The sequence below is a fragment of the Phaethon aethereus genome (assembly GCF_964289735.1).
Source record: "Phaethon aethereus genome assembly, chromosome: 8".
NCBI lineage: Eukaryota > Metazoa > Chordata > Aves > Phaethontiformes > Phaethontidae > Phaethon > Phaethon aethereus.
Window position 1 is genome coordinate 8877507 of NC_138584.1, and position 72089 is coordinate 8949595.

At 38.4% G+C, this 72089-nt stretch overlaps 2 protein-coding genes across 2 annotated transcripts; both read left to right on the forward strand.

Moving 5' to 3' along the window:
* Positions 1-29092: 29092 nt before the first annotated feature.
* RGS1 (regulator of G protein signaling 1) lies at positions 29093-32045 on the forward strand (the record flags this gene model as incomplete). The annotated part of the gene is made up of 5 exons (XM_082002926.1): positions 29093-29196; positions 29540-29623; positions 30272-30333; positions 30955-31118; positions 31860-32045. 5 exons carry the CDS (start codon positions 29093-29095, stop codon positions 32043-32045), a joined length of 600 nt encoding a protein of 199 aa, XP_081859052.1.
* A 13317-nt stretch (positions 32046-45362) lies between these two features.
* Positions 45363-51514, forward strand: RGS13 (regulator of G protein signaling 13; the record flags this gene model as incomplete). The annotated part of the gene is given in 5 exon segments (XM_082002744.1): positions 45363-45586; positions 47639-47700; positions 49476-49642; positions 51317-51436; positions 51440-51514. Coding segments are annotated over 5 exon segments (648 nt in total).
* Positions 51515-72089: the final 20575 nt, after the last annotated feature.

Consider the following 72089-nt stretch of genomic DNA (forward strand, 5'->3'; position numbering starts at 1 on the left):
AATATGAATTAATTCAGACTTTACTATCCTCTGTAGAAACAGATTTTTATGCATTGGCAATTGAAGTCTGTCAGACAATTCCTATGAGTTGTTGCTTACCAAAGTGTTTACAGAAGCATTGCAGTCTATTCCATAAAATTATCTGGTTTTATTTTTTAAGAAAATTGTATCTCACATCTTATTTTTATAATAAATTTCAATATTATTTTGATTTTATTATTTTTATGTTAATTATGTATTTTGAATTATCCCAGGAATTGTTCTTTTGTTGGTAGTCCATATGAAAAAAGAGAAATGACAAAAGGAATTACAGCCCATTAGAGATCTCCCTCAAGTTCTTCAATTATATAAAAGCGAAGGAAATTCATATGCAAATGAAATCTGCAGGCATTAAAAAGGGACGTAGTACAATGTAATTGCAGAGAAACTGCACAGAGGCAGCAGAATAACGACAGGAAAAAATGCAATGAGATTCAGCTTCATAAATGTTAAGCTAATATATTTAAGGGAAGACAGCTTGAAATGCAGCCCATCAGGCAGGTGATACCTCGTAATATCATTGAAGGACACTGTGCACCTTGGTATAGGAGTTTGTTTATTCAGATGTATATATTAGCTGTTACCAAAAACACCTTTCAGAGATCTGAACCAATAGGTAATCTTTGTACAACACCCCTTTAAGCTTTGGCTGCAAACATGAGAGAGATGAGCATAAATACAGTGTCTTGGTCAAGGAGGTGTGAACCATCTGTGTTAAAGCAGCATAAAACCAGAAGACACGGAGCATGATTCGAGGAACCAGTGATGGGATTACAGCTACACAATGCTGGTATATTTGTAATTTTTGCTTGTTTATCCTGAGGGAAAGGACAGAATTCCCATGAGATGGGATACTTGCTGAAATAATCAATAGATAACAGGCCAGAAAAGAAATCCTCACTGGCACAGCAGATGGGCGTCATCATCAAATAATTCTTTTCTGCCCATAATTCACTTTAGCCGGACACTGACCCCAGCACTACAGCAGACATTGAACACAAAGTTGGTGCAAAACTCCCATACAGTAAAACTGCCCAGGTTTCTTGCTCCCTGGACTCCTAAGTATCCTGGCATATAAAGAAATGTCTTTATACAATTCAGGCACAACTGTCCTTACCAAAGAACTGGAAAATGTTACAGTGACTAATATAAGGGAGAAGGAAGGTAAAAATCAAGACAGACATCAAGATTAATTTCCTTATTTAGGCAGTAATTTAGGAAAATATTTAATCTGCTTAACGTTCAGCACCTAAGCAACCTCTCTTTAATAATTATGGCAGGAAAGCACACTGCAAATGTCGGCATCCTGTTGAATCTGTGTCAGCAGACTGACCCAACTGTTAGTGCATTTATAGGAGCAATTCAGAATTCTGCGGACAGTACTTCTGCAGCACTACGGGGCATTATCTTAAAATAAAGGCATGTTTTGTATCCACATCTATTTCACATTACACCTATATTGTGTAGTTGTTTATAACGAATAGTTGTTTTGACACAGTAATTTCAACCTCTTACAAAATACTGGGGTACCACCTTGTGGCAGCTTTTTAGATAGCACTGTTGGCATTAAGACTGTTGAATGACTTAAAACTGGAAGTGGAACAATTAGCATTTGCTCTGATTAGAGTTTTGAGCTATGTTCAGAACCATCTGCATCCTCCCAGCAATTAGAATACTTTATGGATTTATGGGTTTCTCTGTTATAGAATATTTGAAGTAAACTTCAAATGTATTCCAGTGGCAGCTGGAGATCAGTGTTCCAACCCTATTAGAAAATTACTTTTTTTTATGTATATATGTATGTATGTATGAAGTTGTGGGTTTTATATATATTTATTTAATATATATAAAGCTGTTGAAACTTCTCAACCTGGAGTTATGCATGCATTCAAATACTGTCAAAGTTGGGAAGCAAAAAGACACAAGCAAGGGAATTCCCTGCCTCTATCAAGGCAGAGAGATCAGTGATAACATTTCCAACCCTGGGCTCCAGAAGCAAAACCAAACTTCTTTCGAGACACAGTGATGGGAGAAGCCACCAGGTAGATCTGTCAGGTAGGACTGACTGACAGCTCCTGTATCTGCATCCCTGTCTGTCCAAGCTCAGCAAGCCAGCATCAGCGACGCAAGACGGAACAGACAGACATGGAAGAGCCCAGGTTGCCCCTGTCGTCTCACAGATCTGCAAAGGGAAGGAAACCAGCAAGAGGTACAGAGAGGAGACGTGGGGAAGACAGCAGCCTCTGCTCTCATGATGTTAAGATCAGAGGAAGGCATAGAAAACTCAAAGGCAAACAAGCATGGCATGTAACTGAACTGCCATAGTAAACATGAGCTTTTGGAAAGAAAAAACACAGGCATCTGGATACTGCTAAGTGGACTGGAGACATCAGGCTGAAAAAGCATTTATTTTAGGTGACCTGGCTGGGCCATTAGCTAATTAGCCCTTCTGTACTCTCCTGGTTTGAAATCTTTTTAGAAACAAAGTATAACAAACAGTACTGTTTCAAGGACATTTTGGTCTGCTTCTCCCACAGCCATCTTCATCCTCCTTTCCACATCACTGCAGGAAATGAGGTTTCTGCTCTTAAACAAACGTACCATCTGTTTAGACTTTGTGCTTTGGTTTAGGTCTATCTCAGGGTATTGAAGTTTAGGTTCAAATTTATCTCTTAGAGCTTTGACTGATTTGAAAACAGAGCAGGAAGGAGAATTTCTGTTGTTTGAAAACGGTAGTTAACAGGTTGTTTATTTTGTGTACAAGGAAGCTCTGGGTTTCTTCAAATTAATGCTTAAAATTTGAAGCTGCTTGCCACATGCCAGCTTGAACTCATATGTACTCCTGTTTTGTTCACTAACTACAAGCATCAGTTTAGAGTAAAAAAGATTAAAAACTGGCCCAGAAATAAGACATGAATGAGCCAATCTGAAGCAAGGGTTTATAGCTCTGCGAAGTCCTGTTCTCCTCCAGCATCCTGCTTTCTAGCTTCCAGCTGAACCCCAAACCTATTAAGGGTGGCAATGAAATAGGAAAATGCTAAAAGATCAGATGTTTGGGTCAAGCTGAAGAGAAAGAGTAAGGCTAAAATATAAAGCAATAGAAAATTTAAACAAAGGCTCTTACACCCTTCTCAATAACACTGTTTTGATATTTTCCTGTCCCACTTTCTAATCTCTCGACCCAAATGCCTGTGTCATGTCTCTACCTCAGACTAAGACTTATAAAAAAAAGATCGCAAAAGAGTGCTTGACTGATCAGAGGAGTGAAAACACTTTCTCCTGAAGCAGTCAGGAGACTACTTTCTAATGGTAAAAAGTACATATCTGCTTATTCAATTTTCTTCATTTTTAAAAGCTACCCTTTAAAAACACACACTACTGAGTTACCAGCAAGTGTCACAGCCTATTACTATAGTAAAACATTTTTCCACTAAGTAGGTACCTATGTGCCCAGGACATTTGTTTCCCAAACTCTCTCATGCATGCTCTATAAGGCAATGTTGATTGTAACCTGCCAAATCATCTTTGCAAATATCCATCATTTATGGTAGCTATAAACCCATGCCTTCATGTTATATTAAGTCGTAACTCACAAGAGAAGCAGCAGAAAGGGAAGATATATCGAGCTAATTAAAGGAAGGTTTCTTAAACAGTTTCTTTAACCTTAACACACTAAGCTTCCATTTATCATTTTATGCTATTATATTACGCCTCAAGAAAGAAGGCCAATTCAGAAAGTAATTCAACACATGCTAACCTCTCAGCTGGTGAGCAGAAAGTCAAGTGCCTCACTGAAGACGTCTGAGGAAGAGAAGGAACATTGTGAGAAAATATGGACATGGCTGCCCAAGGAGAACAGCAACATAATGAGGTGCTACAGAAACATAGATTTCTTCTGAAACCATCTTGGAAATCAGTTTAGATTCATGCAAGAAGATAGGTGAAAATGCTATTACCTTCATTTGTATTCCTGCAGTCATAGGATTAGTGGTATGGGTATGATCACAAAGTTGTATGTATTCACTCGTATACATAGAACTAGAGTTGAAAATATGTGAAGGCTCAGTGAGAGTGTCCCCCTTTTTTTTTCCTGCAATACAGGCTGAATAATGCCCAAGTGGATTGGATGAGGAAGTTGTAAATTGCAAAATAACTACACAAACCATCTGCAAAATGGAGCATAGAAAGGTGGCAGAAACACAAAGCTGGATAAAGCTTTCATCAGATGCACCTGTAACAGTGAACATTTTTGCTCTCAACTTATTTGTACCTCATTCCTCAGCTTTGTGTGCAGGATCCTTTAAAGTTCTGATCTTGCAATCAATATACAAATGAATAGCCTGCAAACGTCTGTTTCTATATGTCAAGTGATTAAATCTGGCCAGGATTTTTCAACAAAGGCTTTTTGATGGGAAATTTCTGAGTGAACCCCCAGATTTTCTAAAGGAAAAAAAAAAGTTTCAAAAGGGTTGACAGGAAGTTCTCAGGACAAATGAGAGGGGGGAAAATTTATTTTTTTCTTCATCACCACAACATTTCCTCTCTCTTGAAAATAACCACTGATTTACAAGCTAAGCTGGGATGTAGGGAGGCACATACAGAACACAGGACATGTAACTCAAGTCTCCCTCACTCCAGATGCTTCTTGTCTTGTGACTAAGGGGTGTCTGTCTGAAGAGTGGGGGTTCTTCTGTAAAAGCAGTAGTTTCAGTTCATCTATAGTGAAGTTGTTACTGACTTTTTTTTTTAAGCCAGACCCTTTGTCCCCACTTTCCATTCTGCCTCTTGCCTTTTTACTTGCTTTGGGGTATTTTGGTTTTTGAGGTCCTGATGATGTGATCCCCTGCCTGTCTCTCTACCCACAGAAGGCTAAATGCTACTCAGCGTGGGAGTGGACTTTATGGCCTTGCGTCTTTTTTTTGGTTTGTCTGACTTGTGGGAGGAAGGTGGCGATAGCACTCTGGCCCACATTTGAGCCTCTTCATCTATATTTAGATGTATAGATGTGATATTTCCACAACTGCAGGTTTTACAGGCCATTTCAAAAAACAGAAAGAAGGTGGTGACTTGCATGGAAAGTATCTGCCAAGGTGCCCACCTATTAACACATGCCTGAGTCAGCCCACTGTATTCTCCTCCTTGCCATTCCTGAATTGCCCATCCTGACCAAGTCTGGTACACAATCCCCTTTTTCACTCAAAGACACCTCCTTCTTAGACTGAGAAGTAAAGATCTAGCTATGGCATTTACAACTGCATCTTTTGAAGAAGTTGTGGTGAGAACACTGGAACCAGTGAAGCCTATTTTCCCTATGGAAACTTGTGTCTTCTACTCTCAATAGCACAAAGTCCTGCCCTGCTGTCACCTACCACCTCACCCTCCACTTAATGCCTTCTCTCTCCCACTGCCTGGAGATCTCTGACAAGGCAAGGAACAGCAGAAACAGCACGCGGTTTGAAGACACCATGTGCTGTTTGTCAGCAGTGTGTCAAACCTGGCCTCCAGCTTCATAAAGCCAGAAGGATCATACCTGCACCCCTCCATGAAGTTCAGTTACAATCGGCTGAATGCTTAAAGAGTTACTGTGCAAGGTGACCAGGCAGACAGAAGACCTTTCCTTGGGAAACAAGCTTAATAATTCCTTAATCTTACTCTTTATGAAGAATAGATCATCCAGGAACAGAACCTGGTTTCAGTCCTGTTTACCTGGTTATGTACAGCAGCAGACACTGCTGGGCAGAACCACTGGCTTTGAGAACTCTGCCTCAATGACCCAAATCACTCAACCACAGGCACAAAAAAAAAAAAAATCAAGCAAACAAAAACTTTACCAAGGTTTAAAGGAACAAAGAGAAAGTAGCTTGCAGGAAAGTCGGCTCAGACAAGACCGTAAAAGGCTTTTCAAAAAAAATAAAGTTTACATTACGTACCAGCAGGGGACAGCAAGGCTTTATACATACACAGAGATTTATATGCTCTTCTGCTCTGATAAAAAAGACTGTTCAATCTTTAGATACCATTGGGCAAAGGCTTTCAAAACGGAAGAGTCACAAGTGCTGAAATTCAGCCAGAACCGTAGGGTAATAATAGCAAAGACTGGGAGCACCAGTCTCAAGGTTCAATCTTAGATTAAAAATACAACAACTATCACCCTATTTTACTCACCAAAATATACAAGGAGAGATTTAAATTTTTAAATAAAGATATTTAGTGCTATTTTACATGCTGAATGGGATCCTACTTGCCCTTAGTTGCTATTTCAGGAGAGCAGAGATTTGCAGGTTCAATGTCATAGCTGACAGCCCTATACCGTCAATGTCTTAGGACACCTACAGTGACAGTAAACACCTATATTTAGGCAGCTGGCTCATACTCTCTGGTTCTTTGCATGGGGAAGAGGTCTCAAAATGCATGTAATAATTTCTGATCATAGCTGTCCTTCCATGATTTCATATTCCACAAGATTTGATGATACTTTTATCACCAAGGAATGACAACATTTATGTGGTTCCCCCACCACAAACTAACAAAAGTCTGCACTGACTACGTGTCTTAAAAATTTCTTATTTAAAGGACTAGTGAAAATTAAGAAGTCTTCTCTTCATCTTTGGCATATAAGAAAAAGTGTCTTTTTAAAAAAAATATCAGTAAGACATTTTCAGTTTGCTAAATATGTTTTCGGAAGACATGTGCTACCTTGTAAAACCTCCAAATACCAAAAAATGAATGGGACCATCTCCAAAGAGCTATCAATGTATGCATGTGCTGTGGATAATTAAACTGCAGCTTCCATTGATGTCTGCAGAATTAAGAACAGAAAACTATTCCTGCTTTTCATGTACAAAACTACATTTTTCTAACACAGGACCTGTTCCCACATCACCCATGGCAACTGGATAGCAGACCAACAGAATATAACCCCAAAATCTGTATTATATTAAAAATATATATTATACACACACACACATATTTTCTGCATTCCAAATGTGATTAGGAAGTTCATTTTTGTATATTGATTATTCATAGTGACATGTTAATGTCCTTGCATACCAAGTGGGCCATAAATACCATCCCATACCTAATATGGAATTCAGGAAGAATAAGAAATTCAGTCTGTTTAATTTGTCAAGGAACAAATCAACAAATAACTTCATCACAGCCTATAATCAAAATTAAAATTAAGCAGCAAGACCAGTTCAAACTAGAATGAGACACACTTTAATGACAACACCATGTTAAGACATGTTAGACTTATACTGAGACTTTAAATCCAGATTGGATAGCTTTCTAAAGAAAGTTTTACTCGCGCACAATTCTAAAGCCTTTATTTTGCAGCAGGTCAGACTAGGTCATCAAGGCCTTCTGGGGGTTTAAAATCTCTGAATCTGTTGTATGACATACTTTTATGAAATGTTGTATGAAATACTTCTGCAAGTATTTTTTGAGCCCTTTATAATCTTATCATTACCCCTGTTATCTGACATCTAGAATTACTGTAGGGCCTACTATAAACCTCATCACTACTCACATGGACTTCAGAATTGGCAGAATCAGTTGTTTTATTGCTATTGATCAGGTACATGAAATTGTAGGATTGTGCCTATTATCTGTTTTTCCATCAATAAATCTTTTAAAATGACTCTACTAACATTAATCAAATAATGCTCAAAGAGAAAACGCAGAACACCCTGGCTGTTGGACATTTATTCTGTGATATACACTGGTTGCTATTAACAGCTAGAAACAGTCTTAAGCTTCTGGCAATTGTATTGTTTCATTGTCAACAGGATTTACAAGAACTTGAAAAATCATACCAATGATTAACAGACTTGATTAAGGAACATTCCTAGAGTTATGTTTTTGCAGTCCCAGTGAAGTCAGTTGAAGGTCTGAGGGCTGAACAACAACAGGAGCATAACTAAGCCATGTTACCAAGGTAGTTAGAGACTTTATCTTTCCCTTATTATCTGAAGTGACAAATTAAAGTATGGGTTTAATATGAAAGTGTAAAGATGACCAGGTTATAGTGCACTCAATATGGAAGGGAATGCATATGAATGCATACACATAATTTTAAGTTCACCTGCAAATGGAGTCATAGTTCTGTTAACCAGGACAATGTTGTCCCCATCATGTCTAATTAAAACAAAAGCCATCAATAATGACTGTTTGACATTCTCTTTAAGCCTTTATGTACTCTTGTCTAAGGCAAAAGTTAATAAACTTAGCAGTATGTATAGACATATTAGCAAGATTAAAACCTCTATCAGTTTCGTATACTGACCATCTTTTCTTTTTTCTTAGCCGTTTGTGTTATCAAAGGTCAGTGCTCACAGGTACTTCTGCAAGTCTGCATGTAGGAAATGCTTTATACCCTTCCCTGGGCAGCACAGAGCTTTTGTACATGGCAAGTATTATCTTGAGAGAAGAAGGAGAAAAAAAATCTAAGGCCTTTGTGATTTGGTGAAAATCTATTTTTTAACCTTTCAATACTTCTGTGGGGAGGGAGACAGGAAAAACTTAGAAGGGAGGCATTAACTTTCAAGTCCAAGAACTGATACTGCAGTATATTTGCTGCCTCTTCTTTCTCTTTTTCTTGAAATTGATTTGTATTGAGACTCAAAATGTATCCATCAGCCTAAAACCTTTCCTTTTATAGTCTTGTATAAATATTCTCCAAAAGACTTCACCTTTTCCAGAAAAAAGGTGTAGATGGAAGTAGATGGGGCTCTGTAGATGGAAGGCTTGATGGGGGACTGGCAAGTATTTGCTTCATTTTATGATGTGAGTATAATGCCCTTTAGCCTTTGTCTTCAGATTTTCTTTGCTTTTTCATTGAAATATTTTTATAAAAATATTTAATCAAAATATTTAATGAAAACATTCTTCCCCCATTGAAGTGGTGTTAGGGGGACTTAATGAATTTTGCCAGATTTTAGTCTGTTAAAAAAAACAACCCAACCCAAACCTTCTCACCCTCCCCATGCTATAGACAGACACAAGTTACATCTCACTGTAGAATTAAATATCACATACAGATAATTTCAAATTGGAATTATAAAAGTTTAAACTAAAAATTGATCAGTTATGCTTTCTTTTATACACTACCATGATTACATGATTGAGCTTGGGCTTATAATATAACCATAATGCATGCATTTTAAAGAAATGCCATTTAAATATACTGAAAATGTTTCTTTCATGTCAGGCTTAAAATTTATTTCATCCTGAGATCCAACTGCTAGAATAACCAAGTTAAATTCATTTGACCAGGTCTTTAACATATGTTAGAGCATTTTTTTCCTCAGGATTAACTTTGTAATATTTGTTAAAGTCAGTCAGGGAATAGTATTTCCATGAAAAATTGAATTACATACACTGAAAATACACACCCATGCTGTAACATCTAGCATGAACTACAAAACATCACACTATAAGTAAACAGAAAAATATCAATTTCTTTTTAGAAAGTGACATATAGCATAATTGGAAAAATAGTACTAAAAGATGTAATGAAGATCTATTAAATATGTTCACTTATTCATATGAGGAGACAGTGCGTAAGAACAGATTTAGGTCTGTCTGGCAAGAGCATGTGGTTATGTGGGACATACGTCTCTAACGCAGTTTTTCAGACTACTTGCCCCCAATTTCCTTTTTTATGTTTGGTCTCCACTGTAACGTGGTTCTGGGTGGAAGTCTTCTGCTTCCGTTTTAAAAGACTGACTAATCAGTCAGGACTTGTGTTACTCATTTCACTCGATATTTGTAATCTCATAGTGAGATTAAAAAAAATAGAGCTGTGTAGGCAGGAAACATTCAGGACCTGATATTCTATTTTAATGATAGGACATTGTAAGAGTGTGGAAGAAGCAAGTCTCCTTACATTCACCTTAAGTCAAACAGTAGAGAGTGTAAATAAGGAAAGCAGTAGATATAACATGACTACATCTAAAGCTGTAGAAAAGGAAACAAGGAAGAAAGAAAATACTTTTCTGTTTTTAATTAACTAAGAAGCAATAAAGCAAAAAGAGAAAACACATTTTAAAAGGTGTCCCCCAAAAGAAAGGTAAACTAATCCATTGTTAACTGTGATGCAGGGTCAGTCTGTCTGAAGCTACCAAAAATGTGTATGGTTTGGCTATTCATATTCTGAGCAAGCCACTTAGAAAAAAATCCAGTCAAACCCAGGCCAAGTGCCTTTGACAGCTTCATAAAACTTACCAATTCACTTCAGATCCGTATTAGGTTGGACTAATTCACTAACTCAATTCACAAACTAACTCAAAAGCCTTTTGAGTTGAGCTTTCCTGTTCCAGGTTGGATGTATCTCAACTGAACCAAACTCCCCTGAAAACATCAGCTCTTAGCCTGGGGCTATGTGAAATACAGAAACCCTAACATTCTGATAAAACTCAAAATTAGTCTTTGCTTACATGAAACTGTGCCAAAATTCATTTTACATTCTCTCCTTAACAAGTTTATTTTTGGATCTATGTTGTTCTACTACCTACAGCACATTTGCTAAACCCCATACAAATCTGTTCTTATGACTTCTGTTCTTGCCACTATCAGTAGCCAAAACAGGTGTAAGTACTTTCTACTTTTCCATTCATGTATATTCAATGATTATAGGTTCTGCCTTCCTTGCAATGATTTACAAGGTCTAGGTCTGTGTCTCCATTCCCTCACCATGCCCCAGACTGAAGGTGGGAAGAAAGGTTTCTCCGCTGTTCGCAGAAGCAGCATTCAATGCTTATAAAAGGCAGAGCACAGCACTAGAGCATTCCAGTGCCTAAAGCAAATGGAATTGGCACTAAACCTCTCACCATACCTACCAAGGATGGCAAATTATGACACTCTAAGCCAGAAAAAAAAAAAGTATTTCTCTTTATGCTACTGATAAAGCTTAAATTGATAATTACTGAATAACTTAAAAATCTCCCATTTACATGAATAAAGTGACAGCCCATGTTCACACCCTGTTACTCTAAATTTAATTTTTCTTGAATAAAACATTACTATTCTGTCTGTCAAACCTCTAACAATAATAAGGTTGGCAGGTTTGTTTTTTCTTTCTGCTGTTACTTAAGAGACCAAATTATGTTCGTGAATGCTCAGGAAAAGATTGCTGGAATGTTAAGGTCACACAGTCTCTTTATATCATGTATAGCCTCTGGAAAACTTACTTTACAATCTTAATAAGGACGACAGAAATGAAACGGAGCAAGAAGCAACTATTCCTGCCCTCATTTTACAGGTGTCACAAAAGATAGATGATTCAAATCGGTTGCTCACACACAGTGATATAATGCCATCTGACATCCCCTCATGTATCGCCTGATCTTCATTCATCACCCCAGAAGACCACAGGGCTCCCCTCCCACAGGTCCTGTGTCACACTTGCCAGTGCTGCCTAGACCTTCCAGATACTCTGTTATATCTCAAATGGGAGTAGACACCTATGCCCGAGTGACTGATATGAACCCAGAAAGACTAAGTTTTGCTCTAACTCACACAGGAAATCCATGGCAGACCCAGAAATTAGACCCAGTTTGCTTCAGTGTCACCCCATAACCACAAGACCCTTGATATTGCTGGCAATGAAACTTATTTAAACAGATCACCACTTTTTGGTGGTGGGAAATTGCTTTCTTTTTATACATCCTTTAACAGCAAAAAAACCCATGCTCTATCTTCCAATCACTCTGACATGACTTCTCAGCTATTTTTGTCCCTAACATTTGATCTACTTCCTTCTCCTGTTCTGTCATGTACTGTTTCTCACTGCTGTAGCAGTAAATACTGCTGATATGTGACCAACATACAGATTAAGATCCATTGAAGCACTAAGCTGCATATCTGCCAATCTAAAACTCTAGTCTCATACATGCAGTGTACTCTTTGGAAGTGAAATTGTGTATAGCTGATATAATGAAACTTTATCTATAGCACAATAATTATCAGCCAAATAAAAACAGACAAAATTTAATTGAATTCAAAATAGACAAGCTCAAATTCCTCTAATTGTTTTGAGGTGGCAAGCTGATTTGCTTTCCTCTTACATGTCTCCACAGGCCATATTTTTACCAATTCCAAGTGTCATTAATCTGCTTTGATATTTAGTCAGGTGCATGGCTGCATGTAGTGAACTGATATGAGACTGAACTCAGCAGGTTGTGGAACACTACTGGTTGATGTCTTCTATAAGTCAAAGAAGCAGCAACAGGAAGAACAGACAACTCTTTGTGACAAAGCAAAAAAAAAAAAAGCAGAAGTATAAAGGAGGAACAAAATTCACATATTAGAGAGCCCATTACCAGATTACAGAAGCTATTCCATGCTAAAAAGTGCCAGTTAGGATCAAAACCTCACTTTACAAAGGGCAAATAACATCCTTCAACATTTCTGCTCAAAACTGGAACTAGACAAAGTCAAATATCATATGATGATGTTTTGCAAAGGTTGGCAAGCATCTTTCTGTAGGTTTCTATAAGTAGGCTCATGTAATTTTCCTTTAATGATGTTAATGTTTAATGTTAAAATATTTTTCCAAAGAGTCAATAAAGTTTAGGGCTATACAAAGCATTTGACAAAACCTCTTTGAAAACAGGATGGGATCTGAGATATTGCAGCCTCAAGTATGACAATGGGACCCACAAGGCCAAGCAATTTTGAGACTAGTACTATACATATAATCTCTAACCCTGTTTGTGCAAGAATCTCCACTTCTGGATACTTGCTTCTTCACAAAACTTCAAAGCTATTACAATTTAGGGAGAAACTTGATCAAAAAGCAACTGAGTTCGACATTTGCAGGTCCAAGGCCCAAAAAGTATAACATTATCTAGGGGTTGTTTTGTTTTGTTTTGTTTTTTTTTTTAAAAACATGTAGCAGTCACACTAGGAGTGTCCCGTATTATCATGTTAACATTTGTTCCAGGAATTCAAACTACATTTTGCATTGCAAATGTAGACTGGCATATGTTAGGACTTAAGATCAGTATGCCCCAGAATGTCCAAACCTCTTTGCTACAATTCCCTTAATATTTCACTGAAGTTGTACTCAAGAATAAAAAAAAAAAAAGATTTTTTTTTCTCTCTTTCCATTATGTAAAATATATATACACACACCTCTATATAAATCATTGTCAACAGCTAACCAGAACTCTGTTAAATACTGGATAACCATAACCAATTCATGTAACTTATTTACTGCCCATCCTCCAGCTCTCTAGTGCTGAAATGAACTCCTGTTATTGCCAGACCTTGAGGACCCCAGACTACCCATGACTAGCACCTTGGAATGGAGAAAGGGAGCACAAGAGGTTTGTACATCCACCTTTGCTTCTGTAAGTGTGCTAGCAGCAGTAGCTACCACTATGCCCGATTGTACTGGATCGAAGCCTGTGTCCTAGGTTTTATGACAACAGAGGCAGCCAAACTGAGCAAATTTACCTCTTCTCTCATAGATGTTTGCAACTTCCTCATGCTTTGAGCTAAAACAACACGACCATATCAGTGTAGCAATGAGCTAAACAAAAAAGCATGTTGTCTCTGCACTCACACCAGCTTCTGAAATTCTTTACTGTCTACAAGTACTTAGTGAACTTAACATCTGTAATCAGGAAAGGTTATTAGTGTAGTGGGTATCAGAGGGCACCATTCTGCCTTTTCTCTGCAAAATAGCTGCCAAATATTTTCCCATTCTACTCAAGGACAAACATGATATTATTCGGTGTTCCATGGGAGGGTGTCTGCACAGCCCACCCTTGGCAAGTGGTCTGGATAGCATGTTTCCATGCTATTTGCTCAAAATTGATCATGTTAAAAAGAAAAACCACCACCATCAGCCAGGTTTAACAGTGACTAGGGAATTGCAAAGAGACTTTTGAAACAAAAGAGGAGTCATCCTTTAAAAAAAAGCATGGAATTTTGTCACTGGGAGGAAAGAGACCTTTGAGTGTAAACAACAGCACTCAAAACCTGGTTCACACTCTCATTGTGCCACTGACACCATTGGCATCACAAGCAGCCTGCACCCAGCTATGGCAGTGACAGCACAGGGTGCAGCAGCAGGGACCCACACCTGGGTGTCTGTGTGTGACCTTGGTGGTTTTCTCACTGGCATGTGGAGATGTAGGGAGGAGCAGGCATATATGTGAAGGTGGGGCACCCACAGCTACAACAGGAGGTGTGTGCAAATAGGGAAACCCTGAGAAGGGGGATGTGTGCTTGTAATGCATATATCTGCATTGCTAACGGAATAAAAAATTTAAAAAAAGGCAAGAGAGACTTTTTCCAGAACAACTGATAGGAAGCACAGCTAGAAAATTGAAAGCATCAAGCAGAGCAAGGGCATGAAGGCGAATGTTGCAAAGGTCTGTGGTGAGCCTGAAGTGAGAGGCCATTGACTGAGCTGGATTTTAGATAATGAACCAGAAAATTTATCTCAACTTAAAAATGCTGTTGAGAGAGTTTTCTAATTCATATAGGTGCAATTCCATGAAGTATTGTTTTTTCATTGGAATTTACTAAGGAAAATATACACTGAAAAATTCCAAGTCTGTCTACTAAGAATGATGAATATGCTTCCTAATGCTACTGTAGCAGTGCCACAGATTTCTTAGAGCCCATGGCCAAGTGACTTCCTTTTATTTGCTTTTGAAATAAGATCAGTGCTTTTCACTGTTGCGGTGAGCTCTTAACAGTTGCTAATTTATATTAGAGCATCATACAGTTCTGTGAATGCTGCATAAACCTTCCTCATTTGCACCCTGCCAAAAATATTCTGCAGTAAGCTGGCTATTCACCCAACATCCCAACAAATGCAGTTGGGCTCGTTTATGTAGAAGGAAGTAGAAAAGGGGAGTGTGAATCAGCAAGATACTGCTGTGCAAGTGCTCTGTACAGGTGACAGATTTCCAAGTTTATTCCAAAGAATTATGGCTTTGGGCTTGTCCTAAATCTCAGGTATGCCCTCCTTACCATATCTTGTTGGCTATTGCAACAATGAAAACAACCTTTTGAAAAAAGCTGATAAACATTGCCCAGACAGCGGAAAACCACTCATTCTGAAGTGGTTTCCTTTTGCCAACCCCTAGGGATAGCAGCTGCGCTGGTGGCCACAACTACTTCAGGTGTTCAAGAGTCAAGCAGCATGCCTCAGATCACATGAAAAAGGAGAGAGGAATGCCTTGGTATTAAGTCTAGAACAAATAGGTTTGTGCAGGCTGGGTTTTCTGTATCACTCCTGGAGCCAATGTATGGTAACAAGTAGATCTCATTACCAGCCTTGAAAGACTGAGAAGTTTAAAACTGAGTCGTTTGTTTCCAAAACCTCATTTTATATATCCTTAGCAAGTTTTGCATTTAGGACAGCACTGGGCTTGCTCATGGAAAGCTTCTTTGAACATGAGGAAATTTCAGCCAAAATCTGCTATCAAGTTTAGGGAGAAAATTAATGTAACAGCTTCTTCCTCATCTCACTAAAGTCTGTTGACCTGAGAAAGCATGGAATTTGGACTCTTGTTCCACAGCACAGCTGCAGGTTATATGGGAAAAGTGCCCTCTCTTTTATTCCTTTATTTTTTATTTCTTACCAGCTCCTTTGTTTCAGTCACCTGTTACCATTACATCACCCACAGTCCTTCTGCACACTGCCGTCTTCTTGAAGTTCACATGCAGCAACAACATGATTAAAAAGGCTGAACTGGATGGTCTCTTTAGCACTGACAGAGATGCTTCATAGAAAGAAAAGGACGAGAAGCAAGACTTGATGGTCATAAGGGGAAAAAAAATCCAGCTACACTACAGGTCCAGCGTGACACACACATAAAAATATTTTTAGGCAGTTATGTTATTTGCTTGTCTTAGCATTAGCTGTCACTTCATTTCTTGAAAATGCAAGAAACATACACAGCACTGAGTTATGTCTTGTGGTTGTCTGTCTTCAGAGAAGAAATCATTGAAGAGATTCTTTTAGATAGCAAGTGCTCTTACTTCTTTATGAATACAAAGTAAAACAAAAAAGTTGGGCAGAAAGGAAACAGGTGTGAGTATGAGCCAGTGAAAGCAAGAAAGTAAAATTCACAGAAATGACATTGGCAGAAATCGCAGAATAGTCTGAAAACATGTCTGGTCTTGAACTGAGCCTGTCAACAGGTATATCAGGTAAACAGCATCCTCATTCAGTAATACAGCTATAAGCTTTGTAAACTATATATGCCATGTGTTGTAATGTTTTGAGATTTGTGATAGTCTCTTGGCTTCTGACATCATATTTTTCCAACTGTTTTGCTCTGTGACTGGAAACCACATGGAGCCTTGGGCTCTGTTATACTGCAGCTCCCTAATATTTGGAATGTTCCATAGCAACACACAATAAGACTAAACCAGATGACAAGCGAAAGTGGTGCTGGTTATTCAATGAACATAAGAGGAATCAAAAAGAAAAAGGTTGGCTTATAAAAAACAAGTCTTATTACAATAGGAGACAAAAGCGAGTTAAGAAAAGAGAACAATATGCAAACAGTATTCTGAACTTCAAATGACACAAGTAAACATTGTTAGGTCTCTCATTATGACCTGACTTTAGAGGTTGATTTGCATGAAACATGAGAAAACAGTAAGGATGTATTAAGTATTCATCAAGGTTCATTGTGGCTTTGTTTAGTATATTCTGCTTATATCATCATTGATGGCCAAAGCTGGACTGGCCGTGTCAAGCAGAACGTCATTTTACACTTTCCCTTCCCAGCAGACATCCTTATTTTGTCATTTGCAAAGCAGCAATATTTGTTTATGTGAGGGGCAGTCTGCCACATTCAAGATCCTAAGCACAATGTAACCAAGCAAAATCATTACAATGGGAAAAGTTTTTCCATGGGAAAGAATCCACAAAAAAATTATTCATAACCCATAATCATCTGAAAAATAAGTGACATGACAATTCACAACCATAAAGTAGGAAAAATCCTGCCATTTTCCAATGGTAGGAGAAATTTTATCAATCATCTTCCACTATTTATCTGTGTCCTTCTGGTGCAGGTGAAGGCCGTTATTTATTATTCATCTCAGAAATTAGCTTTCTTTTTTTGTCTTTACTTATTTTGGTCCTAGGTCCCAACCTTTATATGAAAAAGTCCAGGACACCTTTCATTCCATACTCTTGTCTTTTAACAGAGCAAAAAAAACCTCACCGTAAATTTGTTACTGAGTTTTCTCCTTCTGAATAACAGTAACGAGAAGAAGGAAGTGACAACTAAAAAGAAAGAAAAAGCTTCCAAGCTGAGGGAAGTATCTCTTACCATTACAATTAAGGGAGAGATTGGCATCAGTCTAGCTCCACCGACTTTAATTCAAACTGCATTATTACCTGGCTTGATATTTTCATTGAGATTAAATAGTGGGGGTAGGGGGCTATTCTGCAGTTTTCAGAAAAACAAATACAGCAAGCACTAACATTTCAAGGACATTAACAAACATGAAAAAATGAGAAAGTCATACATGAAAATCTAAGTCATCTTCCATTTCCTTCACTTACTGTGGATATTCCTACGTTAACTGAGTTTATGGTAAAACTGAAGGGTGTAATCAGATTCTAAACAATTCTAAGAAAATTACTCCTGTGCTTCTCTACAGAATAATAATTTATTATATTACTTTTTTTTTTTTCTTTGTAACACCAACATTAGGTTTGGTGCTTCTGTCTGTCACTGAACACAGCATGTTCCAATACATTGCTTTGAGTGTTAAACATGACAGCCAAGGTTTAAAAGAAAATCAAGAATAAACTGTGTTTTGAGTGTTTGAGAGGACTTGAAAGTTGCAAAGCTGCTTTTAAGTAACACTAATAATAAAACACATGTAAAGATCTACAAATATTTCTTAACAACTATGTTCTCATCAGATCTGCTGCAAATATTTTGATGTTATATATCACATATGGAAAGAAAAGAGCCATTCTACTATTACATTTAAAGGGATATTAGAGAGAATGTAAAGTTACATATTTACATACATATCCACACATGCTTTTAGAAATATCTTACATTCTTAAGACAGAAAAGATTTCTAAAAGTGGGGGTTTTTGCTTCCTTTTACGCTACCTAGGCAGTGCCAACCAATAGAAAAGCTATCTTCATAAGGGAGTTGTTATCCTGTGGTTTCCAGGCCCCATTTCAGAGGCTGAGGTTAGGAGAACATGTATCAAGCTTTGATGACTGCTTTCAGAGTAACTCAGAGCAGCACAAAAAAGCTGCTCAGCAGTTAATAACAAAACTATTATTGTCATGAAACTCAGCGGGTTCTGTTTCCTGCTGCTCATATGAAACCTTCCCTCCAGATTTGGTTATCTTGGTTTGCATACTGAGTTTTCTTCTGTTCAAATTAATTTCAAAATTAAAGGGAAATGGTCACATATATTAAAACTCACCTGGTTTACAGTACTGCAGTACTGACATGTACAGCACACAGTCAAAGGGGAGTTCCAGACCTGCCAATGTATAATCCACATTGCAGAAACAGAAGTTTTAATCATCTATGGAAGTCACAGAAACAAGGCTGAAATAATTAGTTTTCACCACTGGTGGGACATGGTAGTTGCTTTGTGTTTAATAATGACATATATTAGGAAAATCCATTCTGAGGGCATGGCAAATCTCTTTTGAACAAAGTTTATAATTAATACTCATATTAGCCAAGGTCTGTAGGCTTCCAGACAGATAATTAGTGAGGAACTGTACAATGGTTTTGAATGACAAGGGCCCATCTTTCTGCATCCTGTAATTTAGATATAAATTACAGTAGAGTCATTTCCCACATACTTTAGAGAGGAGGCAGATACTTGGGGACCCAAAGAGGCAGATAAGTGTTTTAGTAAAGCCATGGTAACTTACATAAGCTCTGTTTCTAACTCTGCAAGGAGAAGCTATGTGAAGGATTAGGCTGTTCTTAATCAAATTCATGCACCAAAGACTTTGCTAAGTGTTAAGACTGGCATCCTGAATGATGCATGCCTGAAAACAGGTGCCAAGCACAGGCACTAGTAATGTGGGTGAACACATTTAGGAATATTTGTCTTGTCAAATGTAAAACCACTTGTTTGTTACAAATAACTTGTTTTAACTAAAGAGTATATGATCAAAGAGCAGTTCAGTTTTCAAAGAAACATAGCAGACTTACATTGTAATAATGCCTTTGCCCACATTCTTCCCAGGAATGATATGCTAACCGCTGGTAGCTGGATTTCCCCAAATGCACAGAGGTGCCAGCAGTTCACAAGTAGGAGCTATTCTAGTACAGACATTTCATAGAATCATATAATGGTTTGGGTTGGAAGGGACCTTTAAAGGCCATCTAGTCTAACCTGCTTGCGGTGAGCACAGACATCTTCAACTAGATCAGGTTGCTCAGAGCCCCATCCAACCTGACCTGGAATGTTTCCAGGGATGGGGCATCTACCACCTCCCTGGAAAACTTCCTCCAGTGTTTCACCACCCTCAGCACAGAAAATTTCCTTTTTATATCTAGTCGAATCTACCCCCTTTTAGTTTAAAACTGTTTTTAAAACTGTTACCCCTTGTCCTATCACTATAGTGATACTACTACTAAAAAGTCTGTCCCCATCTTTCTTCTAAGGCCCCTTTAAGTACTGGAAAGCTGCAAGGAGGTCTCCCCGGGGCCTTCTCTTCCCCATGCTGAACCACCCCAACTCTCTCAGCCTCCCAACACCTCGCAGGAGAGGTGTTCCCTCCCTCTGATCATTTTTATGGCCCTCCTCTGGACCTGCTCCAACAGGTCCATGTCCTTCCTGTGCTGAGGGCTCCAGAGCTGGACACAGGACTCCAGGTGGGGTCTCACCAGAGCAAAGCAGAGGGGCAGAATCACTTCCCTCAACCTGCTGGCCACGCTTCTTTTGATGTGGCCCAAGATGTGGTTGGCCTTCTGGGCTGCAAGCACACATTGCCAGCTCACACACAGCTTTTCATTCCCCAAAAGTCCTTCTTGGCAGGGCTGCTCTCAATCACTTCATCCCTCAGCCTGTATTGATACCAGGGTTTCCCCTGACCCAGGTGCAGGACCCTGCACTTGGCCTTGTTGAACCTCATGAGGTTCACAGGGGTCCACTCCTCGAGCTTGTCCAGGTCCTTCAGGCTTGTCAACCACACCACTCAGCTTGCTGTCAGCTGCAAACTTGCTGAGGGTGCACTTGATACGACTATGTCATTGATGAAGATAAGAAATAGCACTGGTCCCACCACAGACCCCTGCGGGACACCACGTGGCACTGATCTCCATCTGAACATTAAGCTGTTGACCACTAGTCTCTGGATGTGAGTAGTGGCTTCTTCCTCGTTAAACTAAACTGACACTAATCATCCTGCCAGTCAAAATGCTCCCTCAGACTAAATTAGAACTTCCTAGCATTTTCATTGTCCAAGTCTAGCTTCATCTTCCTCAAGCATCTGGAGACTCTCCAACTCCTTAGATCCCTCTCCTTCTCCTTGTTTCATTCTCCTCCCTTTCAGTGCTTCCTTTGCAGCTCCTACACATGCAGCAGCAACTGTTAAAATGCAGTACCATATCAGCTCTTTCCCAGCCAGCCCAAGATCTGCAAGGGTGAGTGTGCAAACTCATAAGGCACTGCAGCAGTTTTTGTTTCACTGTGCAATCAGCACCAGGGCTGGTTTTGCCTTAGAGGTCAAATGGATTGAGGGAGGCACCACAGTTGGCAGGAAACAACCATGTTGAGCATCAGGAAAGTCAGAGATTCAGCTGTGCTATCAGGATATGTCAGGTGCAAGTCATATGGAAGAGCAGGGAGGTAAGACTAATAGGATGGATGGGGTCTGTCCCTGTGATACAGCTTGTAAAGTGCCAAGTTCCCACATAAAACAGGAGCTATGATAAATATGATGAAATTTTACTTTGTTGCACACATTCTAATACCTGATAATTCAAAGCTGACAGCAGGTGAGATTCAAAGTAAGTGACAGGAAATTGAACTAAACTCTCTTCCTTCCCTGGTTCATCACAGGCAGCTCTGGTTCTAAGAGAACACAGAAAACATCTAGCTTTTAAATCTTTATATATTTAAACTGAGGCTACGTAGCTATCTTCAATTTTCCCATTTCTTGAAGTGACTTTCTGCTACTTCACATATACTCTAGGCAAATATTTTCGGAGGGAGATGGAGGAAGTGGTAATTTGAATGATGCACTTTCAGCATGCAGTTCTCATTCAGAAAAGTAAAGTTGGAAATCTGTATTAATTTCTACAATTACCATTCTTTCCTAAGCAGTACTCTAACTGAATTAGACTTCTATAGTGTGGCTTTCATTCATTAGTTACAGATGGGATCTCAGGATAAATCAAGTTGGAAAGAAACTGAAGAGGTTTCTAGTCCAAGACCCTGCTCTGAGCAAGATCAGGTGTGAGCTTAGATCAGGTTGCTTAAGGCTTTATCTAGTCTGGTCTGGAAAATCTTCAAGGATGGAGATGGCTCAGCCCCCCAGGCAGCCTGCTTCACTGCCTTTAAGGGGGGAAAAAGGTTTTCTGTATATCCATGAACTGGTCTTGTGCCAACTTGCACCCACTGTCTCTCATCCTCCTACCACACACTGCTGTGAGAGCCTGGTTTCATCTTCCTGATAACCCCTCTATATGGATACTTTCCAACAGCATACCTACACACCTCAACAACATTTCTAAATTCCTCATTTTTAGCATGTCCATTCTTCCCCTCACTGCATACTGCTTTTTTGAATCTGAGCTCTGTTGTGAGTTCCCTGCTTAGGCAAGATAGTCTCCTCATATATCTGCTTGTTTGAGTGTCAGTGCAGACCCTTCTTGTGTCTGGAGTGGCTTCTAGGAACAAGGCAATCTTTGGATGAACCCATCCCTGTGAGGATTGTTTTGGTCAAAGTGAAAGCTGAGGCTGCACTGATGTGATAATTCAGCTAGAACATTTATAACACCAAGTATAATATAGACTTGAAACTGTTTGTAATTCTACAGAAAAGTCTTTACCAGCATAACTCCACTTAATGCTTTGGTAATATTTTTCCTGTTTAAAAGTGCCTAAAACATCTTTAAAAAGTAAAACAAGAATTTTAGCTTGCTGTCTGTGTTTAATCAAACCATTTGTTATTTTAAAAGTGAAGGATACAGAATTTTACCATTTATTAGAATAGTAAGAGAAAAAAAGCATCTGATTTTTCTCCATTAAGATTCAGCTGAAACTGAAGCCTGCAAAGTTCAAAAGCTAAACTTGTGATGTGTGAGCACAATACATTTCCATGTTGACAGTGAAAACATGCAGCAAACTCTGCTTCACACCCCACTATGCTCAGGCCCTGTTCTCACAATTTTTTGCTTACTACACACAAGAAACTACGCACTGTTTCAGTGCATCAATGTGTGACTGCATAAAAATGTGAGTAGGTAATCAGAAATATGTGCGTTTCCCAGATGGTGCGTGATGAACACATATTTCCTGCACTACCGACCATCAGACACAGGAAGCATCACCATCAGCACCCGAGTCACTGTACTGCTTTTTTTTTTTTAATCCAGGTGTCAGTCAGCATGGTTGAGAAGCAAAAGTCCCCTGATTTCACAGAAATAAAATAGTTAATTTATTTCAAATGGAAAGCACCAGAATGAAGAGGATCTGATTTCTGATAAACTGTATAAGCTTCTTACAATCTTATTAAGAAATGGTCATAAGAAAAAGGAGAGTTATCGGGTATGCATGTCTCAGAGTGATATGTGCTTCAGTATGATGAAGAAATATATAATTCCTTGCACTGACTCTGTAGTATAAACAATTGTTAACGCTAACAACATTTATCATAAAATATTGTTAATATTTTTCTGTAAAGATAAATTGTGAAAGTTTGAAAAGATGCCATAGAGCAAATAGTAACTATAAGAACAACTTACATTCAGCAATGTTTTATTAGTGGAGATTTCCAGTAGCTAATGCTGACTCACAATGGCCACATGAAGCAGCCAGAGAAGTTAGTAACATGACTAAAGTCACACAAGGTGGGTGCTCAGTACCTGTAGAAATCTTTAGAGATTGAGACAAAGGAAAAATCCATCATAATCACTTACAGAGCTAGTAGGCATACCAGAAGGGATGCAGGGGATGGTCTATATTTTAATCTCTGCATGATCCATAAAAATGGGGAACACTTCACCTGTAGGCTCTCCACAGTGATTTCAAGATCTCCTGCCAGGTCTCCCCTTCACTGGCATGGTAAAAACAAAACAAAAAAACTCCACAAGGTCCTCTACAAAAGCTAGGGGAACCCCTAAAAAAGTCCCCTAAAAGTATTCTGCAGATACTTCAGAAGTAGACGGGGCAATGTTGGAGACAACTGGCAGTTTGCAGGAGTGTTTCTGTGAAGCCAGTTTATGCTGAGGAAGTGAAAGAGCTAAAAGAGAATTCAGAAACACTTGTACTCCAGAGTGAAGTCTCTGGCACTGTCCATGCCTGAGCTGAAACACTAAGTGTGTCTTTTACTCATGTTGCTTGCAGAACAAATGCAACAAAACTTTTTCAAGTGGAAGATCATTACCCAAAGTTTAACTTGTGGCATTCCTTGTTCTAGGTTGTCATTAGGCTTCAAATATAAAAGAGCTTTTGTATTTTGAGAAGTCTGAAGCGATTCAGCTCTAGTTACACCTTACTGGTTGCAAAAATAAAAATACTGTTGAATTAATTAGGTATAAAAGCTAACATGAGGAACATCTGAAAGTTCAAACCAAAGAAATCTCTCAACAAAACCAATTCTCAAATCAAATCAGTCCAACACCAAGAATGAGACCACCAAAACCAGTGGAAAGATTTTCAAAGACTTTCATCTCTGTGGCTTCAGGATTTTATTCCAGTATTCCAGAAAACAATTGCTTGTAGCAGAAATTAGATTTAAAAGAAAATTCATAATTGATACCATCACTCCATTTTGGACCAACTACATGATATTAGAGAAAATGTTCATGTTCCAAAATATTATCCCTACAGCTCAAAAGCAGACACACCCCCCCCTTTTTTTTTTAAATATGTTTCCTCTCCTGTAGAAACTAGTTTCTATTTCCTTTAAGTGCTTCTTTTGCTCAAGAGATGGATTATCAGTAGTTTACCTCTTGAGGTCACATAAAAGATAGAAGCATTTCAAAGAAGTCACTTGTTTTCATAGTTAAGTTAAAGCTGCATGACCAGCGAGTATATGTTCTGCAATGGGGCAACACTGCTTGTCTGGGCATTCGAGTTCAGCCCTCTAGACCAGCACAGGTTTGGCCAGCTAACTCCAGAGAAGTGTATGATGAACAGCAAGAGTACAGTAAGGCTAAAAATTGGCCATACATGGAAGCTAACAGCTTGCCTAAGCCAAAACGTAACATTCAGAAAAAAAACTGGCCTGAAATGGAGAATGAATGAGGGTAAGGCCAGTCAAGAAAGATCAAAAAGAAACCTAAAAGCAGAAGTCAGAAGGAGAAGCTTGAAACCATTTACACCAGCAAGTGGCCTTAGAGTTCATGGGACTTTTTATCCTCTTTGCTTTAACTAAACTCGTCAGTGTTGTAATCTTGGAAATTCTCTCACATTTTTTCTCTTGCACTCTACCAAGTGGTCGCCAGAAAGAATGGGAAGCAATGCATAGGAACAGGTTGAACGCTAGCAAGTATTTGCAAGTTTCTTCTGTGCACGTTAAGAAGTTAGATGAATTACTCATCACAAGCCTACAAGAGATCTGGAAAACAGTAAAAACACAGCTGGTGATACCCAGCTGTGCCTCTGTTGCTGCAAAATAATGCTCCTCTGTCCTTTTATTGACCAATCAAATGAGGTGATGCCAACCTTAGGACAAAAAAGGTTCTTTATCAAATGATGGGGTTAGTCCAATAAGCCCTAAAACTGTAAGGCTCAAAATATGCTTTTTGCCATTTCCTGTAATGAATATAATAAAAGGAGACAAATTATTAAACAAGAAAGTATTTCAAGCACCAATTAGCCATCATGGTCTGCATGAAATAGAGCAAAGTATTAGATAAGTAGATTAAGACAGTGGGAGATTGAAGAGACAGGTCTGTTACCAACCATCTCATGATGAAACAGAAAAAACCCTAGCAAATTAGGAGGACAGAAGATATGCTTTTCACTGCATCAGGACATAACTATTCCTCATGGTACCACGTTAAATCCCACCAGAGCCTGGACTACACTTCTGTCTACAGGAAACCAGGATAGTGAACCTGAATATGGATGAACACCTAAAATTTTGAAATATTATATTTTTAAAGTTATCCTTAACATAAGTAGCACTTTTGACACTACAAATGTCAAGTTAGGGTATTCAGAACAATAGAATCATGCAAGCTGGAGGGGACCAATATCTAGTCCATCTGTGGGATCTAGTCCAACTCCTGCTCAAAGCAGGATCCTCTATAATAAATGTATTCATAGTTAGCAAAATATTTTTAATTCAGAAAATTCCATGCAGGTATTTTCCTGGTTCCTGGTGGTCTACAGAAGCAGAATGTAACTCAAGTAACAGAAAAGTTCTTGTCAGCCCTATTCATCTTATAGTTTCTCTTTTTTCTCACTTTAATTGTGCACAGACCCAACTCTTGTAAACATTTTCCCTATTCTTGAAATCAGGTAACGCTCACTGGGCTCAACAAACAAAGTCTTAAAGATAAGTCGGCTTGCATAGGAAAAGTGAATCAGAGTCAGTGAAATACTCCATGAAAAGAAAAAAGGATGCCCTGAAGATCAGTTACTCAGAGGAAGAAAGTAGTCTACAGTGGGGAAAAAAATGAAATGTGAATAATAATTGAACTCCCATGTTGAGATACCTGCTCCTGAATGCAATAGGCTTTAGTTTTTCAGAGTTTGAGTAAGGCTTACAGGAGAATGTGAGCATACTGTTGCTTTACATTGTCTTTACACCTCCTACGACCCTAAACTAGAAGTTTAGATGCCACACTTCTTCCTAGATACACTTTGTTCATGCCTTCATTGTTCATCCCTTCTCCAAATCAGACACTCATAACTCCTAGTCTTATTTCCAGTTTTACCAGTCTTATGCGAATCTTTACACAACTTGACAAATAGACCTGACTTAGAGTAAACCAGAGAGGCAGCATTGATTTTCTTTGCACAGGAATAGAGAGCAGCAGTAGTAGTCCAGAAACTGGGGCTTACCAGTTTGGAAGACTAGAAAGGACTCTCAGATGACAGCTTAGACTGTCAGGACATAACATTAGTATATTTAGAAGAATTATAAATTCAGAGTGCAAGAACAGCAGAACATAAGAACATCAGCTGCTGCCAGGTGGTCTGCTTGGTAACCTCAACTATTTCGTCCTTTACAGTACAGTACACCTATTCCTCCTTCCCTTTTGACTGCCTTCAAATCCAGTAGCACTAGGATGTTAAAAACAAAGGCTACCTACTACAGGGCCCAGTGGCGCAATATCTTCCAAGGGGCTACACACAATCTTTTGACAAATAGGCATTTTTCTTGAATGTACTTTACCTCCCACTTATTGCAAAATTCCTTCAACCTGTAGTAAATGCAGCCAAAAAAAAATCTCCTGCATTTATTTCTGTTGGTGTCTGTTACCATCAAAATATCTTTGAGAGCATTCAGTGCAATATTATCAAGAAAAATAACATTATCTCCTATTGATGTCCCAACAAGAACATCAAAAGTAGACTAGGCTGTACAGAGATGAGGCTGGAAAAGACTTCCGACTCACAGAAGTTTGTTAGATATAAGCTAAGGTAATTCATGCAATGTGTGAGAAAAACAAGCTTGTGGCCTCTGCAGAAGCCTCATTTTCAGAATCCGTTAAGATAGCAAGGCCAAAGCTCGCAGTGAAATAAATCTATTTCACCCTACAAACTACACTGTTGTCTAATACTAATACTAATATAACTGATCTCCTCTACCAAATAAAGTACCTGGAAAACAATTCAATGCTGTGACAGCAACATTACCAGGATGTAAGTGACAAGAGTACTATTCCTTATTTGCTCAGGAGAATATTTATTGCAGGAAGATGAAGTACAAACTCCATGCATTAGCATATGATAATCCCTTTCTAGAGGAAGGTCTGAAGCAACACCTGTAACGTGCATTGATATGTTTAACAACTCCCAAAGGTAAAGATAGTAACTTCATTTTAAATAGAGAACAGACATTCCTTGTCTAGTAAATGAACTGTCAACAGTCCTGCATTGATAATAGGCACAAACAAGTAAACCGTCCTACTCTTCAGGGGAGCAACCCACGCTAGTCCCCTTAGACTCACAGAACCCAACTGCTGGCTTACTTACACCTGCTTGTAGTTCTAAGCTCAAGACACTGCCTCCCTTTTAGCCTGAGGCTACAGAGTACAGAGAACTATGGTAGGGAATAGGGATTTTCCCTTGATGTAATTTTTGTCAGTTACATTTTACCCTTTTATTGCACCCTTCTGAGAAGAGCTTGGAGCTTCTACAACACTCCCAGTAATTCACTGAGGACAGCTATGAACTGAAGAAACACAGTGAGACACTGAAGGGGCTGAAAGTCAAAAACCAGCATGCTAGGTATGAAAACAAATGAGGTACTGATAATGTCTCTGCCTTCCTTTTTAGCCTTGTTCAGGGGGGCTACGAGCAGTTAGTAAATACCTCTGCCTTACAAAGGTCAGTGTTTACCTAGTTCCATGGAGATAAGTTTCCCGCAGTACAACCTATGCAGACACATTTATGTCACTGCTAATATTCAGAGCATCAGGAGCCTCCTGTGGTTAAAACCACCCTGATACAGACTGTCTGTCCTTGTGTGCACATCTGTCCTGTCTGCCGGCAGCTTTCAGTCTCCGAGTCCTTTGTATCACAGTTCACTATGAAACTGTAGATATGTGAGCAAGTTCTCAGTTACCATGATCATATGCAACCCTGTACAAATCATTGATAAGCTGTTTATAGGTAATCAAAGTTATATATGTTATTTAATAAAACAAAATCTTTGAAACTTCCCAGAAAAAAAAAAAACGAAACGAGCAGAAATTGGGATGCCCGGGGACCAGATTAAGTACTTAAACCTCTAAATCATCAACCCAGACAGATAGATAGAGGGCAACAATTAATTCTTCATCTCGCTCGGTATCCATTGTTTCTTCTTGCAGTGGAACTCGAGTGTATACAAAGAATGCAAACCTCCCTCAAACACATTGTAACACTCACATTGGCTTTACAAACAAGAGCTCTGTAACTTAAATCAATATTACACATGCCACATCACTTAAAATTGTAGAGGCATTCTTGAAATATGGCAGTGTGCTTCCAAATGATTTGACTTGGAAAAATTAAACCAATTTAAACAAGTTTTTCTGCTTCAAAACCCTTTCCCATGAAAGTCACTTATAAACATTTTCACAGCACATGTGTCTAAACAAATCAGAGTCCTCTATCTAACATAGCATTCTTGTTTGAAGAGCAGCTGGTGACTTGCAAATGGCTTGTTGCATATGGAACCTTAATACTGGCATATCTTAAAGTACTTTTTTCTAATATTCCACTGACCCCATCAAATCTATTGTGAAGTATGAAATTTCTGAACACAGGCATATAGCAGGTGAATATTGTCAAGATAAAATGCCCATTTGATAAAACCAAGAGTTACTTCTGATTTGAAAGTACCAATTAGAAAGGGACAAGAATACAAAGTTCTAGAGGGGATTTTTTTTTTGGTAACAGACATACACAGACACACAAAACAAACCCAAAGTAATTCAGTCTCATCCGGTTTAACCTCAACCACGAGACACCACTGTCTGTTTTCTTTCTCAAAAGACTCACGTCACCGTGCACTGAAAAAAGGGAACTTCCACAGTTTGTGGTGAGGATACATGATAAACAGATCTGTTCACACCAACTAACAGGGCTGCCTGCGTCAATAAAAGGCAGTAGCAGAGTCAGTGAACTGACATTTGGTGCTTGGAGGATTATCGTTACAAAAGTCACTCTACATTAAAGTTAAGTGAGATGCCAGGATTGTTTTTTCCCCACAACAACATGACAGAATTAAATGGAAAAGACGACTACAAGCTTGCAGAAGGCACAATCCGTAAAAAGAAGCAAAAGACTTTGTAAGTATATACATGTTAGTATGAACTCTAATGTATTAGAAATGAAAGTAACAATAGAATCTGTGAGAGTAAGAATTATCACCATTTTTCGGTCTAAATGACTGCAAAGCCTGCTCAAAGCCCAGGACTTCATTAAAGTCATTAAAAATGGCTTGAGCTGATGCATACCAATGAATTAATTCCCTTAAGTAGTCAGGAGTAGATTTTGGATACACTGGGAGCCCAGGACTTCAGTCATAGGATGGAGCTGTCAGCCTCTGTTTAAGAGTTAAGAAATTTAAGTAGAATTTAAATACAACTACAATTTCAATGGATTACAAAAATGTCTGTTCATTGGTTTCAGTGGTGCAGATCTCAAAAATTATTTGAAGTGCATGGTACCACGTATCGAATCTGGGATCAAGACTTCTAACTCCAGAAGTGTCATGTAAGTACTGAGATATGCTAAGTTATAAGAAAATATACGTATTGCTAGATTACTATATAGAAAGCTATTTTATTCATTTCTAAACTAATTCTAGAACAACAAATGTTATAATAACGCCTAGAATTTCCAAAATACAAAAAGAGGTGAACATTAGGAAGTAGAAACTATTAATGAGTTAAGTTTTTTCTTAGCTGTGTCTATAAGTTTGCATCAAACAGTGAGGGAGAAGTCACCTCAGTTAAATCTATTTTCTTCAGAGGGACATTGTATCCATTTTCTAAAGGTTTATATAAGAAATGACGCTTCACACAAGTGAAGAGTGAGGATATTACCATTCTTACTTCAGGAATATGGAAACAGAAGTACAGATTAAAAATTATTTGGTCATAGTTACAAGTAAAAGCTCACTGTTTGGGAACAGAATTCAGGATAACATCATAGTTCCTTGTTTTTCCATCTCTCTGATTATTTTTCTCAATGTGGGCTTGTCTCCAGGGTCTCAGATTATGAGAAAGCTCTAAGTTTAATAAATACCTGGTACATATTTCTAGAATAGAATAATAAATTATGAAATTTTTCTCCTTTAAACATGCAAATAAAACCACACAGTTTCTTGCCTAAAGTCTTTTCTTTTTCTTTTCATCTTAGGCTTTCTGCAGAGGAAGTAATACAGTGGTCCCAATCTTTGGAAAACCTCTTGGCCAGCCAAAGTAAGTCTATTACTTCAGTTTGACTTCATTCTTATTCTGAGGACAAAATTTTACCTAAACTCACCAAATAGGCGAAGCTGTAGCTTTCTGCAAACACTGTCATCAGAGAACGGCCAGTTGCATTTCAGTTATTTACAGCTTCAGTGTAATACGGCTACTGTATTCAGCTTTGCTTCCAAGTTTGGTTTTTTCCCCTTCCATTTCATACTTCCAGTATAGCAAATAAACCCCAAATAACTCAATTCAGTGCTTTTTGATCAGTCTTCTCTCCTTGTGTAACACATCAGTTTAGTTTGGAATTTTCTCTCCACTTGTACCCTAGGACAATCTGTTTAGGACTAGAATCTATTGGTGTCTTTTGGTACCCAGGGTCTAGATCTAAAAACACTGAACATAATTAGGAAGACTCCGATCACCCTTAATATTAGAGTATCTGTAATATGCTGAAGAAGGCAAGAACAGCATATTTTGACAAGATCTTATAACAGTGATTTCAATACAACTCATGCTATTTATTTTATCCTCCCTGGTCACAAATATCATGCTATAAATGATGATGTATTTGTGTTGGCTTTCACAGATATCATACTATAAATGATTATGTATTTGTGTCGGCTTTAGGTGGTCAAGGTGTCTTTCGGGAGTTCCTGAAGTCAGAGTTCAGTGAGGAAAACATCGAGTTCTGGTTGGCTTGTGAGGATTACAAGAAAACCAAGTCTGATCACTTACATGGTAAAGCAGAAAGGATTTATGAAGAGTTTGTTCAGTCAGATGCTATTAAACAGGTATGTACAAAAGTTACTCTGTCTAGTGTTACAATACAAGGATTCTGGAAAAATCAGAAGATAGAAGTGTAACTTCTCAGATAGGCTCATACATTCATTCAGTTATATAGGAAGAAGATGTGGCCGCATGTTTTTATGAATGTACTTGCATCATTACTGCCTTCAGCTGCAAAATTATCAGATCTCACAAGTAGAGTCACACAATATAGGCCAGTACTTGGGAGCACCACCAGCAGAAGTTCAGCAGAGGCATGAGCAGATCAGCACATGATGCTGTTCTCCGAGTCAGCCCAGTTTGAATTGCTGCTGGTGTTTGGAGTCAGGTACTTAAAAGAGCACTTTGCTAGTAGGAGAGCCATGGATTATTTCTTCTCTTAAAATATGTGTACATGCTGGAGAATTGAAGTTGTGTATGTCAATCACATTTCAAACTGGAGACTCTCATTCTACACAAGATTTCTCCTATTGTTTTAATTGGAAGTTTAATTGGAGGTTGTTCCTCTAATTACTCCATTGTTGAGTTGTATGACTTCTGACTCCACAAGAAACTATTTCTATAGTGAATAGCAATTTTTGTGCATGACTGGAATATGGGTTAAAATTCCCCTCATCTTGCAGTTCCAATATTGAACTGTCACATTGAGTTCTAAGGCTGCAAATTTGTTTATTGACAAAAAGTGATAGATATAGGAAGAGAGTACATTTTTAGGATGTCAATGGCATTTGTTTTTTGCTTTCCAGATCAATATTGACCATCAGATGAGGGAAGCAACAGCCAAAAGGGCTCAAGACCCAACTCACACAAGTTTTGATGAAGCCCAGAAAACTGTGTACATCCTCATGGAAAGGGATTCATATCCCAGATTTTTGAAATCCAAAGCCTACCTGAACCTTTTGAATCAGCTGCAAAGCAGCTCTTCAAAATGAAGTGTTTGAGGCAGTGAAGAGCCAAATAGACTCTGTGTCAAATAGCCTGTGCAGAGATCTTTCAGGGTAGTTGGATCTATGGCAAGGAGAACCCCCATCTTGGGAGGAGGGATACGAGGAGGGAGGTGCAAAGAGCTCCACAGCCAAGAGGACACAGGATCTGGCAAGACTGTTACAAGGGTGAGAGCAGCACAGGGAGAAAATCCTCTCCTCCCATATGCCACAGAATCAAGACAGGATACAGATATTATTTATTGTTTGAACTACACTGTGAACATCGAAGCAAGTCTTAGATCCCAAAGAACTGCTGTTTATTAGGAAGTGCAAGACCAGTAAGCTGAGTGCTGGGAAAAGATTATCAAATCCACAAGAAAAATAAGGATGACTGACAATTTTGTGCGTAACAAGAAAATGCCCAGACAAGACTGAATGGCTTTAATCTGTGGAGTGTTAATAAGCGTGAGTGCAGTTCCATGATGCTATTGCACTATGTAAATATAAGTTGACATATAACTTAAAATATATAAATTTTAAGACAAGAGCTATATAAGCTGTACTTTTACTAAGTTTGGATTCAACAGGCAGGTATGTAGCATCTTTTCTGTTTAATTTATTGCAAAATAATAAGAAACTCTTCAATGAAATTTACTTAAAAATAAAGTTTTATGGTCATTTTACATCTTAAGTGATCTTTCTACTGTAATTACTGAAGTATTGAAACACATAGTTCCCTTCTGCCCCACTATGCCACTACTTCCCATCTCCTTACACAAATATTAATTTTCCTCATACCACTTTTTCTCTTTTTTTTACCCATTTCACACAACCATAACCTTAGTTATCTGGAGTAGGTGACCCTGACCTACACAGACCCATCCTCACAGCCCCCCCAAAATAAAACAAAGATAAGCAGGTTTACATTTCCTTCCTCTTTTTCATGCTCCCTCAGTTGCCAGTACCCTAGTCAAATCTCAAATATAGAAAACATTTAATCACTGACCCCACAGTTCAATTCGCTTCAATACTGGTGATGTGCTGAGCACAGCAGATCACCCATGCTTGCTTATGTAGGGAGGCTATAACTGGTGACACTCACTAGCAGTCACATTCCTTGTGATATTAGTGCTATTCAACCTAACCTTGGCAAGATCCTGACTCTAGTTTACAATATCAATACTAGCATCAAAGGTCATTTAATTTCGCTTCAAGTATTGTATTAAATTTGCTCTAAATTATGCAATACTATGAGTAGTCTATACCACAGTGGGCAGTGATAAGAACTAAAGACAAAAAGTTGCAATTATGCTTGAACTATGTAACTGCGAGCACAGGCACTACCAAGTCTGAAGTGTTTAAGACCTTGTGACATTAGAGTTCATAATGAAAATAAATCAAAGCATGCCCTTGTCTCGATGAGTTACCATCATGAGACACAGCTATCACACAGGTGCCAATACAAGATTTTCTCTCACCCTTGCAGATTTTCCATTTTCCAAAATAACATGAGCTTAGTCAAGCACAGTCCATTACTCTGTACAAGATGGAGAGGCTGTAAACCCACAGACGTCACCTCGTGGGGAGAGCAGACCGTGTTCATACTGCCACCCTTTGGGGACATTCTGTCCTCCCTTGGAGGTCCCAGTCTTCAGCGTTAGAAGCAAAACCCTGCTGGAAAGAATATAGCTAAGTGGCAGTTGCTGCCAACTTCCACCATCACCTACTGTTGTAGCTGGAAGCCACTGCAAATCACATCTTCCTACTTTCAAGGCCAGTAAATAAAGAAAATCAGAAGAGTCTGACCTTGCACTGTTATTTCCCTTTTGTTAAATTTGTATACCTGAGGGAGACTCTGAATGCAAAACCTGAATGTTCCTGAAACTATGTAAACCAATCTCTAGCTGGCACACTCTCACATGAATTAATTTTCCAGGATCAGTAGGAATAAATCTAATTCCTGTGAATTAGGAATAACAGCTATGCCTCCCACGCAAGTGGCACCCTCATGTTTATTCTGACTCAGTTAACATGGACCAAATGTCACTGTTTCCATAGCTTCAACCTCACAGAAGAACTGTGAAATATCAGCTACCCTCTAAACAGATACTGCCTCCAACTAACATTATTCTTTTGACTGTAAATCCCTTAAATTATTATGGTCCCAGTGTTCATTTACTCCCCCAGCAGTTTCACGATTTTGCCATTTAGCCAAACACCTGTATGAAATTTCTGACTAAAATCATATTTCACAGTACAGCTAGTTGGAATTTGATTTTTTTTACGGCTTGTTACTGCTAGAGAAGACTGTTCATCAGAAGCAGTTTCATATACTGTTGGGAAGACTGCTGGGTGGGGTAATGGGTGGACAGGGGTTTCCAACTCAACATGGGTCTCAGAGGCAGGTATAACAAAAAGGAGAAGGCAGACTCTGGAGTCATGTCGTGGTTTTGGGTGCTGCAGAAGTCAGTGCTCACTTCAAGAGATGGCCAACATGGCCACCTGTGCCTACCACCCTGTGCCTTTGGATCGGGCAGAGCAAATCTTTTCACTAAAGACTGAGTGCAGCCACCACAGCTGCTCAGGTATTCACAGACACTGCCTGGCACCCTGACCTCCTGTCAGGAGGCACCCAGTCCGCCCTAACAGCAAAGGGTGAGAAAGTGACACGCTGGTTAGAGCCCTCTCAAAATAAGCTAAACCTATCCATAGAAGAGACTAACACGCTCTCAAGGAGCACACCAACCACTTGTGTTATGCAGAGTTAGTATAGACCAGAATATTTGAGGAGGGAAGACAGACTTTTCTCTCTTTTCCACAAGCATCTCCCCTGTTCATGATTTGGTACAGTGTGAAAACAAAGTTGGGGTTTTTTGGTGTGGGGGGTTTTTTGGTGTTTGTGTTTGTTTGGTTTGTTTGGTTTTTTCCCCAAAAAGGAAACTCTTACAATCCAACCTTGGTACATTTTCTGTCTTTCACCTCATTTGCAGTAAGAACCTGAAAACAACTACAAAGGTCAATCACCCAGGTTGTTAATTCCAGAGATATTCCAGCCCCCTCCAGTGTCCCTGGCAACGTGACCATGTTTCACCAAGCAATAAACAGCACAGCAGAAATTCAGAGCTGTCTCTGGGATGCTGTTGTAAGCCTAGTATTATATATCTGTTGCTATAGCAGTGCTATACACAGCTGGTTGTTTAAACAAGGTCCAAGAGGTCTGGAAGTATTTTATGGCAATTTATAGTGCCATCCATACTAACCTACTTTATAAAAGGGAAAAGCTATAAGTAATACTTCAGTTGTACAACTGAAATAATTTTTCCAGTATTTTAAGACACTTAACAGTATTTGCATGCTTTAAAATAGTCCAGAGATAGGTATTTTTATTATTTCTTCAGAATCACTTTTTCAAAATGCAGTATACAATGCTTAGTTTGCAGTGATTTTTTTTTTTTTAAGTATTGCCAAAATGGATATTCTTTGGACTCAGAAAAAGAGCAGAACATACAGATCAAAGGGATTAAGGACTATTTTCTGTGACCCTTGGCTCATTCACAAGGTGCATGCACCTTATCAAGTTCATTTGTGATTTCCTACTCACCTCCTCCTCACTGCACCCACGCACACAGCTAGCCTCGGTACTGCAGATTGGTGTCACAGCCGTGGGATGTCAGCGTGGCAGACTCTTCTGAAACAGGACACAAACACAGAAAGCATGCCTCCCTGGAAACTTCCCATACTCAAAGAAGAAACTTGTGAATGCAAGCTATTTACTATCTTGTAAATAAATTAGTGGGCAACTGAGGGAAGCTGTCCTTTTCCAACATATGCTGAACTGAGTTCATTATCAGTTAACTGCTAAAACTTTCCAGAATAATCAGGCTCTGAGTGTCATCCAACCCCTAAGATACTTACGTCAAACAGCTTATTTGATTTTATATTTTTTAACTAGACTTAGCTTCATTTTTGGAAAAAAATATACCATAAAAGAATGGAAATTTGCGGTTCATTCACAGTCTAAAAAAAACCTCTTTAATCAGATTGACCATCAGCTACAGATCAGTATTGGAGAACAGGATACAGTACATGGAGAAGCTTTGACAGTAGTGACTCTTCTACCCTACCCCCAAAGGAAACATTCTCATTGTTTATCAGTGTTCCAGTATAAAAAAAAAAATTAAAAAATCATTGTACCATCTTCAGGTATACTTTTGAAGTTAAATAACCTCTCCCTACTGCAGAGAGGTTTTTCTTTACATAAGGACTCAAGAGTCCAGGAGACCATGAATGTGAATTTAGAAGATTAACTTTAACTGCTCCAATGTGTAAAACTGTCTCTAAATGTATTCCCTGAAATAGATCTTTTTAATATTATCCCAAATAGAACTAAAAATATGGTATAACATAGTATCATTCTCTCCCAGATATTGAAAAGGCCATCCATGAAAGCCTGTTAGTAGAGACATCCTATCATTATGCACAGTGAAGCAGGAAGGAAATTAAAGCTGAAATGGTGATGAATAGTACAGATTTACCACCTTAGACCCCTAAGTGCCACCCATCCCTGCCCACACTCTGAAGTAAGAGGCTTTCTGGATGTCATCTCCTTTATGGTTGTGAAATGAGTTTGAAAAGCAAAAATAGATGACAATAGGTGGAAAAATTAGATATTCTCATCTTCCTTTCATAGGCATGAGTTGACTGTATCAGAGCATAATGTCTATAAATAAAGCTTTTAGAAATTAAGTCTTTAGTCATTAAACAAGGCAGAAATTGCAAAACAAGTTCTTGCTTAATATTCATTGGATGATTTAAATTTGTCTTGGATGCTCAGAAACAAAGTCAGAGAGGAGTTAAGGTTATCCCCTGGCTTTGTTTGGTTAAATACAGCCTCAAAGGTTTTAGTCACAAAAAGCAGATTTAACCTCATCAGTTCTTGGTGGATGTATTTTGGAAACAAACTTATTCCCCTCATTTCTCAAAACGGCCCCAGAAAGTATTCTCTTGAAAGATGCCAAAGATGATCAACATTTAAATTCTACTGAGCACCTACCTTCAATTTCTTCAAACAGCCTGAGTGCCACACAACCTTAAAGCACTTATCTAAACTAGTTCAGTCACCAGCTTTCATGTGGCCCCTTTCACTAATAAAATTAAAAAATGAAATGCAGAAATGTAAACCTTTCAGGATCACTCTAGACTTGTGTGCAGACAGAAACAGAGCAGATTAGCAATGCTTCTCTTCAAATTTTGTTCTACAGCCAAAGTACAAAAGTGACAGTACAACTACCTACAAACTTGACATCACTTGAGTCACAAGGGGTTTTGTGGTGGGTTTTTTTTTTTCAGTTACTGTGGCCAGAGAGCTTCTGCTATTAGAGAACAACCTTTAAAAATAAAACAAAATACAACAAAACAACAAAATAAAACATACTTTTTCATGCCAGTCTGAGGAAATAGTGAACATATTCAGGATTTTCAAACAAAGCCCAAAGTCCAACCAGGATCTGTAAGTGCTGGAGGAAACATCTGGAGGATAGGAGGCCCTGGACTAACAGGGTCAAATATTCTGACCAACGTGGACCAAACTGCAATCAATAACCTCATACTAAAACAACTGCAAGATGGACAACTGGCATCTTCAAAATGATTACACTTGCAGGAAGTGTAAGTAGCCTTGTTTACTGCCGCACTTTTGTGCAAGTGTGTGTGCAGTCTGACAGAGAACTAAGGGAGAGAGTTAAGTGCTTTGTACCCAAACCACAGTTTCCCACCTCTGAAACATGATTGAATGGGAAGGTTGAAAGCTCATGTAAAAACTAGTCCAAGCTTCCAGTCACATGATTTCCTTTACTTCAGTTGTTGCAGAATATCAGGCTCACACAATGACATCACGGCTTTTAAGAAAAAGGGAAGAGAAAGGTCATAGCGTACAACTGAGGGAAGGTTTTCAGAAGTCTTATCTAGACTTCAGTCTGTTTTCGCTCAGCAAATGATTGTTAATGGAATTTGCAGAGACTGGTTGCAATGTAAGATTTGTCCAACCTTATCGATAAAACCTGAAGCCATGAATATAGAAGCTATTCAAATTCTTGAAGCCAGTGACTACTAGCAGGCCATGCCTACTTCTACTCAGAAACAGAAACTACATCTGTATACCTGCAGACAGTTTCTTTGTTGTTACGGCCTACAGTAAGGAGCTGAGCCTGTGAAAACGGTTGCCTGTTGCCCTATGAGCAGATCTTTGCTGCACACTGAACCTAACTTTTCTTGAGGCTGTCTTCAGTTAGAGGAAGAAAGTTCCAAAGAGAACTGATCAAAGCCACCAAGAAAGATGCAACCGGAGAAACAGGGATGTCCTCTGGAAACCTCAATGGCTGTGTAAAGTGAAAAGCAAGAACATTGATCAATTATTTCTATACTGTGCCCACTCAAACAGCAATAAGGACAAGTAGCACCTAGATCAAAGTATCTACTTTGTGCTCTCCCCAAGGTTAACAAAGGCCCTTAATATTTTACTGCTTTGCCTGTGCTTGTGCCTAAAGATCTAGGGCCATCCTCAGTGATCCTATTTACATGCCCTTATAAGACATGACCTCAGGAATGCAAGTACCAGGCAAGCCCCGGCAAGCAGTATTCCTACATTCATGAATGCCAGTGTGTGGGTGTACTGCAGAAGAAAGGGTGGCAATGTGCAAGCAAGGGAGTATGTGGGTAGATGGAAAGAATGGGTACAACACAGAAAATGAGACAAACAGTACTTCCATGTTCACTAGTATGAAACAGACGTAGGTGGGTGAGATGTTTATTGAGCAGAAGGGCATTAAAATAGAAACACAAATAGGAAAGAATGAATAAGGGCAAGAGAAAAAAGGCATGAAAACTAACAAAGATGCTACTAGGCAAGTAATCACAAGAAAAAAGAAAAGGAAATAGCCTATGAGCAAGAACTCATCTGGGAACATTATCCTCACTGATAAGAAAAAATTACTGCAATCAAGCTGTTGAACATATATTGTCTAAACTAGCTAGCAATTGATAGTTAACCTGTAGGAAAAGAACAAGCCAGAACAACTGACCAATTCAGCAGCTCTGATAGGATATAGCCATTTTCTCTGTTTTTTCGGCCTTTCAATTCTCCTCATTTTCTTTCTGAAAAGCAGGTCCACCTCAACTGCTGAATAAACCAAGCAATAATTGATTCCTACATAACATATGCCCTCATGACTTGGAAGTTGTTCTGCACCCATACGCATGGCAGAATACAGAATTCAAAGGAACAAGGCCATATTAGAAGTCATCTTAAACAGCCTGTTCAACATATGCCTCAGTTACCCGCTCGTCTCAGTGTCTCATCTATCTGGGCAAGGAGTTTCTTTCAGGCTAGATGAGACCATTCATTACAATGAAACTGCAGGGAGTTTACTCAGAACCTGCACCCACATGCACCCTCATGAGACCACAGTTTGAACTGATGCATACAGAAGTTAGACCACCTCCTTCAGGGTGATACCAGATGACATCTAGTGGAATATCTATGTAATAAGAGGAAGGATATGATTTAGGTTCAATCACATAATTTTTCAGTGAAGCGGCACACCGCATTAACGACTAAACCTTCCACTCCTATGTGCTTTAAATATTCTGGAAAAGGAATTAGAATGGTAATGTTCTGGATATCAAGCTATGAAAGAATGGTAGTGGAAAGCAGCTGACTCAGAAACAAGTCGCAAATACGATTTTATAACAAGTTCAACAAAAGAGCAACAAGCTTGAATGGTAGCAGTCCAGTTATGAGTGAGAGGCTAGAGTCCTCATAGCACCTGGGAAGCACAGCAATGGCAAGCAGGTACATACTCATCACCCTTCAGGGTCCCTCAGTCTTTGAGGGCTTCCCAGCCAGTGAGATTCTCTGGTTTTACATTTCCTCTGCCCTGGTCCAAGGACAGATTTGCCAGCAAGTCAGCCACCCAACACTAAGGCACTCTGGCAACCCTAAGTGCCTGCAGATAGCCATTAAATTTCAAATGGTGCTTTAGAGCATGCTCAAGGATACAACAAAACTGCAGACATGAAATAAGCAACAAATCATGCACCTAAATACCCTCCCACTCCACAAGTCAGGAAGAGGTTTAAAGAAGTATTTTCTTCAGCTTAATAGTAAAAACAAGCTTATAGAAAAAAACACAAAACAAACTTACGGCAATTTAAAGCAATATTATGGTATTTTTAATGTCTGAAGCATGTAGAAGAGAATATTTGAACACACAGTCACTGGTTGCTGATACTCAGTCACTGAACAATTTAAAGAGATGTCATATACAATGTCCTGATAATAAACATCAGCTGAGGATAGAAAAAAAAAGCCCTAAGTAGTTCATTGTCATTCATTTAATACTAAGATTTTAGATGAGCGATCCTTTAATGACAATAAAATGTATTGCACAAATAAGATTAAATTTAAGCTTTTGAAAAAGAACTTACATATGCACACAAACAAGGTTTTCACAAAATACATGTAAATCAAATAGTTAAATACTCCTTCAAATCACTATGGAGACTATCAACATAACTGGGATTTTCATTACGTAACTTTTCTAGAATCACATTTATTCATATGGTGCTTTTTCTCTTTCTTTTTTTAGTTTTAGTTCTACAAGTAAGATTATTTATAGCCATTTTTAGCTTGTCAAGTTCAGGCCAAAGTTACTTCCTTCAGACGCTTTTAGTCTATAACTGCCTGTATGTGCAGGCGTTACAAGCATTATTTTTGAGTAGGCATGTGAGAGTTGGATTGTCTCACTATTGTGATTATTTGAATAATCAACTCGAGTTACATTACATAGATACTTGCCCCCACCCATTCCTAGTATGGAAATTGAACAAAATACTCCAAAAACCTGGGTGAAGGCATGAGGAACACAAAATAAGATGTAACAAAATAGCAATCCATAGAAAACAGTTCACATTGTGGTATTTGTCCCTCCCTTTCCATAAGCACAGGCTGGGTTCCATGGCAAGTTCCTTACAGGCAGGCTCTAACACTGCCCTGAGCGGACACCAGGTTCTGCTGTAAGTGCGCACGCCACACACATTTGCTCCCTAGGAGAACCAGTATTGCTGGAAAACGGATGTACATCCTTCTACACTAGGCCTGTGTACCAGCAGGGTGAGCTGCAATAAAATAAATGTGTGTACTATATTATTGTAGGCTCAAACTTCAATTTAAGTTCCAATATTACACAGTTTTGCCAAGGAGGTTTTGTAAGAGAAAAAGATGAGACAAAAGAGGTAAGATTGAAAGAAACGTTGCACACCGCACACAGTTGGGCTGTCACATGGAGCAGGGAGAAGAGCAACCTTTCCCTCCTGACACAGTCAGTCTGTGCCTTGTAGGCACTGCAAGTCCCCAGAGATCACAACTCACAACTACCCTCAGAAAGTTCTCTAGCAAGATTCACACCCCTGCCACCCCCATGACTAATTTACAACTGGTTGAAATAGTGCTTACTCCCAAAGCCCCAGTACCACTACAAACAAGTCTACCACTGGCCTGAACAGAACAACTTCAGTGGCTCTGTTCATTTACATGACTGCTTTGAAACTCTTAGCTAGAGTAAGTGAAACATAGGTAACTTGAGTCTCAATTTAAAATGGGGCCACAACATGGGAAACAGCTATGAGAAAAATGACAGAGGACCTCATACAAGTTTAAAGAAAGTTCTGCTCTAACATCACTCAGATGGTGCGCAATACCAAGTTTACTAGTTCAAAGCATGCGAAAGCCTCACACTAATGAGTCAGAGCAGAAAATAAAGGCTCTCCCACAGCAATCCAAAGTATTTGCCTCAATGCTGCCTGTAAGGGGATGAAACTTCATTTTAGTGCAAGGGTACTTCTGCCTTTTGTCTTATTTCATCACAAACTTTAGATTTCATATAAAGAACTTTGATAAAGGGTTGGGAAATATTAGTCACAAAACTTGAACAATACATGCAAGATTTCAATGAAGTAAAGCACAGCTTCATTTCATTACAGCTGATCAGCAGAGATGGCAAGATAATTTCAGAGCAACCAGCCTCTATCAGTGGTGAGTCAGAGTCCAACTGAACTTTTTCTACCAGAAACTACAGCCACTGTTTGCCTATGGTATGTGTAAGAAAGGAGTCAGGCACTAACACAAGCAGTACAGACACAACACCAAAGGCTAGTAAGATCTTCTACACTAAAAGAAAATAATGAAACAAAAAAACAGGTTGAGGAATTTGGAAAGTTATCCCTACAAATGCAAGTACTAAATGAAACTTTTTAACTACAGGTTTTGTACTTCAAAATATTAACAGAGAAGTATAGCATAGGCAAGGAAACACTGCTTTTTTTTCCTCTTTGCCTGTAAAGTTATCTTAGAATAGCATTCATTTTAGAAATGTTTCTGATGTATAGGTAACTTTATCCCTATTTATATATTAATATTGTGTAATACTCTTAGTACAAACTACGCTGAGTGACATTACAGAAGGCAATTAATTAGAATTTTTACGTAGTGGTTTCTCTCTGAAGGCTCTGCTGAGAGCTATGCTATGTACTAAAAACTGTGACATTAGGTCATTTACAGGTTCACTGGCACAGCATAAGGGTGCCAAAAAAAAAAGTATGTTGTAGTTTGAAAAATAAAAAGATCTTGGTCTTTGATCTTCCAAAGCAATTTTCCTGATATTTTTCCCATATAAAAATATAATAGTTACACAGTCACTTCTGCATCAGTACCGCTTATATCTTTTACAGATGCGAATAACTTCAGGACTTAGATTCATTTAGTATTAATTGCCTTCCAGAGAGGCAATTCCTTTTCTGGAAGTGCTGTAACCATGTGACTATTTTTGATTCAAGACCTGCAGGAAGCACAGATCCTACACATTAAAGAACTTGTGGCCTTGTTGCAATAAAACCTTATAATGAGCAAACAAAAAAATGTTATCTATATGTATCAGGTGAAAACAGCTCCCATAGTCCAAATCTAGTTAGCTGAACACTGCAAAGCTATATTAAGTAGTTAAGATGTAGATGGGCTACCACTTACAACAGAAGACAGGCCACTCATGTCGGTAAAGTCACTTGTGAAGATTAGCCAACTCAAAACTGACACCAATTTCTCAAGGGCATGTTGTTGGCTTTACATACTATTCCCATCTTACTTTAGGACTAAGACTATTGCCAGCAGAAACAAGCAACATTAGACAAATGAAGCATAGACTATGCTTCAGTGGAAAGACAACATTCCAGAGAAGCACTGAAAAAGATAAAATCAGTATGCTCTGTTCCTCTATTAGGAAATTTTTATAATATAAAAAGAATATAGAACCACAAAGCCCTGGATGTATTGCATGGCAAATGTGTGTACTCAACAAGCCCTGGGGAACAATATTTGTTTTAAGCCTCTAACTCAAATTAAAATGGTTCCTCAGAAAAATAACATTTCCTTATACAAATGTGACTTCATGCAGCAACCACCTGAAGAAAAAAATTACTGATTGACACTTTGAATTTAGGTGGAGGTAGCTGAACTAGATTACTTAATATTGCTTCATCTAATATTTCTTGATCATTTCTGTATAGTAGGCAACCCACATAAGCTTCTTCAGGTTTCAAAGAAGCCACAGAGACTGTATTTTGTTAATATTTCCGTGAATGAAACACTAACAATCGCCACATGAAACTACCCAAAATAGAGGGCACTGGGTAAAATAATCTAAAATAAAGTGATAAGCAATAACCATATGCCAGAACTTAAATGTATAACTTCATTTTAAATATGGAATATTGTCTAGTTTCAAAAGATTGCTTTTAGGCAGAGGTGAGATGAGCAAATACTAGTGACTTGAATAGGCAAGTGTAGAGGAAGTCATACAGAAGCCAAGTGGAGTGTGGTTCAGAGAATTCCACAAAAGTAGGAGACAGGCAATGGCCACTGGCAATCCTACAGTGCCACAGGGAACGCGAGCAGCAGGAGTTGCAGTATAGCAGTCGGGCAAAGTTACAAAGTTTCAATATCCTGTGGGAAATCTAATGGGTAAAACTCATAATGCAAAATTGGATATAAATGTGAGGGAAAAAAGGAAAATAAGACTACAGGTAAATGCAAGTGTTTCACCAGTTCAGAATGCTGGGAGATACAGCCTTGCTCTGTCTTTTACTGTGTGTTTCACTTTGAAGGAAAAAACTGGTTGTAGGAGTAGTAAGTGCCAGTCAAACCCAAACCTGAAAGAAACTGTGAGTTTAAATAATGTACAAGACTACTGTTTTGATTTCAGGCAGATCTATAAAGTTACCCACTCTATGTAAACTTTGCAAAGAATTTGGCATCTCTTGAAAACCAAAGCAGAACAAATATACATACTCCAGGTCAAGATATTTTGGGGGATTTGTGTGTGGTTTTTGCTTGTTTTTATGGGTTGGGTTTTTTGATTTTTTTTTTAGACATACATATTCTTGACTGCCTCATTCCTACTAAAAAACTACACCCTTCCTTATGGATATCATCTCTATATAAAAGCAAGTTTCACGTGAATTTTTAACAACTTTTAGATATTTGCTGGACAAATATCAATGTTCATCTCAAACATTTAACAAGTTACTCAGCATTGTCCAGTTTACAATGAGCTCTGATCCCTGATCCAGGTCACCCTGAACTTTCAGGGAAAAGATTCCTGGTTTCTTTTGCTTTGTGTCAGGCTCAGACTTATAAAATCTGTTCAAAATTGGAAAAGAGAATTATTAACACTTTGTTAATAATGTCACAAAAATATATTTTGGTCTAATGCTTCAGCCATGACTCCAAGATTAAATGCATAAGAATCCTGCTAGGACCGGTTGCAGTGCTATAGGGAGACCGAATTATAAGTGCAGTTTAAGATAGCCAGAACTGAGCACAGCAGGTTTAAAACTCACATATTTTCCATGTTTAGGAGAATGAGTCCAAATACTTGAATTCAAGATATTCAGAGCAGAAGAAAGTGGGATCAGTTCTAAGTAAGTAACAATAAGATTGTTACGTTCTGCAGTACATGCAGCTGTCTGAGTACAAGAAACAAATCTCAAAATTCACAGTGGCAGTTTTCTTTGCAAGCTTAAGATCATGCAAAAGTGTGACATCTTCATAACTGCCCTGGGTGACCATCTTCGTATAGCCAATTCCTTTACAGTACATGAAGTGCAAACTGGCATTTCTCTAGTGGAAGGTAGGTGTATCCCCGTGGGAACTTCTTTTGTATTAAAAAGGCATAGGCCTAAACTAATCCCTAGATTAAGTGCAGGTTTGGGACTATGAAGAATTTGAAAGCCCAATATTTTGGGTCAATCCTTCAGAAGAATTCAGACTGTTCGCAAAGGTTGAATACACACATGGATAAGAGACGTAGCCAAGCGCCATTGGCAAGTCCTCAGCTGCCACCAACTGGAGGCCAGTGGAGGCCAACCATGGCTAGAACTTTGGTTGACATGTCACACCAGGGTGGTGAAATGCTTCCATCCAACACACCTGCCAACTGGTATCAGGTCATACTTGGTATTGATTTATTCATTGGATAGAAATGTGTCCTTCACAGCAATACTGAGGTGTGTCTGATGACTCCTGAAACTGCCATTTGGGTGAGGTTAAGTGGCAGAAATCCAGACACCATTTCCAGAAGTGCCTCCTGCATGAGGACTTCTCTCCCACACACCAGTGTCCAGGGAAGCCCCCCCACACTGGAGACTGTACAAGAAGTGAACGATAACTCCCACAAGACACTACAACAGCATTTTCCAATTTAAACTTTGGACTCCCAGCTATAAAGCCTTAATTATTTTTGGAGACTATTCAATTTTTTTTCAGTGTAACATACACTCTTCAGAAAATTCAATCATGTTGCAAATCAGTGCAGCAACAAGTATACTGTAAGCACAGCAGCTATGAAAGTGGCATTAATACAGATCCTAATAACCCATGTTCATATTTCCCTTACCGCCATTCATATTTTCCTGATTTTAAAAGTAAAAAGGTTTTCCCTTGTGTCAGCTCCCCATCAGGCAGCATTCTTTCTGCTTCACGGATTAATGCTAAAGACAAATAATCAGAAAGGGAAATAAGATGGGTCTGCTGATGTTGCTCGGTGAGACAGACAAGATTGTCACTTGTTCTATATACAAGCACTACTGCTGACATCGGTGAAAAGCTATCTGCGTCAGTAACAGTGACTGTGACTCAGAAGCAGCTCTTAAGGAAAAAAAAAGCATTCAAAGGACTAGAGTCTCCTTCCCTGTAACCATATGCTTCATGAGTTATACAGAGGATGCCCATAGCTCAGGAGAAGAAAAAAAAAGTACCTTTTACTGTCAAGAGTTACTAGAGAGTTATTGACACCATAATTTGATAGTGGTAAAATATCTATTACTATATATTCTCTGATCAGATCAGACTGATCAGGAAAGCTTGACAAAATAATCAGCAAGTCAGAGAAAGAAAGAATTATATGAAGTTAAAAATACATGGGTGATCACCAATTAAAAATCAACAAAGTTACTCATGGCTGTTGTGCAGCAGAAATCTATGAAGCATCACGCAGCACTTACAAAGCCAATTTTGCTTTTAATTTAAATTTAAAAACTTCTGTGACATTAAGTAGCAGTTGTCAAAATTGTAGCTCATATGAAAACAAAATACTCAGTGAGAAGGGATCTCTTCCCAACTTTGGCTGACGCATAATGGAAAGCACCCACTGGAATACATCCTGTGTGTTTTCTTCACTAATAAGCATAAGCATTTTTTCCAAGTTACCAGCACTGATGTCCTATAACTGCAAAGCTTAAAAAAATTCAGTCTGTGTAAATGGAACAGTTGGCCCTCAAACATTTGTTTTGTTAAATTGTTTAGTCTCTCACCTCACTACTTCCATACTCTTTCACAAAATCAGGCAGGAGACTCCTACAAGCTTGTGAAATTATTGCTTAAGAGCAGCGAACATGAAAGAAAAAAAATCCAATTTTAGTCACCTCTAAGAGCTGTCTAGATTAGTAATAATGTGTCATGCTGCACTGTAAGCAACTGGAGAGAGATAGTGGTCCCTTACAGCTAAGATAGCATTAACCTTTCATTATTTACCTTGTATTCAGAGCTTATATTCAGCTGACAAGTCAACTTAGATGTTAAAGACCTTTAACTATTACAAATAAAATCTTGAGTCCTTAAAGACTTTGCTACTGAATACAAACAACAACATTTCATAAGCTATATAATGATTTCTGTCCCAAAGAAGTTGCTAAATATAAAAAGCTAGTACTTTTCTTGCGCTTCTGCTAAGCACAATTTAAATAAGTGAATGCCATTTCCAGAGGAATTACATGGGAGCATCTTGAGATGGAACTGTATTTGTTAGAGCAAGAAAAATATTTGCTTCAGCATAGTAAGCACAAGATCTAGGACACACAGAAAATCTTTGTAAATGTAAGTTTCATATAGATATTATTTAAATTAGGGGACAGATTTTCAATAATGTAATTTCATTTAATTTTTTATGTTTTGAACCACAGCTAATCCTACAACAATCTCCTTTTTTTCAAAGGGTGTCTTTGGAGGAAGTGTTACAATGGTCCCAGCCTTTTGAAAAGTTAATGACAAGTAAATGTAAGTAACTGTATGGTTGTATCCCAGACAGATTACCGAAAAAAGTTCCCATGAAGCAAAAGTCAGTCATGCAGTATAATGTACACTGTCTTATATTCAACTAATGAAAAACAACTTTGTGTGACATGCTTAGCATGATTCACAATGAAAATAAATATAGCATGCTGTAAATGCAGAAATGGAAAGTTTGGGAAAGCAATCACATGTAATTCTTTTAAAGACAGGTTCATCTGCCATATCCCTAGTCAGAGCACTGTACAGCAACATATATTAGAAGTGAAAGAAAAAGTTTCCCAAAAGACCTGGGAAATCCTGTGTATGGCAAAGACACCACAGCTAATGGTACATCTATACAGTGCATTGCCATGGAACTCAGACCCTCATCTGAGGTATGGGAAGAGCTGTAGCTGCAGTAGCAAATCTGAAGTTTCCCACTCCAGCATCACCCTGCCTCATTCTGGGCTCAGAGCTCTCTCACATTTCTTATATGGCTGGCAGTCTGGAAAATCTCTGCTGGATTAATTTTTCGTAAATATTGATGAGAAAGTCATGTACAGAGTTATATCACAGCACAACATCTAAAAATTATTCCTAAGGGCTGGCATTATTTTCAAACTACCAACAAACAACAAAGAACGAGATTAACAGTCTGAATTTGTAACTATAAAGAAAAAAATTTTGCCATTAAAATCTTTATGGCAAACAACCTAGTACATTACAGTTTGCAGGAAAAGCACAGGGAGAAAGTGCACAACAGAAAACATTTAAGACACAAAATTATAACACAAGCAGCAGGCATGGATGCAATCACCATTACTGCCAGATGACAGGCAGTGCTCAATGTCTTTAGAAATATGAAAGCCCAGAGTGCTGCAGCAGCAGCTTTTTTAAATAAAGCACTTGTAGATCCCAGCAGTACTTGGATGCCGGCCTTCTTAGAATACATCATTCACTGTACTGAGATAGCACTATTCATTGATTTTGAATTCATTTAGAATGCCTAATGACATCAGAAAACCCAAAGGTGTGCTCACATGAAAAGCCAGAAACTCTAAAGCCAATGAATTTTCAGCTTACTATGAAAGGTAGGCAAAGTATTTGCCTACCTTAGGTTTTACTCTGAAAGTACATCTTACAACTGCAAGTACCGTTCCTCAAGTGCTAACACCGAGGGAAGCCTCAGAAACACTCTCCTCGCGAGACACATTTTAGCAACTCTATCGCCTAATCCTGTACAACACAAGCCTAATGACATGACAAAGGCAGTCTCAGAAATTTAATCTTTGCCAAGATTCCCCTGATTGCTGCTGTCAAAGTCCCTTGCCAGGTGTTTCAAAGACATCCTCAGGTGCAGAATCACTTAACTGCTGAACAGACTATTCTTTTAACTGCTTTACTTCAATCAATTACAGCAGCAAGAAAAAAGTTATTTCCTTTTTTGCCAATTGCCTTTTTCCCCCCAAATTCTTGCACCAAGAAGGTATTTATTTTTTTCCTTCAATCATGATTATTTGATAATACTTAGATATCTTCTATAAAAACACTAGAACTGGAATTTAAAAATAAGTGTCAGTTTTTAGAAAATGTTGAAGTGTAGGGCTCTGGGGTGAGTTAGTGTGTTTAATTCCCCACTTTGACATAATCTGATAAGAATATTTATAGGTGTACAATCAAGAATTATACTGCCTTGTAAATGTCCCTATTGCCTTCAAAGGGCTCTAAAGGTAAGGCATGGTATACGTGGTATATAAGTTTGGCTTCTGATATATTTACAGATGGGCCTATAATCTACAAGACCTACTTGAAGACAGAGCACAGTGATGAAAACATAGAATTCTGGCTTGCTTGTGAAGCTTATAAGAAAATCACATCACAGAGGAAAAGGATTTCCATGGCCAGGAAACTTTTTAGAAGTTATGTTCGACCCCAGGCTCCCAGTGAGGTGACATACAATAACATGAGCTCTTTATTTCCTCTAACAGAAATGCCTGATGTGTAAAAGCAAAAAATGCCTAGCACCTCTTATATTAAAGGGAGTGAAAAATGTTGGTATTCATCCCCCCCAAACTCTTTTTGCACCCAGAATTTTAATACTTGCCTTCATATCTTGTCCATAGGCAAATCTTTCAACTACATCTGCCAAGCATACAGGCAAAAGGCACAACTAGATTAAGAACCAAATTCTAGGATCTATTTTATTCTTTTTAGCGTCTGATCCAGGGGCCATTAATATCACATCAATAGATTTTGGATTATGTCATTGCTACATGTATATATTACTGTGGTCTTTGCAAGAGTAAATATAAATGAACAAAGTAAAAACCTCTACCCAGTGCTGTCATCCCCTTTGTGAAACAGGCTAAAAGAAAGCTTCCAAGACAGGTTAATTATTTTCTGCTTCTAGCAGCACAGGATTTAGGGAAACAGAGCAGGTTTGTATGCAAGATGTTTGAGAGTCTTTTTTTTTTTCCTGACAAACAGCTATACAAAAGAGTCGTTTCTGCTCAGCATGCTCTATGACCTTTAACTATCCCTGTTTATTATTCTCTTTGCAAAAATAAGCCAATACTGGCTTTTACTGCTGCTGCCTCTGGCAGACTGACATAACTGGAAAAAAAAAAATCAAGCTAGATTTTCTGGTTTATGCATAACAATAAAACTATTATAGACTCTCAAAACGCAGCCTCCCTGTTGACACTGAAGGGCAAGCCAAAACTACTCAGCTGGATTCCCAGATGTTGGCCAAGAGCAGTTGCTGCTTTAAAGGACTAAACCACTCCCACTAATCCAAAACTTGAGGAAATTTGAAGGTTCCCTCTGTTGGTTTTAAATGCCAGTTGGAAAGACAATGCATTTTTCTGTTTTTTTTTTTTTTTCCTGGTTTATTTTATTTTTAGTATGTGTGGCTATAGGAAACTCAGCAAGACATTTACATTTCCAAAAAAGAAGTGTCAATATTGCCAACCACAAATTCATTAATCAGAAGTAAGGGCTTAAATCAGGACAGCTAAAAATAAGCTGTGTAATTTTTTTCTAAAATAGTATGTAGCTGAAGCTTGCGATTGGCCACCTGGTTTCTAGGTCTTCAGGACACACCGATTTAACATTTTCTTGATATTCACTAGTACCACAAGAACTAGGTACCACTCTAAAAAGGGTAGATGCACTTGAGGATTTTTAAAACTGTTTATATTCAAATTTCAGCAGAATTTAGAAAGGTGCAACTCAAATGACTCCTCTGAAAGAGCAAGATCTCAACCTATGAAAGACATTAGCACTAATGCCACATCTTTAGAGATCTCCTCTCAAGCACTGGGCCTCTGGTCCCCAAGGGAGCAAGCTCCCTACCCAGCCACTAACATAGCTGTTACTAAATCAAACACCAAAAGAGGAATAAATCAATCAACTAAGATGATGGGTTTTTCTGGCGTTATCCACGTCCAGAGAAATCCACTCCACTAGAATCACTGTTTTTGGGTAGGTGCTGATTTTAGATTACAGGGTATGTAAAGAGATAAATAAAAAGACATTCAGTACCAGTCCCCTAAATTCAATCTTCCTTACCCTTCCTTTGCATCTATTCAGTGATACTTAGTAATGTCATTTTATGTTTCATATTAACATTGACAGTCCTGCAAGAAAAGTGATTATAAGGAGTGTTCAAGAGCCGACACAGTCATGTTTTGATGAAGCACAGAAAATAATTTACCTGCACATGGAAAGAGATTCTTATCTATGATTTCTTGAATCAAAGTTATATCAAAAACTCAAATGCAGCCTTCAAACTAATGGCAATAATTCAACAGTAAATTGAAGAGAAAGGTTGAAAGTTTAGAAAGGTTTCTTCTGGCATGCAAATGTTTAAGATATAAAGTAGACAGGAGAAATCAGGCCATAGACAAATATTATTATTAATCTGCTAAACTGTTCTGTTGATGTTATAATAGATGAGGCACTATCTCCCCCCTTCCCTTTCTTTGCTGGAGACTTCTGATTTTGTTTTCTTCTTCCCTCAGTAAAGCCCATAAAAACTAGTGAAAACTAAGTATAAAAGTTTCAGCCATAAATTATAGCCTAGGGTTCTAGTCTTTTACTGATATTTGACAACTCTAATAACATTTTCAGTATATTCTTGTTTTGAGAGATCAGAAATAAAATAGTTTTGCTGCTAGGCAGTATGTTTATTTAGCTATAGGTCACAGAAGAAAAAAGATCTGCATTGCTGCATTTACTTTGTTGTTGTCGTTTTATTCTTATTTTCTTTCAAAGAAAAAGATGATAAATTGTAAAGGACAGCTGTTTGCTTAATCTTAAGCTATGAAGTGCAGTATTCATATGGTGTAGTCAATTTTACACTGAATTACGATGTACACCACATTCTATGAAGGCACTTGATCTACTGTATACTATAATGCTACCACTGTTTCCTGAATTTATCTCCAGTGATAAAAGTCATTAGTATTTTGCCTTTTTTTCTGGGCATGGACACACACACACATATATATATAGCTTTCCCTTCAGGCACCCTAATAAGATATAAGCAGACCTGACATTTAAATATCATACTGTAAACACAAACAGGTCTGTACCTCACATAAGCTGTAAAAGACAACTTGCTGATTCATTGATAAGTATCAAAGTACTCTGGTTTACATTCAAAAACCAATCTGACTTCTGAAATTTCATTAAAAATGGAATATCTTAATTCTTTTAAAGGACTTCAGCATAGACACTAAAAGCATAGTACATCAGGGACCTTTCTAGCATCTTCTCAAGCTACATTATTCCAAGGAATACAAGAACAAGTCATTCTGACAGCAGCCCCATAAACCCCAAGAGCACCACACTGATCTTCTGGGATGATTTCAAATGAGAAATGAAATATTCATTCAGTTGGATACATTTACATGACTGAGGTTACTTCAACCATGTTGCCAGTTCATGATTTTTAAGGGTTTACTTTAAGCTGTAACTTTGCTGCCTAGTTTAAAGAGGCAATTTTTGTGCCAATGTAATAAATCAGTCTCACCTCTGTTTGGAAAGCTTAGTCTTTCTATGGGAGGCTCACAGCAGTTTGTTATGGGGCTTACTTATCCACAGTAAGTTTTTGTTCTCACTGAGAACCTCCCTTATTTTTTCAATGTGAATATCTAAGCCTTTTCCTTAGAAGGCAAGCATGAAAACATAGGTCAGTGCAGACAGTGAACAAACAATTGCGTTTCACATTTGTGGCATCTATCTTGTAGTGAGGTGAAACTATAGATGTTCTTTTAAGATGTTCCTCTTGCCAGTGTAACAAGATATTATATGTGAATGTATTTTAAGGTACAGTCTTAATACCTCTTAAAAAAATAATCATTGTTTAGGGCCTCTGAGCAGTGGTATTATTGTGGGGCTCAACATAGGTTACATTTGTGAAGAGGGACAGTGATTTATTGATGAGAGGTAAGCACGTTTATCAACAGCTACCAAATGCATAGTATGATGTTTGGCTTTGTAAGAAGTTATATTGGTAAATTGTAACTGTGCATGTGTGCTCTAATGCCAACGTGTGAACTACCACATGTTGTAAGAGACCTTGTTGTAACTTACCATCAATTACCTAAGGCTCCACAAACACTTCTTAGCCATCATTTTTTATGAAATTCTCAAGCTAGAATTTATGTGCATGTCTAAAGCAGAGTACAGAGCAAGTCTGAGCATAATCTACACTAGTACAGAAATCTATGGTAACTTCAGTGTCGTAAAAGAGACTGTTAGTATAGCAGAGAATCCTTTCCTTTTACTGACCCCATAAAAGGATTAGAATACAAATGTGTGAATATTCAGCTTGTAAAACCACTCTCCGCAAGCAAGGACTCCGTAGGAAATCCAGCTAGGGATAGTATAGCTTTTGGTGGTGTTAACTTCTGATGTATGTACATTGTACTTTGGTTTGATTGATCCTGCAGATGCCACAGCCTCACAGCAGAGAGAAACTGTTAAAAAGCAATTCCCGCAGGGAAGCAGATCTGTAACAGAAGCCAGCCTGAGCAGAGGGAAAAAACAAGCAAGGGATTACACTGTGAAAAGCCTTCCCATTTGTGTTAGGATTAGAAATTCGGAAGAGCTAGATATTGGTCTCTGAGCGGAAGAGGCTTGTAATGACCAAGGACAATACCTCTCCTTAAACAGGCTTAGCATGCAGTCTTCTGAACAGGTTACACAAAAAGCGTGGTCAGGAAGTGTATTGATATACACAGAACCTTTCTCCCTGCAGAAAGGAGACTATCCAGAAGGAAAGTAAGTCATCCACAGAGAATGTGCAGAGAAATCAGAGGGACTTACAAACACATTTTTATGGCATGAAATGTTTAACATTTGTTTTGCTAACAGGTCATGAGTCTAGCAACCCTTATTGCTGGCACACTTGTTAACTTTATATTTTCTTCTAGAAATAACTAAAAGTTTTTTTTTTTAAGTTGGAAGAAGACACCATCCTTTTCCCAAAATAGAGTTATTGTTAACAGGTAGAGATCTTTCTCTTGCTTGATTTTTCTTTTGTGTTACCAGATGTGTGACAATAACAGTGTATTTCCTCAGGTCACATGATTCATAAAACAGTAACTAATGGCAGGAGCAATAACAAATCACTGCTTTTAACATTTTCATTAACAGCACTTCAATGAGCTCCGGTATACTTTCCACTGGCAGACAACACTAAAAGGCATTTGCTCACATTAATCATTCAAAGCTACTGTTAAGAAAGATAATTTTAATACAGCTAAACTGGCAGAACTCTCTTTCTTCACTTATTTACTTAAGAATTAAAAAAATCAAAACAATGGCAATTCATCAAACATTAAATTTGGCAAGATAAAAATTTAGATTACTAAAACTAGTACAGCAATTAACTGTATCCAACTTTGGGAACCGTTGACCTACTGAGGTTCCCTTAAAAAAACCCATACTGGACAGATAGTTTGGGGGTTTTTTTTGTTTGTTTTTAAGAGCTGCCAATTAGATGATTTTTACTTTGTAAACATGAGCTGTGTTGGCCTATTTTCTTGACAAAAGTGATTAAATTCATACTCTATTGTTATACTGCTGTTTTCATGAGTTTTTCATTCACTTTTGGTGTCTAGGTGATAGGGTAGAATAACAAATGCAGATTGCATGTCAGGTGTAAAACACAAAATAAAAATCTGCTTATAATTAGTCAAAACAAAACTGTACGAATAGCATAGCCTAATCTTTTCTTTACAGATGGGTAGTAAATGAGATTATATAATGTCTCTCCATTGTATGATCAAAAGCCTTCAGAGAATAAGTTGTTAGAAGGCTTTTCTCTCAGGTTCTCTCAATTATTTCACACTTCTGTATTAAGTCTAGATATTTCTGCTTTTAAATCCCAGGAAAAAAATTACAGGCAGTCTTACTCTAAGCACAGTAATGAAGTAATATCCAGAACATGGTAGACAACAGATTTAAACAAATATAATGAACAGAAATGTTTATCACTATAGTTACAGGGCAGATGTTAAGGATATTTAGGAACCTACAACCTCAGAGGAAAGGGAAATGACTGTAGCATTTCCAAGTATTGCCAAATATACAGTACTGTTGCAATCACCAGTCCCTTCAGAAACTGTTGTTTGGTCTAATGTTCACTAAACACAGCGTAAAGAGTGCAATGGAAGAAGTCTTCCATAAAGGACATTTTGGTGCACGTGCCAGTTAACTGGATTATGCAGCTACAGACCATAGCCTTTTCTGGGCAGAGACTGCATCCTAACACAGGCTTGCCTACAGTCTCCTACAACAAATCTTCAAAGAGGTGGTAACCTTTTTGGTAGAGTTACCCATTTAATAATTTGTCAGTAGCACTGAGTAACTGTACAGCTTTGAGATGCTTTGATTTCAAATTTGAAATTTCAAACTCAAAAAAATTTTAGAAAAATAAGAAACATTTTAAAACATTCCCAATTCATGGTCTGGTTAGAACACAAAGGATTCTAATTTTTTTTTTTTTTAATTAAGAAAACCCAAAACCAATAGGTGCAACAATGTGGAGAGAAAGATAAAAACACAAGCTGAACAAATTACATATTGTGGAAGTAAATCATGTAGCCAAACACTCTTTTAGATATTATACATCATAGGTGTGCAGATTCTAAGAACTATGAATTCTCATCACACCAGCAACAAGACATCACCCACTACAGCCAAATTACACAGCTGGTTCTTTAGACAGGAATGTAAATTAGTAAGACCATGATAGCATCATATTATGGATTCCAGGCAGTGTCCTTCCATTGACTTTAATGTGTCTGCATATCCTTATAAAAACAGTGACATGGAATGAGACGTCTTAAAGTATACTGCAAGTGGTCAGCATTAAGTCAATACTTCACACATTCTGTATTGACTCAGTTGCATAAACACTTCATAGTATGTAATGCCCTTGGGCTATCTGTGGTGGTGCAGCCCCCTTTTTCCCCCACCTTGCCTTGTACCTGGGCTGCTTTAAGCTGCCTGACAAGCCTTGGCCTCTGAGCAAAGGATTTGGCAGCTGAGAACCCCCCAGCTGTACCAAGCACTCTTGGGTAGCCAAGGAAGAGAATGGCACTGAGTAAACCAGGGGCACGATTGCCTAAACAAGGTATGGAACAAGAACAGAACTAATCAATTCTCCTGACAATCCTGGCAGCAGTACCATTAAAACTTGAGAAATCACCTGCCTGGATTGTGGGAAACTCACTGATGTCTGAAGTCAATCATCTCCCAGTCCTATAAATAGGGGTCACAAGTGAGACCCTTTGAGCAGGATGCCTCTTGGAGTCTGTGAACCCTCAAGTTTGTGATCAACTCGGAGGCTCGACTGTTCACCCGTTCAGCGATGCAAAGCATTCCATGTGAGTATTTAACTGGATTTGAGAGGGATATTTAATAGGTACCCTTGTACATATCTATCTCTTTTCTCTACATCTCTGTCTCTATCTCTACACCTATATGTGTGTGCAATTAAGGCATGTTAATAAGTTTTAGTTGATTATGCTGCTAAGTTTTATATGATTTGGTACTGTGATTTAACTCAATAGCATTCATGAATTTGCTGCTATTTTGTATTAGGTAAATTGCCGTCCTAAAGTTACACCAAGCACAAAATACATCACCACACCAGAATCCCGGATACCGTATCCCTTTAGTCATAAACTGTTGACCGCATCTGGGACTAGGAATGGATTCAGCTGCACCTAGACTCCTCTGAGAAGGAGTTCAGAAAGCAAGGGGGTCCACTCTGAACCTCATGACTCAACAGAAGGCATTCCTTAACTTTCCTTACCAAACCTCAGTCATAAACCATTGACCAAGTCTGGAGCTAGGAGTGGATTTTTGTCCACTCTGAACCTTGTGTCTCAACAGGAGGGTCTCCCTCTTTTTCCTTCCTGTTTCCCAATCCTTAGACATAAGCCATTGATCAAGTCTGGGACTGGCAGTGGATCTCAGTCCACTCAACGGGAAGGTCTCTCGTAATTTCTCTCCTCAATATACACATTAACCTGATTTGATAAACAAGTAAATCATTCCAATTTAATTGTAAATTGGTTTCTCTCTGTATACCAAGTAACAGAATGGACCTTGCCATCAAATTCTGTTGTCACGCTTTCTACAAATTTATATCATTCACTTTCCAACATCTTTGGCCATGATTCTTTAAGCGGTCCAAATTACTCATTCGTGACACTACCTAAGGTTTCCCCTGGGGCTGATAGATCTGACTCAGGTAGGTGGACATACTGCTGTTGCCTGCTGCAGTGGCAAACAGAGGCCACAGGGTATACTAGAGCATCTCAATGGGACTAGATGCCTGTGTTTACACAACTGAATCAAGCCTATACTAGCTAAAGGTTTCACATTTGCTAGCTTTTTTAACCCTGGCATCTTAAACCATTTAGTGAAAAGTTGTTTTGTCTATAACTTTATTTTCCTTCCAAAATTGCTGTCACAACTATCTCAAGATGACCATGCTTATACAGAAATCTTTGTGTCCCGTACCTCAGATTTTGCTCAACTCAAAGTACAACACAACTACCCAGGGACTAAGAGCAGCTCCTTACTGCAAGGACATTCACGTCACAAAATGAGAAACGGGATAGGTCCATTCTGAGAAGTTTGAGTGTGGGGTTTTAACCATAGCAAACTACCACTGATAGGCTACAGACCTCCTTCACAACCCTAGCTTCTCAATGCCACATCCTCTCTCTGGATTTCTGCATCAGGTGCACAGGTCTGATAAGGGGAAAAACCTGAGGCTTTACAGCATGAAGGCAGGAGACAGGGCTGTAGTTCCTCCTCCACAACCCCATCCCCCTGTAAGTCATTTTTACAGGACCCCATAGATCCATAGCCTGTACTTCTCAGTGGGAAACAAGTCAGTGAGCCAAAACCTAAAAATCACATCAAAGACTTGATATGAGCATTGCCTTCCTGTCCAGCTGCAAACAGCAGAAACTTTGTAACGGTGGTAAGAGTGTGGTCTGCTAGGCTGGTAACAAGGCCTAAGGTATAATGTGAAACCACCACTGAAAGATTCAATTTTGTAAACATCAGAAGTGCCAATAATCAGAAACAAATTGTCACTGTATTTGCCAAATCCCAAAGGAACATGGCATTCATCTAATGACGGTTTTGAATTGTTACCTCTACGTTGTGTCCTGGCTTGCCTATCTCACTAGTCTCAGGCTGACAAGCCAAAAGTTTCCCAGAATAGCCATCCGTAGGGCTGTTGCTACATACAGCACCAGCCAAGGCAAATAGTTTTTGCTCCCACACTCCTTGTCTGCAAATGGCAATTCTAGTAATCACCTCAGTAACAATAGGTGAGCCCCCCCCCCCCCCCCGAAGAAATAGTTACATACTCAATTATTTCCTGGAGTTATTTCCTTTCTACCATGCCATGATCTACTTTGCCTTTGCTTAGAGAAAAAGGGTACAGAACTAACTTTACTTGCATAAATACACAGGGAAAGAACTTCCCAAAGTTCTAAAAGCAGTTTTCAGACATTTGCAATTATAAAGATTTGCCATTCACAACACATGATCTGGTCAGTTATTAATGAGGCATTTCAGTACCATAGCAGGTTACATCACTTCAACAGTGGGAACCAACAATATTTTCTATTAATTACTCCCCACCAATGAAGACATACTTGGTTTTTAGTCTTATAATTCAAGTAGTCCAGAATTAAAAAATTCAAAAGGAAGAAATATCTAGAAACTTCTAGCCTGTGAATAATTGCCCATGTTGTTCCTTCACTCAATTTTTTCTGCTGCTGAAATAATCTTATAATAATGAAAGAGGACTTTATAACTAATATTTGTAATGTCATTTAAGTTCAGATACCAATACAAAAATGACTTATTTATGCCTCATTATCTTCTTCACACTCTCACTACTTTTCATTTTAGCTGTACTTCTGCAACAGTTTCTATTGGTGGTCACTCTGCTCTTGTTTCCTAGAACCCATTTTTATTTTAATATTTCTCTCAGTAGCTCTCCAAATTCTTTCCCTTTCTATCTGCCTCCTATTCTTCTTTACATTCAGTTTATTTTTTTTTAAAGCATATTTAATACTCACATATTTTAGGATATTTTAAAGGGTTTGTTGTTTATTTTAAATAACTCAGAACTTGCATCCTGTAAATTGTGTTTGTTCTAGATTAACATCTATCACTTACAGCCCTTTTGGACAAGTTCATACTCTCTCAGGGGTAATCTTGATGCTACTTTAAAGACTCCTCTCTACCCTATACACATTGAGCCTGCCAGCATGGTCTCCAGCACAACCACAGTCTGTCTCCATAATCAGTCCAGAAAACATGCCCCGGAGCACCACTAACATGTCAGCACACAACAAATCTTCCCAGAAATACTGTTCAGACAGGTTTCTTACAGTCCCACTCAAACCATGGCAAGGTAAAACTTGGTTTGCTTATGGCAGCTGCCTGCTGCTCTGAAGGAGTGCCACCCATCTAGCCCACAAGTTGACCGGGCCTGTTGATTGATCCCTGCGAGTAGATATCTGAGTCAGAGTGAGATGATGAATACCACGTTATCGAATGCAATTCCAGAATACAAACACAGCAACAGTTCCACAGAACAAATTAGTGGAAATAACAATAAAAGTTAAACTTTTATTGCTGTTACATCAGCATGGCAATTACTTCCTATCAGCATGATTAGTGCTAAAATAGGATAAAATTGCTCAGAGGACAAGCCTGTATTGTCTTCGCAATTGCAGTACACTGGATGAACAGTTCACTGACATTTGAAAGCAGATAGTTTTACATTGCTAAGTACTGAACAGTGGGTGAAAATACACCTCTACGATCAGTTATAAAAGTAGTATAAGTCGCTGTAAAAGTCAGAACAATTGTCAAGACAATTACGTTCTGTCTAGTTCTGATTCTCTAACAAATTTGTTAAGGTATAGTATTGCAAAAACTTCAGGGAGCTTTTTTCAGCATGATCATAAGTGAGATCAAACAATAAACACGAAACTTAGCAAACAAATTACTTGTTCTAACAGGTGAAACTAATAGAACATGCTAATCATTTTGCCTCTAGCAATTTAGTCTAGATTTACTGATTATTGTGGAGTGGTACATGAAGCTAATAGTCAAAATAATCCAGACAGTTATATTTTCACAGCTTTTGAAAGAATTCTTCTAATTTCTGTATCTGCACTGGGTCTGACAGCCATTTTGACTATAAAAATAGCTTTTCTATGCCGCATCTAACAATTTACAAGTGAAGTCAGCTAACTGGGCTACATCTACAGCATTTGTAGAAAGGTGTTAATCTACTCTGCCTGCACTTCAAATCATCAGAAGAAAGATCAATTCCAGCACCAAGAACTATCTGCCCCCACTAGCACCAGTTTATAACCATTGCTGAGGAACCGCCTTGATAAAAGCATGTTATGACTCTGAAGCAGTTAGGGTTTAGCAATGATGCAATTTGGAATGAAGTCTGGACAAAGAGGACTAGATTGTCATATATTTACATTACGTTAATGCTGGTGGTCCTCATGGAAAGCCCCAGGGTATTAGTAAATGCTGCTTTAGAAAGCTCATGAAGGAGTAACAGAGAGCTGAAAAGCCAGCAGGTAAGAAACTTAGTGAGACATAGGGACATACCAGGTTTCCTGGAAAAATATTGTGCCAAATAAAACAAATAGCTGAAAAGAAGTCTGGAAGAGGGCAGCTCACCTCCAACCTGACCTCTTCCCCTCCACCTTCCCCTCTGGCCAGAGCCCACACTGTTAGGCGACACACTCCCTGCCATCACAGGGGCCTGAGAAGAATCCCTCACAATATCCCAGGAGTAGGCTGCAGGACAGCTTGATCCTTCTCCATCAGCACAGGCCTCACAAGGCAGCTGGATATTCAGGACTCTGGGAAGGGAAAACCACAAGAGACTGGGGCACCTTCTTTACCCACTACAACATCCAGATAAACATTGCCCCTGCAAAAAAGGCAACCTAACCACAGCGTTGTTCTTCATGTAATCTATCAATCAGTTACAGGAGTGCTTTAGGTGCTATTACCATGCTGTTAATAGTAATTTTTAAGTGTTCAAAGGGATAGGGTTAAAAATTATCGGACAATATGAATAAGACTCAGCTATTAAGATAAATTCTTCTAAAATTTCAAACTAAAGCCTGAATATCCACATTACCACATCAAGCCATCTAAAATTACATCTTCTATTTCAGGAAGAGTGCATAATTCTGTTTTTTGTATTAGAAAAGTATTTTTAACATGTACAGCTTAAAAACCCACAAAACAGTCTTAATCATTTAGGTATACAAAGGCATTTCGAGAAGCAAACTGCACTAGTCAAACCTCTAAACATAAATCAGAAAATTAAAGTTTCCAACAGACTTTTCTCATTCTGTTTTATTTGATTTTGTTTTTTTATTTAAAAACACAATTAACATGTAACCAACAGGCTTCAGAAAGCAGAATGTTTTAATTAGGACGCGACTCCTGCAAGACCAGAAATAACAAGAGCTACGAAAGAGTCTTTTTATAGTTTTGTTGCTCTGACTTCCCATTTAGTCTAGCACAAAACTTTCTCAATCCCTCACAAACAATTTAAAGCCTACCACATGCAGAAAAGATTGGAAGCTTTCTTCTCCCTCTCAACTTGTGCATAGTCCATTCATGCAAATGCACCAGCATACATTGGAACAGCAAGACCTAAGACTGATTGTATTTAGCCCAGATGTGTAATAATATCACTGAGAGGGTGGTCAGGCATTGGAACAGGCTGCCCAGGGAGGTGGTGAAGTCACCATCTCTGGAAATGTTCAAAAAACGTGTGGATGTGGCGCTTCAGGACATGGTTTAGGGAACACGGTGGCGCTGGATTAATGGTTGGACTTGATGATCTTGAAGGTCCTTTCCAACCTAGTGATTCTGTGATTCTGTGAATATTAGTGAGGCAATGAAAAAGGTATTTATGATGAGTGTTGTAAAGCGGGCAATTTGGATTCCATAGGAAATATCAGTTTAGAAACTCAATATCCCTTTGGTTCTCAGTGAATTAAAATGGCTTTTGGTCAGTTTTCCACTGTTGCTATTTCTTTTGTTTGGAGCTCCACGCTCTTCTCTTGGCCAAACAGCTCTGTTGATATATAGACAAAGCAGACCTGCTTAGACAGGCATAGCAGAGTCGTATGTGAAAGAAAATATGGTCCTCAAACACATTCAGGAAACGAAAATTGTCACTGCTTCTTGTCTAAAGAACTCTATCAGGAAACAATTACATTGTTAGGTTTGCCACTTAAATTCAGCTGCTTACCATTAGCATTTTTAGTGCAAAGTGGAAGATTTAAAAAGAATTTACATCAACAAATGATTAAAATATGTGACAATTAATGAATGAAATCTCACTGAAGCTAAAAGCACAAAGTGTACTGTGCTTTACTGCAGCATGACAAATGAAATGGCAGATGCAACCACACAAATGCAGAGTTAATCCCAGAACAGATTCTCAGATAGGTGAGGAAACAAGAAGTACAGTGTCACAAGAGGGGATGTGCCTATACCTACAACATCAATCAAAAAAGGAACAAGAGAAAAAACACACTCAAAAAATCACAAAACACTGCTTCAAAAGCAAAGGCACAAGGTGAACAACTTTCATATAAAGTACATTGTATTTTATTTCTGTTTCAGTCCTGCATTGGTCCTGACCCATACTGGTCAGGAAAGAGGATGAACAAGTTGCACATGGACACGCATAGGGATAGCTAGAGAAGAATTTCTCTGTGGTACAGAAGCGAGATTTCAAAGGCAGCTTCACAAACAGAGGAGTATTTAGGGAAAAGAAGAGGAAACACGCAAGTTATGCCCTTTTACACATTTCCTCTCCAGCCTCTTCAAAGCTGCATTGATTTTGACACAGAAAAAGACCATCTATCACTCAGTCACCTTAGTATTAACGTTCAGTTGGAACCGTCCCTCCCAGTCAGCATTGCTGTTCAGCCAAAACTGCCCAGAGAGAAGGGAAAGCCAGCAACTGGACATAGCCCATAATTTCTGTCGCATAGCCATATGGCTTATGCCTCCCTTTGTTCATACTTTTAAAAATAACACTACTGTCAAGCATCAGTTTGAAAGCCCCCAAAGACACCTGAAAGGCCTCATCAGCTCCTAGCAAGAAAGTAATTTCCCAACACTGCTTAAAGCAGTACTACGTTTGTCATAACAGTTTCCAGGGAACATGGGGCTAATCTCACACACACACACACAAAAACAAATGGACCTCAAAAATTAGTAAGCTCACCAACAACATTAACAAAAGTCCTTGCCTTTTTGGTGTATATAAAAAAAGATGTTAGCTTAGATGAACAACTATTTGTTTCTTGAACTATTATTTGTTTCTGTACCTGTTTCTACTCAATTTTCTTGTTCCCCTCTCATTCGTTGTTAAAGGTCACATTTTAAAAATATGCAGGTCTGACTTCCTTGTTTAGTTACAACTCCATAATTTAGTTCTTAGATATATAACCAGCATCTTCCATGGGAGAAGTTTTACTTCAAGTATAATGGTATCTTTACGACCATACCACATCTGTACAACCTGCTGCTGTAATCTTTTTCCTATTCAATGCAGATTATATTAACCTGCTAGTAATTTACTAAAGTAACAAAACAATTCTGTCTAATGACAGGTGATGTCAAAGCACTCCTAGAACTGCAGATGACAGTGTCCAGAATGGGAATGTATAATAACTACTGTCTGCGGAGAGGAAAGACCACAACAAAAAAACCAAACAACAAGCCACACTTCCTTTACCTTTTTAATGAGAAAGTTGAAAAAGTTCTTATTGAATCAGCTTCTCCTCCCCCCGCCCCACCCCCAGTATATTCCTGAGGACCCAGGGGGAAGATTTTGTTTTCTGTTTTCTATTTTTTTTAGGTTTTTCTCCTCCCCACCATTAGAAGCATCTGGCTCCATAAGAAGTCCTGAATAGTCCAGTTAATTCAATACTTTATATTGGTTAGATGCTGTGTGTGCCCCTCTAGATTCTCAACAAGACTAGTCACATTTTTTGCATTAATTTTCTTAAGTTATTTTTCCCCCTTAGAGACAAATCTGGTATTTTATATAGTGGCTGTGCTTAAATTTCAAGAGACACCACTTATTCCTGCCATCCAATTTTGAAGAACAATACAGCTTTATTTACTATTACAGGTATGTAGCACATAAGGCCTCAACATGCTAAAATGGTGCTAATTCTTATTAGATAATAGAGTATTAACTGTCAATCTTCAAAGACTTAATAAGAGCTGTTAGGCATTGTTAGAAAAACTGATTTATATAAATGTATATATTGGATTTATTATATTATACAGTGACCACAAATATTTGTTAAGCAAGAGAAGCATGGGGAATTATCTGCCTTTTGTTACAGCTACATAATATTCTGTCCCACATAGAACTGTCAGAATTTGAAGGTGAAGGAAATCAATATACAGCTAAGCTTACAAGTCAGACAAGGCAGACTCCTTTTATGAGTCTATAGCAGAAGCAGGTTTAATTTGACACTACTGCTTCTTATCTTTCTCATGTAAAGAAAAGTTAAACCATACCCAGCCTTTTCTAGCCCTTCTGAGAGTTAACTCCAAAAAGCAGAGTTGAAATCTGATTCTAGAGAAAACAAGCTCCATGGGTTTGTGCACCCATATGCTCTGCTATTCACCCAGCTGCTGGGGTCACGAGCTCATTCTTTCAGCAACAGCTGGAATTTGAAATTACCTGACATAGGTGCAGACCCTAGAAGGACCAAGCCCTCATGCAGAACAGCAACAAGGATCTTCTGTTACTCACCTTAACCATGTTCTGTGTAGAAACAGATTTTCATTTTCTTATATACAGCTGTCTCGGCAGATGCTAGATAATTTGACGCAGAAGATTTTAAATATTATAGGTGTATTTGATGTCTCTGCTTTTAACTGGAGTGTCAGGATTGTGCAGCGCTCAGTTAATGAAATCAAGCCAAAAAAAAGTTCAGAGATACTCTTCAAACAATCATCTAAGTCTAATTCTTAGACCTTCCTATCTTCCACTTACAGACTCACATTAACAAAATATAACATTATTAAATGTCAACAACTTCCTTATAGGAATTCTTTCCCATTATTGATAAGGGACTCCTAAAAATCACTTGAAAGCTGCTTTTTTTGCCTCATTCCGAATTAGGCTGGAAGACTGGCAAAAGCTACACTTGTCCTTGGTCTTGTCACAGTTTAGTACATATAAAGCAATCTGACCAACCTGTTTACAGTGAAATTCATATTTACCTCCACTTTGTGAAGATTGGAGTTTGCTTGTTCAACAAGGTGACATAGCTAACAGCTGCCATAAATGAAGTTGGAATAGGTACATGCACATTGCAGAACACAGTAGTCAAGCAGCTCATGCTGTTCTAGCACATTAATAAATATTAAGATGCATAAATTGTGTTCTCTTAATAATTCCTTAAAAAGCTGCTGCTATTAGAGGTGCAGCTTACTTCTGCCTTCTCACTACTGTAACAATGCAGCTCTGTATAAGGCTACTTCAGACTTCCAAATTCTGGAAACTTGCCAGCTATTATAAATAAATAAATTAGTACTAAGATAAGCATAAAAGGAGGGAAAAACCTTTAAGTTCAAACATGAACTAAAATAAGCTAAATAAGAGTATTTAGTGAGTAGTGGTGTGTCTACAGAGCATACTAATAGACTTTTACAGAAATACAAAATTGGAATTCTGCCCCTCCATGAAGTACTAATACATTTCTTTGACTTTCTAAAGAAATTAAAAATCATGCAGAAAATGTCAGTGTCAAAAAGACATAGTGTCCCAAACTGATGAGCACACTAAGTCGCTTTAGGGCTCCTTATCTGTAGGGAACAATCTGGAACCTTTTAAAATTCACATGCAAGTTCTCTAGATGTTTAGTGCCTTCCTTATATGAGCATTATCATTCTCACTAGGGTCACTTGCCAGCTGAATATTATTTGGATTTTTCTCCCAAATATTACTTGCATGACAGTTGTGCCTATTTCCTCCACCATGACGATATACTGTATTTCCGACATGGCTATTCCAGCCCTTCTCAGCTGGTCAGTGTTACTGCAAACATTGGCACACCTAGAAGAAAGGTGAATTCCCAACACCTCTGAGCACTCAAACCACTGACAGGGTGCTTTAAGTGCTCTGATTACCAGCTAGAAAAAACAGCTTGCTCCATCATCATATGGGGAAGCATATTTATTGCCTGGAATGAAACCTAAAATGCTGGTGTCTCCCCCATCCTGTCCATCATTACCAGCATGAAGCAGCAAAAAAAAAGTGCATTTAAGTGGCCTGCAAATTAGCCTTCAAATTTTGCTATCGGTTGATTATATACTGTGTACAGAAGTTCAGCAACTTTTACAAATTTGTTAACTGTTCAAAACTTCTCTACAAGTGTTAGATGCCTATGTATTTTGGAATATTAACTACCCACCGAGCCCTTCATTCAATATCAATAGATATTAGAGCTTTATCATTTGCTGCCTTGATGAGATGGAGTGAAGATCCAGTTCTACAGACCAGAGACATCAGGTCTCTATACTTACAGCTTACGTTCAGTAAGAAACTAGCAAGCAAAAAGAAAAAGGAAGGAAAATCCAATTAACTGTCCTTCAAAAAGTCACTTCTCTTACTCCAGTTAGAAGAGACAACACATACAACAGTACACAGCCTCCTTAGCATTAACAAAGCATACTCCAAAAGCACTGATGCAACCCTGAGGCTTGGCAAGGAGCCAGAAAGCAATTTCTTTACCAAGAGCAGTCTTGGAGGGATTTTCTGAAGTGATCCTTTCCTTCCAAAGGTTACATGTCTTCCACAAAGCACACTAGCCAATCGCAAAACAATACCTTCCACCACCACAATTTTCTGGTTACGATTTAAAGAGAGGCATTGAAATGTCTCTTTAAAGGGTATGTAAAACACAGGGGTTTGTTTTAGCAACAGTTGTTGGCAGCAAACAATTCTTATCCAAGAAATTCCTACTCCATAACTTTTTGCATAATCAATTGCTCTCACATTGTTCACAGGAAAAAGGGACAGAATACAAAACTAGCCAATATCAGCTTTGTAGAATTAAGAGCACTTGTTATGAATCTCTCCACCCATTGCTGGGATTTGTGTCAATAAACATGGTAGACTTTTTTCATGTTTAAAATGTATAGTTTTTCTTCTAATGTATTATGCATCCACAACCATGTAAATCTCATCTTCCATCTCTATCATCCTCACCTCTATGTGTGCACAATCACTGCAATTTTAGGGGAAGAAGATTAAACTCTGCTGAACTGTCAAAGCTCCCTTTCCTCGTGCAAATGTCTGAAGAGAGCAATTTTTCCACAGAGCTGTCCAGGGGTGCTTGATAGCATCTCTTAAGAGACATTCTGATGGCACAGGTTTGGGAAATGACACACTTGACCAAAAGTTTACCAGCAACAAAAAGCAGCAAAAAGTGTGCTGCCTCTGGTGTCAAGTGGAATAAGTTTTAATGAGTAAGAGGTAGATCTGCTGAGTAACAATATGGCAGCGTTAGTTTGTAACTGCTCAGCATAAACTGTTTTATATAGTGTTCCAGGAATATTACCAAATAAGTTCAGTTTATCGGGCAACTCAGTGTGCTGGTGACATGGAATAATAAGTTAAAAGGAACCAAGAAAGCCAGAGAGTTCCATGTGCTAATGCTGCTGAAAAACTCAGCCACCTAACACTTGGCAAGTCACTAAATGGTAATATATCCTCACAATAAATTGAAATTGCATAGTTCTATGTCAACAACCTAAGAAAGAAAGTGTGACTATTACAAAGCAGATGTTTCATTAATTTGTTGTAATACACTAGCTCCAAAGCTCTGGTTTGTCAGGAAATAATCCAAGACCCAGACCTAGCCTGACAAAGATCTAATAGTATTAACAACAGGCAAATAAGCTAGCATTTACAAAGCAGAGTTTGTCTGCAGTCTCCAAAATCAGCTTTCTGCAAAATCATATAAAATGCACATTGCTCAGGACACTGGCAGTGTCTGAGGCTCTTACTGTGTTGAGTTTTAGCTGCATAATTTCCAGGGCTCACCTGCAGGCTGATGGAAACATCCCCCATTTAATGTTTGCTTGCTGCTAGAGGTGAGCTCTGTGATCACAATGTCAGTGTCAGAAAGATTTCTCCTGTGGGGCACAAACTCTCCAGGCAATTATGAATAGCCAAAAGTTTCATTAAGAAAGTGTTAATGAAGACTTAAGCAGTGTTAGCTGAGGCCCAGGGCAAGCTAGGAATGACACCTATCAGTTTTGGGTGCCCATTTGTGTTTTCAGGAGCCATACCACATGAGATAATTAGCTACCAGCCCTTGCTGGGCCTCATTCAAAGCCAGAAGTAGATGTCCTAAATCCCTACAAATAGACATCTTTAGGTGACACAGTGAGTTTCCAATCTTGCCAAAACCTGGTTGAAATGATTACTTGATCAAGCAACCTCAAAAAAAGCTCCTGTTAAATTTGGTTACACAAAGTTGAGCAGAAGAGAGTTGTACAGCCAGCCATGGCCAGCCAGCAGTCTGTTGCTTTAGACAGACCTCTGAAAACAAATGGAGGACATCAGCTTTTCAAGCTAGATCTCCCTTACCCCACCCAAGAGCCCAGGCAATAAGTTTTAAAGGTGTTTTTTCCTCTCAACTTTGGAAAAGAATTTGACTACAGAGCTGGGAGATCTTTGCCAGCAGCAGCTCAGATACCATTGATTTTTATCAAAACTGAAGAGATTAGTGGAATTGTCATTTTCTTCTTCCGTAAAAAGCTACTGACAAGTTCCGATAAGGTGAAAACATTAATACACAAAGTACCTGTAGCCAGGGCAACTGAAGCATTCAACTGAGCAAAACCTTTCATTTCTGGAAAGAATGCAAAGTATGCAACTAAGACATCCATATGAATTTTGCCTTTAGGTTGTGGATATATTTATACAAGAGAATTGGAATAAGACAGGAAACCAAACTTACTATGCTTGTTTTTATAAGCTTATTAGCAGGGTTAGAGACCAAGAAGGGAAGGAAAGACAAGAAAGCTGAAGTTCATCAGCTACATCTCTAACTACCACATAACTCCAAGTGATATTTGCTGTAAGTAAAATGTTCCATTACTTATCATATGGATCTGCTGAATGGCTGTATGTTAAGCTTATGTCATTAAGTTTTTCCATGAAAATAAAGGAAAAGTGATGCCATAAGTGGAGGGGGGCACCATTACTACAGAGAGCACCATTACTACATAGATTTATCATACTCATTTAGAAAGTGATCCAACAGCACAGATCAGATGAGAGGTGTAACTGAAAAAACTCTGTCTTCATGCTTACCTGTGCAAGTTTAAAGAAGCAGACAGGCATGCTGAAGTACAAGAATCCTCTGCCAGACGCTTAGATGAGATGTAAAGATTGCTCTAGTTATTTCCTCATGAGGCACAGCACACCACTGTGCTGTTCTTTCTCTTCCATCAGATATGGGCCAAAACCCTACTCAAAAGCAAGTGATGGCAATGAATTTACATCAAGAACAAACTTAGCATTTCCAGGCAATCCTACATGGACTACAATACTTGGAACAGAAAACCCAATAACAGAAATGAAATAGGCAACATGTACTTGCCACTATAATTGGAATCAGAGAGATTAAAATGACTACCTACTGTGCAAATAAAGGATCAAAGCAAACAGCATGACTTCTGGTACCCAGGAGGTAATTTTTTTTTCTTCTTTTGTTTGTTTAAATAAAGTGTTCTGTTTATTCATTCTTCCATCTTTCAATAGAACCATGAATGTCCCCAGTCAATGAGGCATACTTCCTCCTGGTACGCTTGGAAAGAGCACACCACATTTAGAGAACTACCTGTGTCATAAGCATTTATTCAGTGGTGTCTTCAGAAAACCATCCATGTGATCTCTCATGTTTTCTCTTTGGCATTTTTTGGGGGGGAGGGAATCCCCTGAAGCCTGGACTACAAGAGAAAGAACGCTTGCTACCTGGCAAGATACAAAAGCCTTGCTCATACAGATAACCTTTTAACAGGCAAAGGAACCAGACAGTCACAGCAGGCAAACAAAAGGAAGACTTCTACAATAAAATGTAAAGCAACATAGGAGTAAAGATGTAAAATTACACCCCACACTCCACCAACATTACTACCTCAGGAAAAAAAAAAATCTGCTGTGGAACATTTTGTCTACTCTCTCCTGTGCAACACACCTCACCAGCACAGCTGCTTCCACTCAGCTCACAGGCCTGAGCAGTAAAAGGCCACCCTACGGACAGACAGCCCTGCCTAGGAAAAGCCTCAGCAGGGATAAGTGGTGGGAAAGGTAGGTCCTTTCCTACCACACGCAAGCTACAACATATGAACTATTACTACACCAAACCCATAGTAAAACTGAAGTAAGGAAAGAGTGTTTTGTGTGGGTTTGGTTGTTTGGGTTTTTTTTAATCAATTGATTTTTGGTTACATTTTAAAATATATATTTTCTTTCTAGCTTCTGGAAAGAAAGTCCGAAAAAATATTTTCGAAACTATTTTAGAAAAGGAAGATTCATTTGAAAAAGTGAATGATCCCATCTCTCAGAAAAAGAGAAATTCAGAAAGACGTAACTTGGAGATGGGTAGGTTTTAGCTACCTTGACCTAGGACATGGTACTAAAGGTCACTGGTAATCTAAATTCTTCCAGACTCCCTGTAGATTAAGTATATTTTGGTTTTAATTTGTAAACAAAGAAATTAAAGGCAGTTTGAGAGACAAGATTTGCACAAATTCACACATACAAGACAGGATGGGAATATCAAGCCTGATCTCCAGAATAATGTTAAAATCAATAGTTAGCTCCACATTAGCCTGGTCCTGATCAGCAAAGCCATACTGACGTCAGATCACATAGAGATCTGGCCAGATTTAAAACACAAAAAATCCCACACACCATACATACAAACATATAACTTTCTACAACCTACCAACATAGCTTCTCTGTCTTTCTATGCCAGAAGTACAAAATATTTTAGAACAGACTGTTCAAATTTGCTTGCAGATTTGGAACTGGAACATTAGTTCTCTGTGACACTTTTTTGCCCTGTTTTTCTTTTCAGATACTATCTCCTCTGACATAGTAGCAATATATCAAAAACTAATTATGCAAAACCTTAATTAATAAAGCAAGTGTGAAATTACTTCAAGGAAGGCTAGTAAGAAGGGGTAATTTATTAAGCCTGGGTAGGTTTCTGTGACATAAAATGACTATGTAACATTCTTTTGTATACATTTGCAATATCAAAAACATTTATTCTACTCCCACTTTCTATAACAGTTTTCAAGAGAGTATTTCAGATGGAAGTGAAGAAAACTATTGTCGGAGCATGTTTCTTTAAGAAGAAACATACAGTGACAGTCTCAGCATTTTCACTGGTGATTTTTTCATTACTAAAAGCCCTCATGCTTCTAAATAGTATATCCCAGTGACTTTAAAAATGCTTTTAGAAATCAAAGGGTTAAAAAGTCACTCTTGGCCTAATTTTATGCAAGAAAATGTGATATAACCTGTTCTCTTTCTCCCCTTTCGCTCTTTATGGCTACAGAATGCAAACACTAAACAAGGAGGAAAGAACAAAATTCTTCTGGTTTATAAAGAACACATAACATCACTTGTACAAATTTGCAGGTAGTGCAATTTTAATCGAAACATGACTTATTTCAGTGGAAAAAAACAACTTATTTGTGTGATGCCCAAATTTGAAGATAATCAA